This window comes from Herpailurus yagouaroundi, unplaced genomic scaffold (assembly GCF_014898765.1).
Source record: "Herpailurus yagouaroundi ecotype Mexico unplaced genomic scaffold, PumYag 216, whole genome shotgun sequence".
NCBI classification, from domain to species: Eukaryota; Metazoa; Chordata; class Mammalia; order Carnivora; family Felidae; genus Herpailurus; species Herpailurus yagouaroundi.
Genome location: NW_024412447.1, coordinates 6,393,671 through 6,454,618, shown reverse-complemented (window position 1 = coordinate 6,454,618; position 60,948 = coordinate 6,393,671). Strand labels below are relative to the sequence as shown.

The 60,948-nt window shown below is 46.9% G+C and overlaps 4 protein-coding genes, 1 long non-coding RNA gene and 2 other non-coding genes across 14 annotated transcripts in view; 2 read left to right on the top strand and 5 right to left on the bottom strand.

Annotated features, from left to right (window-relative positions):
* Positions 1-4,958: 4,958 nt before the first annotated feature.
* LOC121017810 (zinc finger protein 501-like) lies at positions 4,959-16,074 on the bottom strand. 2 transcript variants are annotated; one of them, XM_040456282.1, is made up of 5 exons: positions 15,843-16,074; positions 14,310-14,479; positions 13,705-13,802; positions 10,251-10,377; positions 4,959-6,309 (listed from the first exon to the last, which is right to left on the bottom strand). In XM_040456282.1, the coding sequence occupies exons 2-5, from the start codon at positions 14,341-14,343 to the stop codon at positions 5,096-5,098; spliced, it is 1,473 nt and encodes a 490-aa protein (XP_040312216.1). In that variant the 5' UTR covers positions 14,344-14,479; positions 15,843-16,074; the 3' UTR covers positions 4,959-5,095. The 2 variants fall into 2 exon arrangements, with proteins under 2 accessions (XP_040312216.1, XP_040312217.1); XM_040456283.1 differs by lacking the exon at positions 14,310-14,479.
* Positions 16,075-23,135: 7,061 nt separating this feature from the next.
* TRNAW-CCA (transfer RNA tryptophan (anticodon CCA)) lies at positions 23,136-23,207 on the bottom strand. Its single transcript has one exon. It is a non-coding gene; the product is annotated as a tRNA-Trp (tRNA).
* Positions 23,208-23,689: 482 nt separating this feature from the next.
* Positions 23,690-29,816, bottom strand: LOC121017597 (uncharacterized). Of its 2 annotated transcripts, XR_005784825.1 has the most exons (3): positions 29,445-29,816; positions 27,954-28,036; positions 23,690-24,067 (listed from the first exon to the last, which is right to left on the bottom strand). It is a non-coding gene; the product is annotated as an uncharacterized LOC121017597 (long non-coding RNA). The 2 variants fall into 2 exon arrangements; XR_005784824.1 differs by lacking the exon at positions 23,690-24,067 and having other exon boundaries at positions 27,685-28,036; positions 29,445-29,812.
* A 5,168-nt stretch (positions 29,817-34,984) lies between these two features.
* On the top strand, positions 34,985-45,763 carry ATP5MF (ATP synthase membrane subunit f). 2 transcript variants are annotated; one of them, XM_040455917.1, is made up of 4 exons: positions 34,985-35,105; positions 43,435-43,542; positions 44,759-44,875; positions 45,628-45,763. In XM_040455917.1, exons 1-4 carry the CDS (start codon positions 35,093-35,095, stop codon positions 45,654-45,656), a joined length of 267 nt encoding a protein of 88 aa, XP_040311851.1. In that variant the 5' UTR covers positions 34,985-35,092; the 3' UTR covers positions 45,657-45,763. The 2 variants fall into 2 exon arrangements, with proteins under 2 accessions (XP_040311851.1, XP_040311852.1); XM_040455918.1 differs by lacking the exon at positions 34,985-35,105 and adding an exon at positions 39,344-39,371.
* Positions 45,764-46,747: 984 nt separating this feature from the next.
* CPSF4 (cleavage and polyadenylation specific factor 4) lies at positions 46,748-60,344 on the bottom strand. Of its 3 annotated transcripts, none has more exons than XM_040455911.1 (8): positions 60,113-60,344; positions 58,657-58,707; positions 56,449-56,601; positions 53,906-54,001; positions 53,423-53,516; positions 52,202-52,274; positions 50,492-50,662; positions 46,748-47,654 (listed from the first exon to the last, which is right to left on the bottom strand). In XM_040455911.1, exons 1-8 carry the CDS (start codon positions 60,213-60,215, stop codon positions 47,586-47,588), a joined length of 810 nt encoding a protein of 269 aa, XP_040311845.1. In that variant the 5' UTR covers positions 60,216-60,344; the 3' UTR covers positions 46,748-47,585. The 3 variants fall into 3 exon arrangements, with proteins under 3 accessions (XP_040311845.1, XP_040311846.1, XP_040311847.1); XM_040455912.1 differs by having other exon boundaries at positions 50,492-50,587; XM_040455913.1 differs by having other exon boundaries at positions 50,492-50,584.
* LOC121017858 (small nucleolar RNA SNORA70) lies at positions 57,260-57,391 on the bottom strand. Its single transcript, XR_005784927.1, has one exon. It is a non-coding gene; the product is annotated as a small nucleolar RNA SNORA70 (small nucleolar RNA).
* A 122-nt stretch (positions 60,345-60,466) lies between the features above and the next one.
* The window catches only part of PTCD1 (pentatricopeptide repeat domain 1), an 18,677-nt gene continuing 18,195 nt past the window's right edge, over positions 60,467-60,948 (top strand). The window contains exon 1 of one of the 3 annotated variants that reach the window (XM_040455905.1): positions 60,467-60,596. The gene's annotated coding sequence lies outside the window, so the exon portion shown is untranslated. Of the gene's footprint in view, positions 60,609-60,948 lie in introns of all 3 variants that reach the window. The other 2 variants (XM_040455904.1, XM_040455906.1) reach the window with 2 other exon arrangements.

Genomic DNA, 60,948 nt, shown 5'->3' with positions numbered 1-60,948 from the left:
CAGCATCCACATAACAACTCTGTGAAGTAGGTGCTATTGTTTTCCTCATTGTACTGATGAGGAAACAGGGTCACGGGAAAATGTTTGCTGAATGAGGAGGAATGCCTGTGTGCTCCTTTACATTTTGAGAGGGACTGCACTGTGACTTTGGGTTGAAACTGCAAAGAGGTTGTTCAGATTGGTGGGTAAAGGGTGATAAAATGAAAATGAGCTTTTTAATCACTCACCTGAGTTAATCTGTATAGTTCCAGCAATCTTGCCATGGGTATGGACAGCGCCGACTGAGGTCCCCAGTTGGAGCAGGGATAGGAGCGTGAGCTCAGCAACTGTAGTTGGATATTGGGTTTTTGGACCCTGTCAGGAGGCATGTGGTTCCCTGAAGGGCCCCTGAGATGAAGCTTCCAGACCTCCAGATGGAAAATCCTAGAGTGAGATTGGGTAACCGATGGATGTCTCTGTTGATTTCCTCAGTCACAAAGAAGAAAACCCAAATTGCCCAGTAACACCAAGCTGTGATTCTTAGTAAACAACAACAACAACAAAAATACAAATGAAGTTTTAGAATTTCCTAAAACCTACCCATATCTTTACAGTCTTTTAATGAGTTTTTTTTTTTTTATGTTTTTGTTTATTTTTGAGACAGAAAGCATGAGTTGGGGAGGGGCAGAGAGAGAGGGGGAGACAGGAATCAAAGAGGGCTCTGCACTGACAGCAGAGAGCCCAACTCGGGGCTCGAACACACCAGCTGTGAGATCATGACCTGAGACGAAGTCAGACACCCATTCTACTGAGCCACCCAAGTGCCCCATGAGTCTTTAAAGAAATATGTCCACAAAGAGTCTTTGCTTTCTTTGGGCGTGATGAAAATCACTGAATCTCCATTCCAGCTCTCCAGCTCCAGATGATCCCGTCTAATGTGTTCAGGGCAGGGATCAGGGTGAGGCAAATGAAGCAATCACCTTGGATGCAAAATTTAAGAGGGCACCAAAAAACTCAGTAATCAAGAGAAATAATGTTTTAATGCAATATTTTCTAAATCAAAATTAATGCAAAAAAGTCCATGAAAACAAAATATCAGACTTTTAGATAAGACAAATTGTTGTTTGCTTGTTTTATAATCCAGGATTATTGTGAATTTGGAAGTTATTTCTAATCAGCTCATGGTTCCTGGACCATGAAGCCATCACATCCCACTCTGTACAGGTTGTCATTTTTTTGTCATTTTTATCTATCTATCTATCTATCTATCTATCTATCTATCTATCTATATTTTTATTTTTTAAGTAAACTTGATGCCCAGCAAGGGGCACAAACTCACAACCCCAAGATCAAGAATCACATGCTCTACTGACTGAGCCAGCCATGTGCCTCTATAGTCATTTTTTCTTAATTATGGAGCTTTTATTAACTTTTCCAATCTGATTCAAATCACGGGAAGATATTTTGATAAGTGTATATAGGGGCATATATGTTTCTTTTTGCTTCAGGATCCAATATGGCTTAGAATAGTACTAGATGGATACTAAAATTTTTTGAGTGACTCAAAAATCAAAACAAAATACAGTAGAGGGTGGCACTCTACCCCTGCTCCATTCACTTCACTCCCTCCAATGCCTACATATAATTTTCTTGTGTACTCTCCCAGTTTTCTGTTGTTTGTAAAAGTAGCCATACGAAAGTACCAACCTTTGCCTTTGTTGATTTTCTTTATTGTGTATCTGCTTTGTATTTTAAAATTTCTCTTTATCATATATTTTCTTTTACTTTGTGTTTAAATTTGCTTCCACTTTTAGTCTTTCAATGGAAACTGAGATGATGGACTTTCAACCTTTTTTTTTTTTTTTTAAAGTTTATTATTTGAGAGAGGGAGAGCACAAGAGGGCAAGGGTTAGAGAGAAGGGGAGACAGAATCCCAAGCAGGCTCTGTGCAATCAATGCAGAATGCGATGCGGGGCTGGAACTCACAAACAGTGAGATTATGACCTGAGCTGAGATCAAGAGTCAGAGGCTCAACTGACTGAGCCACCCAGATGCCCCTCAACCTTTTTTTTTTGGGGGGGGGTAACATTTATTTTTGAAAGACAGAGAGAGACAGAGCACAGGGTGGGGAGGGGAAGAGAGAGAAGGAGACACAGAATCCAAAGCAGGCTCCAGGCTCCGAGCTGTCAGCACAGAGCCCGATGTAGGGCTCGAACCCACAAACCGTGAGATCATGACCTGAGCCCAAGTTGGATGCTTAACCCACTGAGCCACCCAGGCACCCCTCCTATTTTTTTTGTTGTTGTTGCTGATTTTTTTAAATTTATTTTTGAGACAGAGACAGAGCATGAGCAGGGGAGGGGCAGAGAGAGAGGGAGACACAGAATCCGAAGCAGGCTCCAGGCTCCGAGCTGTCAGCACAGAACCCGACACGGGGCTCGAACTCACAGACCGTGAGATCATGACCTGAGGTGAAGTCGAATACTTAACTGACTGAGCCACCCAGGCGCCCCACCCCTCCTCTTATTTTTATTGATCTCTACTTTCATCAAATGTAGTAGAGAATATCCTAAGTCCTTTAAAATTACTGAGCCTTGCTCTAAGCCCCAGTGTACAATCTAACTTGAACATTTCATGTGCACTTGAAGGGAATGTGCACTCTGAAGTTGCTGCGTGTTCCTTGTGTGTTCTATAAAGTATATATGCCACTCAATTCAAGATGGTAGACAATATAGACATATTGTTCAGCTCTTCTAAATATTTAATATTTGTTGTCTAGATATTCTATCAACTGCTGAGAATGGAGTGTTATAATTTCCAATTATAAAATTGTGGATTGTTCTTTTTTAAAATTTAGTTCTGTCAGTTTTTACCTTGTGATTTTGGAAGCCCTGATATTAGGCACATAATATATTAGTAAACTTAAAATGATCTTATTTATAATATTAACACATCACATCTGTAACATAGTTACACATTATAAGATTTACCAACCTTGATGAATTGACCATTTTATCATTATAAAATGTCCTCTGTTTATGATGATACCTTCTTGAATTCTATTATATCTGATATTAACATATCCAGCTTTCTTATGATTAGTGTTTTCATTGTGTATCTTTATCTCTTGAATGTTCACCTGTGTTTCTGTATTTAAAGTGTTCCTCTTTTAGATATAGTTGGGTCATTCTTTATTCAGTCTGACAACCTGTCAGTTTTATTTGGAGTGTTTCTTTTAGGTTTAATGCAATTGCTGATATGGTTGAACTTAGGTCTCCCAGTTTGCTGCCTGTTTACAATTTGTTCTATCTGTGTCTCTCTTCCTCCTTTCCTGCCTTCTTCTGGGTTAAACATTTTAAGTTTTATTTATTTAGGTAATCTCTACACCCAATGTAGGACTCAAACTCACAACCCCAAGAGTCGCATGCTCCTTGACTAAGCCAGCAGGCACCCCTAGGGTTAAACATTTTTTAATATGTGATTTAATTCCTCTACTTGCATTATTATTTAATGGGTATTCTTTAGGGATTACAGTATCATCTGTAATTTCTCGTAATCTCTTTAGCATTACTACTGTTTGTCATACTAAATGTAGAAACACTTTTTATTTACCTTTCCTTCCACCTACATCCCTTGAAGTTCAGTATTAATTCGTGCACACAACTAAATTTTATTATAATTTCAGGAAATTCTAAGATACAAACTATACAGTTGGAGTCAAAAGTTTAACCCTTTGAAGTTCCCTTCCAGTCACCCTGTCTCCACTCCTGATTTTGGTCTTTAGGGTCTCCTTTTGTTTCTTATGGTTAATATTTGCCACGACCAGGCCATGGGTAGCAAGCACAATATATGATCCTTGTGGGCAGAAGAGGTTGAGAAAGCTGTAAGCGGGCTTAAAAGAGCACATTTAGCAAGGGTAAGGGGCCAGAGCAGAAGTTAGGATCAGGCAGCTCAATTTACACAAAGTCAGAGAAAACAAAAAAGGACCAAACAAAAGGATCCAACGTCAGGTAAAAGAAAGGATGACATTATATAATTGGCAAGAGAAAAAAAAGGCAGAAACAAGGACACAGAGAGCTCCCGAGAATGAACGTGGGTTGTTATTATCCTTCCTTATTGACTTGATCCTTGTGCACTAAGAGCCTAAATCAGTGGTTCTTAATCTTGGTGGAACTACCTGAGGAGTTTTTAAATTCCTGATGCCCAGGCTACACCCCAGGCCAAATTTAATCAGAATCTCTAGGACTGGGACCCAGGTATTTTTCAGATGATTTCAGTGTACACCCAGGATTAATAAGCAATGGTTTAAATGTTTGCAAATGTTCAAGTGAACAAGTGGAGTGCAGGGACAGAGAAAAGGAAGATTTCCTAGGCTTAGATATTTTTCTTCCTCTTTATTTTCCTAGAGAAACATCCTGGTGATTTTCCTCTTTGGGATCCTGATCTTCCACACTTGGCTTCAGGTTGAAACTACTATTTAGAGAGCCATCAGCCTCAAGTACTGTTAAGTCTGCTGCTTGGGGTAGTTTTTCTACTGACATTAGATGCTTAGCTCCTGACTCTCTTTTCTCTGACTTAACCAGACTTTCTCCTTCTGTGCTCCCCTAGGAATTCTCCACTCTTCAGCTTCTTGGGTTCTGTTACTATACCTCTTGTCCTCTTCCCATACCTAATACCATTTCAAGGAAGAGAGCTATTTTTTGCATGATGCAGCCTCATACATTTTTGTAGTACCCTGTAATACTTAGAACACAGGTCTACATGATCAGTAGAGAATACATAATTCTTTTTCTTTTTTCAATGTTTACTTTTAAGAGAGAAAGACTTCCAGCAGGAAAGGGGCAGAGAGAGAGGGAGACACAGAATCTGAAGCAAGCTCTAGGCTCTGAGCTGATGTAGGGCTTAATCTCATGGAGTGCAAGATCATGACCTGAGCTGAAGTCGGATGCTTAACCGACTGAGCCACCCAGGTGCCCCTCTTTTTTTTTTTAAGTAAACTCTGCCCAACATGGGACTCAAACTCATGATCCCAATATCAAAAATTGCATTGAGCCAGCCTTATTGAGCCAGCTGGGTGCCCCAAGAATACATAACTATTTCATGAATTTACTGCATTCTATTCATCATGAATTTCTTTATGTTGATAAAAGGCTGAACGCACACTGAAGGTTTTCTCACATTTCTTACATCTGTAGTGTTTTTCTCCTGTATGGGTTTTCTGATGTTGAATAAGAGATGAACTCTGACTGAAGGCTTTGTCACAACCACTGCATTTATATGGTTTCTCTCCAGTATGAGTTCTCAGATGCTTTGTAAGAGATGAGCTCTGGCTGAAGGCTTTCTCACATTCTTTACATTTGTAAGGTTTCTCCCCAGTATGAATTCTTTGGTGTCTTATGAGAGCTGAGCGATCACTGAAGGCTTTCCCACATTCGTTACATTTGTAAGGTTTCTCCCCAGTATGGGTTCCTTGATGTTGAATAAGAGCTGAACAGTAGCTGAAAGCTTTCCCACATTCACTGCATTCATATGGCTTTTCCCCTGTATGAGTTCTCTGATGTTGAGTGAGGCCCGACCTGTCACTAAAGGCTTTCCCACATTCTTTACATCCATAAGGTTTTTCTCCAGTATGAACTCTTTGATGTTTAATTAGGGATGAGGTATCATTGAAAGCTTTCCCACATTCCTTGCATTTATAGGGTTTCTCTCCAGTATGGATTCTGTGGTGTTGAATAAGGTATGTGCTTTGGTTGAAGGCTTTCCCACATTCATTGCACTCATAGGGCTTTTCTCCAGTGTGAATGATATGATGCTGAATGAGGGCTGACCGATGACTGAAGGCTTTCCCACATTTGTTACACTCGTAAGGTTTTTCTCCCGTGTGAATTCTCTGATGCTGAATAAGTGATGAGCTCCGAGTGAAGGCCTTTCCACACTCAGCACATGCATAAGGCTTCTCTCCAGTATGAATTCTCTGATGTAGGATAAAGGCTGAGTAGTAACTGAAGAACTTCCCACATTCATTGCACTTCCAAGGCTTTTTCACTGAGTAAATATTTTGATGTTTGATTGGGTTTGAACTTTCCCCAATTTCATTACAATCCTCCACAGTGGTTTTGTTGTGTTTAATTATGGCTTGCCTTAAATCTTTCTTCCGGTTTCCTTGCTGCCTTTCTAATGTGCCTTCACATTGCCAGGCTTCTATCAATCTGGAGTCCCAGGCCTCAACCTTTTTAAGTCTTTCTATTATCAGCTCTCTTTCGGAGGACACTTCTTCATAAAGTTCTTGCTTTGAAAAAGATTCTTTAGTTTCAGGTATAGATTCGGAATCTGAAATAAATAAAAAGTACACGTATTTTTGTTTTCTCTGTGATGAGAGAAAGAAAACTGCTGAGTTAGCAAGAGGAAAATAAAACAAAAATGATGCTTTTTAAAAAGTGTTTATGGGGCGCCTGGGTGGCGCAGTCGGTTAAGCGTCCGACTTCAGCCAGGTCACGATCTCGCGGTCCGTGAGTTCGAGCCCCGCGTCGGGCTCTGGGCTGATGGCTCAGAGCCTGGAGCCTGTTTCCGATTCTGTGTCTCCCTCTCTCTCTGCCCCTCCCCCGTTCATGCTCTGTCTCTCTCTGTCCCAAAAATAAATAAAAAACGTTGAAAAAAAATTAAAAAAAAATAAATAAAAAGTGTTTATTTATTTTTAGAGAAAGAGAGATCCAGAGAGAGGGGCAGAGAGGGAGAAACAGCTCCTTGCTGTCAGCGCAGAGCCCAGCGTGAGGCTTGATCCCACAACCATGAGATCATGACCCGAGCTGAAACCAAGTCAGATGCTCAACCACCTGAGCCACCTAGGCAACCCCAAAAATGATGCTTATTAAACATGTTTATTAGAATGTTTTCAGAAAGCACTTCCTGGCAGTGGCAGAAGAAGTGTCAGAAAAAAACAGAGATGGGAGAATGAGTAATGTAAGGCACAATAAAAGGACAATGAGGATGCTGTACTTAAGAGAGTGGAAAACTGAGCAGACTAACCAGAAAGGAGGATATAAGCAGGTGGGATGAGAATAAATGTTAATATAAAACATCTAGAGAAGGGTGGAAAGATGAAAACACAGGTTGAGATTAGACAGTTTTGAAAAAGTACAAGACAAAAAAAATCATTTATAATAATCACCCAGAAACAACACTTTTGACTTTTTCAATAGTTCCCTCCAGTCCCCCAGAAATAAGTCAGAGAAAGACAAATATCATATGATTTCACTCATATGTGGAATTTAAGAAACACAACAGATGAACATAGGGGAAAAGAAGCAAAAATAAATAAAAACAGGGAAGCAAACCGTAAGAGACGCTTAAATACAGAGAATAAACTGAGGGTTGCTGGAGGGGAGGTGAGTGAGGAGATGGGCTAAATGGGTGATAGGCATTAAGGAGGGCACTTTTTGGGATGAGCACTGGGTATCATATGTAAGTGATGAGTCACTAAATTCTATTCCTGAAATCATTATTACACTATATGTTAACTAACTCGGATTAAAAAAGAAAGAAAGAAATGCTCTTATAGGCAGAAGGTGATTGATACAAGTCAAAAACTTGTATCAATGGGCCAAACTGACCCACCACAGACCAAATCTGGCCACTATCACTTGTTTACATATTGTTTATGGCTGCCTTCATGCTACAATGGCAAAGTTAACTAATTGCCAAAGAGTATATGGCCCACAAAGCAGAGAATGTTTACCATCTGGTCCTTTATAGAGAAAGTTTGCCAACCCCTGATCAATATAAAAAATGAATAGTGCTGGCAATGGCATAAATGAAAATAGATATAAAATTAATTTTTTTCTTACTAAAAAAATTTTTTATGTTTATTTGAGAGAGACAGAGCATGAGCAGGGGAGGGGCAGAGAGAGAGAGAAACATAGAATCTGAAGCAGGCTATAGGCTCTTAGCTTTTAGCCCAGAGCCCGACACTGGGCTCAAACCCATGAACTTTGAGATCATGACCTCAGCTGAAGTCAGAAGCTTAACCAACTGAGCCACCCAGGGTCCACCCCCCCTTTTTTTCTTATTTTTAATTACTCTAAGAGATAATTGATGGTCAAACAAAAATAGTAGCAATATATTGTGACTTTATAGCGTATGTAAAGGTAAAATGCATGAGAACAATTATACAAAAGATGGGAGAGAGGAATTAGAAGTCTCCAGAAGTAAGGTTCTTATACCAGACATGATGTGGTATAATATTCTTTTTCTTTCTAATAAATGTTTACTTATTTTTGGCAGGGGAGGTGCAGAAAGAGAGGGAGACAGAGGGTCTGAAGCAGGCTCTGTGCTGACAGTAGAGAGTCCAATGTGGGGCTCAAACTCAGGAACTGTGAGATCATGACCTGAATTGAAGTGGGACGCTTAACCGACTGAGCCCCCCAGGTGCCCCTGGTATATTACTCTTTAAAAATATACTGTGATTGGGTGCCTCGGTGGCTCAGTCAGTTGGGCTGCCGACTACAGCTCAGGTCATGATCTTGTGGTCTATGAGTTCGAGCCCTGTATCAGGCTCTATGCTGACAGCTCAGAGCCTGGAGCCTGCTTCCGATTCTGTCTGCCCCTTCCCTGCTTGCTCTCTGTCTCTCTGTCTCTCTCTCTCAAAAATAATAAACATTTTAAAAATTAAAAAAAATAAGAAAAATTAAAAAATAATAAAAATATACTGTGACTGGGGTACCTGCATGTCTCAGTTGGGAAAGCGTCCAACTCTTGGTTTTGGCTCAGGTCACGATCTCATGGTTTGTGAATTCGAGCCCTGCATTGGGCTCTGCGCTGACAGCACAGAGCCTGCCTGGGATTCTCTCTCTTTCTCTCTCTCTGCCCCTCCTCTGCTCTCTCTCTCTCTCTCAAAATAAATAAATTTTATTTATTTTTTTTTTTCAACGTTTATTTATTTTTAGGACAGAGAGAGACAGAGCATGAACGGGGGAGGGGCAGAGAGAGAGGGAGACACAGAATCGGAAACAGCCTCCAGGCTCCGAGCCATCAGCCCAGAGCCTGACGCGGGGCTCGAACTCACAGACCGCGAGATCGTGACCTGGCTGAAGTCGGACGCTTAACCGACTGCGCCACCCAGGCGCCCCTCAAAATAAATAAATTTTAAAAATAGATAACTGTGATTAATTAAAGAAGCATTTGGGAACTCTAGGACAACCATTAAAAGAACTTTAAATAAGGTTTAATGGTAAGCTAATTGTGGATATAAAATAGAGTAAAAAAAATATACAACCAAAAAAGTGAAAAAGAAAGAAAAATGAATAAGGAATAGATGGAACAAATAGAAGACAAGTAGCTATATGTAAGATTTAAATCCAACTATTTGGGGTGCCTGGGTGGTTCAGTTGGTTAAGCGTCTGACTTCGGCTCAGGTCATAATCTTGCAGTTCGTGGTGCAGCCACTCTGGAAAAGTTTGGAGGTTCCTCAAAAAATTAAAAATAGAACACCCTATAATCCAGCAATTACACTATTAGGTATTTATCCAAAGGATACAAAAATGCTGACTTGAAGGAGCACATGCGCCCCAATGTTTATAGCGACACTATTGACAATAGCAAAATTATGGGAAGAGCCCAAATGTCCATCAAATGACGAATGGATAAAGAAGATGTGGTATATATATATACAATGGAATATTACTTGGCAATCAAAAAGAATGAAATCTTGCCATTTGCAACAACACGGATGGAAATAGAGTGTATTATGCTAGGTAGAATAAGTCAGAGAAAGACAAATATATGATTTCACTCATATGTGGAATTCAAGAAACAAAACAGATGAACACAGGGAAAAGGAAGTGAAAATTAAGATAAAAAACAGAAAGGGAGACAAAACATAAGAGACACTAAATTCTATTCCTTAAAAAAAAAAAAAAGATAAAATGAATGATTGCAAAAAAAAATTGACCACATATGTGCAGGTCTATTTCTGGACTATCTATTCTGTTCTATCGATTTACATCTATACCAGTACCACACTGTTTTGGTCACTATAATTTTATAAATCTTAAAACCAATGTAATAAAGCTATCCTTTTTCAATACCAGAAATAGTAAACTTTTACTTGCCAAAAGAGAAAAAAAGCCCAATTGTGAGCCCAGAGTGATCAGGGATCTCCTAGGAGATCAGGGCTTTCTGGATTTTAAGCAAAACTATGGCATTTTAGATGCCATGAGTTATAGAGGAAGTTTATGTCCCAGTAAGCAGTTTGCATTACAAAATAATTTCCTTACCCCAAAATACCAGGCTCCCACAATTCTCCACTTTCATATCAATGCCCATGTACCTTTGGGCAGAATTCAGCTCTTCTTCCTCCACATGACTGAAGTCCATTTCCTCATCCTTGACTGTCACCAATTCCTGGAAGAACAAGCATATTCTTTAATTTTTTTTATGTTTATTTATTTTTGATAGAGACAGAGCACAAGTGGGGAGGGCAGAGAGAGAAGGAGACACAGAATCGGAAGCAGGCTCCAGGCTCTGAGCTGTCAGCACAGAGCCCGATGCAGGGCTTGAACCCATGGACCGTGAGATCATGACCTGAGCCGAAGTCAGACACTCAACTGACTGAGTCACCCAGGCGCCCCAAGAACAAGCATATTCTTATAGAACTTGGGGAGGAGAACAATCTATAAGAGACAGTATTTTTTAATATGACGGTTAAACCTTTATTTTAATGGAACAGTCTAAGATTTCTATGTATTAGTCTGTATTAGGGAAAATAGTAACAGCTAATACTTATATTTTCTATGTGCTGAGCCCTTTGAACTACCTCTTGTAATGATAACTTCATGAGATAAGTACTATTATTAACAGCATTTACAGATGTGAGGATCAGATATGACATCTGGACCCAGACATCTGTCTGGCTCCAAAGCTATACTCTTTTGGTTCTTCTTTTTTTTTTTTTAATGGAACAATGTATTTTATTTCATTTCATTTCATTTCATTTTATTTTATTTTACTTTACTTTAGAGAGAAGAGCATGAGTAGGAGAGAGGGGCAGAGGGAAAGAATCTTAGGCAGGATCCATGCTCAGAGCAGAGCCTGATGTGGGGCTCAATCCCCCGACCCTGGGATCATGACCTGAGCTGAAATCAAGAGTCAGACGCTCAATCAACTGAGCCACCCAGGCACCCCATATACTCTTTCTTTAAATTCAAGTATAGTTGACATAAAGTATATGAGTTTCAGGTGTACAACATAGTGATTTGATAGCAAAGCTATCCTCTTTCCTATATTTTTCTGTCTCTCACATATTTTACTAAATAAATCTAATATAAATTAACCACTGGGGGGGCGTCTGGGTGGCCCAGTCAGTTGAGCGTCGGACTTTAGCTCAGGTCATGATCTCGCGGTCCATGGGTTTGAGTCCCTGCGTTGGGCTTTTTGCTGACAGCTCAGAGCCTGGAGCCTGCTTCGGATTCTGTGTCTCCCTCTCTCTCTGCCCCTCCCCTGCTCATGTTCTGTCTCTCTCTCTGTCAAAAAACAAAAAACACACACAAAAAAATTTAACCACTGAATGACAACCAAATGTCAATTACTAATTGCACTTAGTTGTTGTAGATGGGGTAAGTCTCAGATATGTAATTTATACTGATTCCTGAAATATTCTGAGATTTTATAGAGCTTCTGCTTGATATCCTGAATGTATACAGATAGTCATGCTGTTCTTCCTTCTCCGTACTGAGGGTCATGACTTTTAGATTTATCTAGTTATCTTTTAGTAATTGCAGTTGTTCTGAATGAGTGGATTTACTGATTTTATGTTTTTTAAGCTTATTTACTGATTTTGAGAGAAAGACCATATGCACATGAATGGGGAAGGGGCAGAGAGAGGGGGAGAGAGAGAATCCTAAGTAAGCTTCACTCTGTCAGCACAGAGCCCAGCAAAGGGCTCAGTCTCAGGAACTGTGAGATCATGACCTGAGCCAAAATCAAGAGTCGGATACTTAACCAACTGGGCCACCCAGGCACCTGAAATTTACTTTTTATGTATGTATGTATGTATGTATGTATGTATGTATGTATGTATTTTGGATTTACTGATTTAAAAATAATTTTTTTATGTTTTTTATTTATTTTTGAGAGACAGACCATGAGTGGGGGAGGGGCAGAGAGACAGGGATACACAAAATCCCAATCAGGCTCCAGGCTCTGAGCTGTCAGCACGGAGCCCAACATAGGGCTCGAATTCACAAACCATGAGATCATGATCTGAGCTGAAGTTGGACGCTTAACCTACTGAGCCACCCAGAGGCCCCTAAAAAAAATTTTTTTTAACATTTATTTATTTTTGAGACAGAGTGTGAGCAGGGGAGGGGCAGAGAGAGGGAGACACAGAATCCAAAGGAAGCTCCAAGCTCTGAGCGGTCAGCACAGAACCTGACGTGGGGTTCGAACCCACAAAGCATGAGATCGTGACCTGAGCCAAAATCGGCCACCCAACCAACTGAGCCACCCAGGCACCCCCACAAGATTTTATGTTTAAGTAATTTCTACACTCAACGTGGGTCTCAAACTTACATCCCTGAGATTAAGAATCGCATGCTCCACTGACTGAGCCAGCCAGGAGCTGCTGTGAGCCTCAGTTTTACTGTGAAATAAGCATCACTCCTAACTCACATGATTTCTTGTTTATAACAGATTTTTTTTTTCAACGTTTTTATTTATTTTTGGGACAGAGAGAGACAGAGCATGAACGGGGGAGGGGCAGAGAGAGAGGGAGACACAGAATCGGAAACAGGCTCCAGGCTCTGAGCCATCAGCCCAGAGCCTGACGCGGGGCTCGAACTCACGGACCGCGAGATCGTGACCTGGCTGAAGCCGGACGCTTAACCGACTGCGCCACCCAGGCGCCCCATGATTTCTTGTTTAAAATAAATGAAGCTATGTTTGAAAAGTGGCTCTAAATGTTAGAGTTCCCCAGAGCTCAGTTGTTAGACATCTTCTCTTCTCCATCCATTCTTACATGCCTATAAGCAACCTGTTATTTCTCCCATCTTAAAAAAATAAAAAATAAAAACCCTCTTTGGTCTTGCTACTGCTTCCCACTATCACCCTATTTCTGTCCTCTGCTTTAGCGTAAAACTCTCCAAAATGGCTGTCAGTCATCCCTGCTTCCAACTTCTCTCCTATTCTCTTCTGAACCCTTTCTGATCAGGCTTTCATTCCTACAACTCCATGACATTGTTCTTGGCAGTGACCAGTGATCTTCATATTTTTAAATCCAATGGTCAATTTTCAGGCCTCATCTTACTTGACTTAGCAGCAGTATTTAACAGCTGATCACTCCCTGCTCCTTTTAAACACTTTCTCCAATTGTTTACCAGGATGCCAAACTTTTGACTTCCTACCTCACTGGCCACACTGGCCACATCTTCTGAGTATCCTTTGCTGGTTCCTCTTCATCTCCCTGATCTCACAGTGTTGGAGAGCTCAGTCATAAAATCTCATCTCTTTTCTATTCCCTTAGTTTTGTGATTTAAAATACTGTTCACACAGACTACTACCAAAATCAGTGCTCAAGCCTGAGCTCTCCCCAGACTTTCAAGTCTTCAAGGAAAAATTACTTTGGCTCAGTTCTCTAGTTGGGATTGCCGTGGACCTCCAAAGCAAGATGAAAAAAGCAAATGACACACTGTGAACTCCAAGCTAAGACTTCATATGAGGAAATCAAAGACTTGCCTGGAACTCAACAGGAAGGAGCTCAACAGTGGGTTCCATTTCTTCCGTGTTCTGTTTTTGGGGCAGAGAAGCATCCTCGGTAGTAATAGCTGGAAGGACTAGAGGGAGAAGAAAAAGCTATGAAGGAGGTAAGCTCTATTTCCCCACTTCCAAATTCATTAGGACAAAAGTTATCACAAGCCAGGTAAATTGTATACACAGGGCCCACTTGACTTCACTCCAAAAGGTGGGATGAGGGTACAATAAGACGATAAAGTGAAAGTCTGTTGCCCAAAAAGCTAAGCTTATAGACCCACAATACATCAACCTTTTATAATAGCCTAACAGGGGGTTGAAAATGGAATATTCTCTCTTCCATGGCTGCAGAGGGAATGTGGATGGGCACAGGAGTGCTGAAAGAGGACTGGAGAATGGGACTGGAGAATGTGTCACAAGGAGCCTGCTTAGTGATTTCCAAAATTGGTCGCTTACTGAGTTTCTCTACTTGGGGACATGTCTGCTTCCATTTCCTTTCATGCAGGGGCATCTAACCTTTTAATTCTCATCAAAGGTGTTTTTCCACTTGTCCCCACGTTCAACTTCATGTTTATTTCTGTAATTCTTACCTTCTTCCTCAGCTTCAATGGTCAGATAATCCATGATTAGATTCTCTTTTTTTGTCCTGTTATTGCTATGATTTCTCCTTTATTCGCTGTTTCAGATGAGATAAACATGGACTTTCCAACAATACATAATCTGCTTCTTTGTGAAAATCATTCAACTCTACTCTGAAGTTCTGGAGAGAGATTTTGAAGTTAGGCTTGCCATCCTGTGGAGTTGGTTCCTGCTCCCTGGGGCATCTTCCTCTCTATCTCTATTCCTAGGAGGCTTATTCCTATGTGTTTAAGTCTTAGGGCCTCAGAAGTAATTCTTCTTTGCTTGTAACCTTTATTATTTAGGCTAAATTAGTCTCCACAGCTAGAAGAGCATTCTCTAGAGTACTGATATCAGTCACTATATGCCAAACCAGGGCAAATCCAGGAGAGAATCAGTGAGTGAACTGTGAGCCTCACACCTGGCTCCAGACTGGGCAGAAACACCCAGGAGACCCTAAAGCACACAACTGGCTATAAAACAGCCTGTGATTATAGCATCAGGTAACTATAAAAGCAGGACTCCCACAGTTCATTCATCCTTACTATTCATAGAGACAGGCAGTTGATAGATGGGGCCTGTATACAGCTGATTCCTAACCTTTTTAAAAGACCCTGAAAATGTACAGGCCAGGATTCCCTTGCATGGTCAGAGCGAGAACAAAAGACTTCAGTAATAACTGACAGTAATAACTGACAGACAGTAACTGGCAGACAACATGGGTTCCCTCATGTCAAGGAAGAAAAACTAAACTTTAAACCAGGCTGAATGACCAGGAAGAACAAAACGAGTCGGTACAGCCTAAGGGGACAAGCTGACACAAAATTCAACAGAATTTGCAAAAAAGACACCTGCAGCACATCCTGTTGAATGGCTGCCACATCTTGATACTCCCACCAGAAATAATTTATTAACTGTATCCTGCTTGCACTTGAAATGCGTGGTTTGGGACTTGAGCCTGACCAATCTTTGTAAAGGGCACGGAACTTGCGGTTTGTGCCTGTTTAACCGCAGGCTGAATCCTTCCCCTTGGAAGCGTACTCTTGGCTTGTAGCCAAAGGCTGCGTCCTTCGGGGAATGAGTAAGACACAGACCCCACTTTTTTTCTTTCTGTCCCAGGAGTTCAGGTTAAGGCTCTTAGTGCAGTGGCAAGATTTAATGCCCAAAACGGCGGGAGCAGTCGCGCTCCCACAGTACCCCGCTCGGTCACGCCCCCTCCACGCTCCCGGACTCCACTTCCCAGAGGGCTTAGGGGCAACCGCGCTTCCCGGACGCCTCCTGGCTCAGAACTAAAGCCTCAGACCCGGCTTGCCTCCCAGCCGGAGAGAAGCGGGAGGGTTACGCACAGCACCGGGGAGCGGGCATAGGAGGAGGGCAGGGCCGGCCCTTTATGTGCCGGCCGGAACCTGAGGGCCTGGCCCGGGCTGCTGCGGGAGGCACTGCAGCCGCGCGCACGGACCGGCGGGTCGCCGACGCACGCGCCTCATGGTCCAGCTTTCTCTTACCCCTGGACGCGCTGCCCACTCGGCTCCGGCCACAGGGCGGGTCCCCGCCGGTCTGCGCTCTGGGAAAGACGGAGGGGAGGACGGAGTCGCTTTCCGGACACACGGAGCTGTGGGGGAACAAAAGGCTCGAGCCTGAGGCTCCGTCTGGAGTCGCATCTGCGCACTTGGAGGCGACCGCGCCAGGTCGGGGGTCCCGGCGGAAGGACTCCACTTCCCAGAGGGCTCGGGGACATCGGTGCCTCCCCTCGCGGGGGGGGGGGGGGGGGGGCCTCTGGAGAGCGAGGGGAGAGAACTGCAGGCCTTCAGTGTCAACCTTAAAATGCAGATATTTCCCCATCTGATAGATCTCCTTTCTGAATACAGTGAGAATCTGTCGTTTAAAAGCTCCAAGTATTTTCAGCGTTGGATTATTATTTGGTGGTGGTGTGGGGATACACCTGTTACACAGTCTTTTTCCCTAGTATTTCTCGTTCTTACAATAAAGCCCCGAGTCTGCAAACTCACTGCTAGTGATTTCGTTGAAAGCATTCTGATAAGTAAAAACCACAGGCAGGGGTGAGAAGCCATTGTCCTGGTTGATATAAAATAAACATGAATAGGAAGGAATTCACAAGGAAAAGTTAGATGTGAGAAAAAGGCAAGTAGGGAGGTTGGGCTTTGAAGTGGGGATTGTGCCGACCTGGAGTTTATGAACATTAGTACTGGATGGAAGTCAAAGAGCAACCAGAGGAAAGATACTTCTTTTTCTCTGTTTATAAAGGCTCGAGGCTGTAGTTCCAGTTCTTCACCAGGAGAAACCAGTTGTATCACGTGTCCTTGCGGTCCAAATTACCAGCCACCTGAATAGTTCCTCCACATCTAATCGTGCCTTTCCCAATCCATGCTATTCATGACAGCCAAAATGAACGTTTAAAAATTAAATCTGGGGAGGGGCGCCTGGGTGGCTCAGTCGGTTAAGCATCTGACTTCGGCGCAGGTCATGATCTGGCGGTTTGTGAGTTCAAGCCCGGTGTCAGGCTGTGTGCTGACAGCTCGGAGCCTGGAGCCTGCTTGGGATTCTGTGTCTCCCTCTCTCTTTCTGCCCCTCCCCTGCTCGTGCTCTGTCTCTCTGTGTCTCAAAAATAAATAAAAAAAAAAAAAATTAAATCTGGGGGGCGCCTGGGTGGCTCAGTTGGTTAAAGGTCTGACTCGGTTTCAGCTCAGGTCATGATCTTGCAGTTCGTGGGTTCCAGTCCGCATCAGGCTCCGCGCTGATCATGTAGGGCCTGTTTGGGATTCTCAGTCTCTCCTCTCTGCCTCTCCCCTGCTCTCTCTCTAAATTTAAGAAAAGAAGAGAAGAGAATTAAATCTGTTTATGTCGCTTTCCTCAGAACCCTTCAGTGACTTCCCTCTGCTCTGGCATAAGACAAACTCCTTAGCACAATTTATAAAACCCTACATAATCTGGCTGTGCCAATCCTGAATTACCTACTATCTTCCTTTCATTCTCGAAACTCCTCTATTACATAGGCTTTTTAGTAACTCACACATCCCAAATTCTTTGCTGTCCTTTACACATTCCCTTTATTTAGAATCTCTCTCTACCATCCTTCAGATTTCAGTTCAAAAGTCACTTCAGGCAAGCTTTCCCTGAACTCCTTCCCCTTAATTCAAATTGATTTTCTCACAGAACCTTGTTCATTCTCTTTGTAGACTTGCCACAATTTGTAATTATACATTTATTTTTTTCTGCTGCATTTTTTAATGTATACCTTCCTTACTTGACGGTAAGCTCCATGAAGACAGAGACCATGCATATTTTGTGCATCAGTGTCCCAGTGTCAAGCACAGATCCTTGTCAACAAAGTTGAGTGCTGAGAAGATGTCATTCCACGATTATGAATCCCAGCTTCAGCTAGGTCCTAGCATAATTTAGCAGTCCTTTGTTTATCCATAGCTATCTCCTTTTATAAGTGGTTGTCTCCCCTTCTGACTCCATTCTGAGCAGCCATTCCAAATACTGCTTTACTAAACTCTACTTCATGACCAACCCCTCTCTCTTAGTCAATGAGTTCACCACCATTTATTTCACAGAACAATGACAGGTTTTGAGGTAGGCATAAATCCAACTTTGGGTTAATTTTATGTTTCTACTTTAGGGGGTGACAAGATAGTTGGTGAAACATTTCTTGGTGCCTCGGTGAGGATGTGTCTGGAAGAGATTATAATGCATTTGAATTGGTAGGCAGAGTAAAGAAGATGTTCTCATAAATGCTAGTGGGCATCATCCAATCCATCAAGGGTCTGAATAGAATAAAAGGACAGAGGAAGGACATATTTGCTCTCTCTGCTGGACCTGAGACATCCATCTTCTGCCCTTGGACATTAGCACCCCTGGTTGTTGGGTCTTCTGACTTGGACTGGAATTTACACCATTAACTCCCCTGGTTCTAGGCGTGGACTAGAACCTATTACCAGCTTTCCTGGATCCCTAGCTTGCAGATGGGACTTCAGCCCCACAATTGCAGGAGCCAATCCCTAATCATAAATCACATTTTATCTATCGATATATTTCCTATGGGTCCTGTTTCACAGAAGAATTCTGACTAATAAAACTTCCCTGTACTCAATCCCAAAGTCATGGGGTATCTAAAATATTTGGGAATGGGGCGCCTGGGTGGCTCAGTCCATTGAGTGTCCAACTTCGGCTCAGGTCATGATCTCTCGGTCAGTGAGTTCGAGCCCTACGTCGGGCTCTGTGCTGACAGCTCAGAGCCTGGAGCCTTTTTTGGATTCTGTCTCCCTCTCTCTTTGTCCCTCCGCTGCTCACGCTCTGCTCTCTCTGTGTCTTAAAAATGAATAAACGGGGGCGCCTGGGTGGCGCAGTCGGTTAAGCGTCCGACTTCAGCCAGGTCACGATCTCGCGGTCCGTGAGTTCGAGCCCCGCGTCGGGCTCTGGGCTGATGGCTCAGAGCCTGGAGCCTGTTTCCGATTCTGTGTCTCCCTCGCTCTCTGCCTCTCCCCCGTTCATGCTCTGTCTCTCTCTGTCCCAAAAATAAATAAACGTTTGAAAAAAAAATTTAAAAAAAATAAACGTTTAAAATTTAAAAAAATATACATTTGGGAAGTGGAAGGAGGCACCGATTACATCAAGGGTGTCTTTCCTTAGGTGTATCTTAACCACGCCTAGAGTTATAACATTATTGTTCAAAATCTTTGCTGCCCCTCCTTGCAAGAGGATCATACTTTCCTGCCCAGTTGAATTCAGGCTTGGATCTGTGACTTGCAATAACCTTCCCTTGAGAGAGCGAGCCATCCTTTTCTGTTTAAGAGTCAGATTCTAGTCTGCCATTTCTTTTCCCTCTGCCATGAGACTTAGAATATCTCATATAAGACTGTTCCATCAGTCTGGGTTCTGGAGTGCAGACATGGACACCTAGCATGAGTAGGAAAGACACCCTGCTTGTTGTCCACTGAGAATTTTCAGGTTGTTTGATTCTATAGCATAACCTAGCTCATACCTTCAGAGATGCCTTCTGAGCACTTTTTGGGCAATACTTTTCAAATGAATGTATGCTTGTTTATCTTGTTTTATTTTTTAAGTTTATTTATTCTGAGAGAGAGAGCAGGGTAGGGGCAGAGACAGAGGGAGAGAGAGAATCCCAAGAAGGCTCTATGCTGTCAGCATGGAGCCCAAACTGGGGTTCAATACCACAAACTGTAAGCTCCTGACTTGAGACAAAGTCAAAAGACCAACCCATTCAACCGACTGAGCCACCCAGGCACACCTATCTTGTTTTGTTTTAAATAATGAAGGAAAATAATTTTCCCATCAACATGTTCCCCAACATAATCATAACAGGCAGCTTTAGGTCCTTTAAGCTTAAAATACAAAATACAAATAAAAGCTTAACTGCAAAATTTTAATAAAGATGATTAAATTAACAGGACATCTTTCTGCAGTGTGATGTGCAGATACTCATGATACTACCACTGTTCATAAAGCCTTACAAAGACAGTGAATACACTCTGACTGAAGGCACTTCTCAGCTTGAATCTAAAAACCACAGACAAGGAACACACAATATACACAGAAATGATCCAGGAGTGGTTGTCACAGTTTTTTCCTAAAAAGTAGATTTTACTGTTTCCCCTGAGTCTAATACATGCAGGTTTCTTTTACATTTTCATATCTCTGATATCCAGAAGTGCCTTACAATTGTTGGTCAGGTGTCACTGGTGAGTAGTCACCACATCATGGATATCAACAGCATGGAAGAAAATCCCAGAGACAACAGTGGAGCATACTTAAGAGTACTTAAGAGTTGCCATATTACCAATACGCTTGGTAAGAGTAGCCAAAAAAATACCATGGGAAAACATGGGCACAGACAACATTGAGTGGGAAAATGATTCAGAAAAACAGAATTCTGAAGGTGAAGAGTCTAGCAATGCCTTCATCATTTTACTCTCCTTTTTTATGTGAGTATAAGAAAAGAATGTATCATTAAAGGGGTGCCTGGGTGACTCAGTCGGTTAAGTGTCCCACTCTTGATTTTGGCTCACGATTGACAAGACGGAGCCCCTTGTTGGGCTCTGCACTGACAGCACAGAGCCTGCTTGTACCTACTGTACCCTGGGGACTGAGTTTGAGCTTAGTGTCTTCTCCCACATGACGTTTGAGTTGGTGATTTTTGTCAACAGTTCTCCCATTTACTCTTTTTGTTTGTTGTGTTCAAATTTTCCCCAGCTGACTGTTTTCTTCCCCCAACTGGGTCCCAACCAAGGCCATGATTTCTGTGACATTATTTACCATATCTCTTCTGCCTTCTTAGTAGGGTGCTATTAGTCTTTCAGAGACAAGGGTGTGATAATAGTTAAGTACTCAGTTGTTGGGGCACCTGAGTGACTCAGTTAAGCATCCAACTCTTGATTTTGGCTCAGTTCATGATCTCACGGTTCATGGGTTCAAGCCCAAGTCAGGCTCTCTGCTTAGGGATTCTCCCTCTCTCTGCTCCCTCCCCCACTCATGCTCTCTCTCTCTCTCTCTCTCTCTCTCTCTCAAAATAAATTTAAAAAACAAGTAAACATATTTTACTCTTTAAAAGAAAAAGGTAGCAATTGCCTTCTTTTTAAAACAGAACAAACCAACCACATAGTCTTTGTCAAAGGTGCAGTTCAAGAACGCTCTGTGTTAACGGCTGGAAGAGAGTCCCCATCCCCACCACGTGGTCGCCTCAGTGTTTGCCTCCCTCTTGGGTCGTTTCTGTCACGGGTACAAATCTTATCAGACATACAAAGAGAATGGTACTTCCCTGAAAGTCCAGTCTGTTTTGTTCTCTGGCCTGTCCCCAGCTCCTACAACAGTGCTTGAATATCCTGGAACATTTTGTGTGTGCATTATGCTATTATGATTATGCAAATGTTTGGGAAATGAATTAGGAAAACTGCTCTGAGTCACTGTAAAGAGGGGGAAACCTTCAGAAGCAAAGAAACTCACCCACAGCAGTGCCTAAGTTTCTCTTTACAGAAGGCAAGGGATGATGGGGGCGGGGTAAGGGGGAAGGTGTAGGTCAGGTCCAGGCATTTGAACTTAGGGAAAGGACGGATGGTCAAGGTTGACTGTTTCTAGGCATATGACTTGGGGAGTCAGTTCTGCAGGTCCCTTCCAGGAATGTGAACGTAGGGAGGAACAGGGATGACAGGTCGGGTCCCCGAGCCACTTCTGTGTCCTCTGAGTAGGACTTGGCTCCAGCTAAGAACCCAGAATGCTCCCAATCTGAGATCCCAGGAAGATGATTGACCTTCATGTGAATTTCCTTCCATTTGCTCCCGCCCGCTTTCCCTGGGTGGGTAGAATTTCACCTAGCGCCTGCCGCTTCTGAGGACGCTCCTGTGTCAAAAGAACTCTCCCCAGTTCACCTCACATTCCTTCTGAATAAAATTTGTTCTAGGGGATGCTAGAACCTGAAGTTCTTCAGAAGAGGCGGGCCCAGCAGCACTGTGGGAGATGGATAGCGGTACCTTCAAACCTCCAGGGAGGGGAGGCTGTTTCTGAACGGTGAAGGCAAGAATTCTCTGAGGCACCCTCCCCTCCTGTTTACCTCTACTTTACGGACCTTTTCATCTTGCTTTGTATATCTCCATAACGAAAGGACCAGAAGCCCAGAGAAGCCCAAGCTGTCTGGTGCATGGATAGCAAATATTAACCGCTGCAACTGAGAACTGAGGAAATTACCAGATGTTAAATGCACAAAGAGGATCTGGTGCCAGCACCACGGTAATGCATCTCACTGGCTCAGAAGGTTGTGTGTTCACATCACTTTAGCTTCAAAGGAAGTGCTATGCTGTCGATTCCAAGATTTCATCAGGCATTCACAATTTTAGAACCAGTACCTAGAGCGCTGCCTGGCTCATTCAGTAGAGTGAGACACTCTTGATCTCAGGGTCTTGAGTTCAAGACCCACGTTGGGTTTGGAGATTACCAAAGAAAGAAAGAGGGAAAAAAAAATCCCTAGAACATTTTTTTTTTTTTAAGCTCAGCAAAGGACAGACTTTTAAACTGAAAGGGGAAGTGAGGCTGGTGTAATGAAAGCTTAATCATGATACGTCCACCTCGATCTCTGTTTCTGCTGGGTTTCTCCTTGCTCTCAGGTCATGGCAACTGGTTTGTATCTGAAACCTGATAGTTTCAAATCTCAACTGGAAGGACGATTTTTAATGAATCCTGAATTAAAAGGTGGTAAATGCCAGGGCAATTTCCACTCTCAGAAAGTTCAAGAACAGCATCCTCAACATAATACATTTTGAACCAACCTCACAATATTTTCTCTTTAACCACAATGTTCAGAGACTTTCGACAGGAAGCTCAAACCATGAAAACTGTGTGTGTGTGTGTGTGTGTGTGTGTGTGAGCTTGTGGGGGGGGGGGGAGGGGGGGAAGAACTGGAAAACCGACGTCTTCTTCAAAATGACACAAAAGCAACCAGAGAGATTGTGCCATGCCCGGCTAGCGACCCAGCAAAACTACTTTTACACCAGAGTGAATTCATTAGGAAAGTCTGCCCTGTTTTAATGTCTTCTCTGAAGCATAGTCCCGATAAGGATAGGGACACAACGACCTATATGTCTGCTCCTGTGGGGGGTTTTCCCTTCCAGGTCATCCTCACCCTTCAGTTTAAGTGCCTGTCCATCGCTGAGTTGTTCCCAAGAAGTCCCTTTGGACTAAAGAAAAAGAGAAAGCCCAAGGTTGGGAGGGTAGCAGACAGACGCTTACGTATTGATTCAGGTGGCCAAACAGAAAAGCCACAGCTGTGACCCCGACGTGATTTGAACACGCAACCTTCTGATCTGGAGTCAGACGCGCTACCGTTGCGCCACGAGGTCGTGAAAGCTGCCCGGGTTTTTGTCCTTTAGGACAACATGCATTTCAGCAGTTGTCAGGTGCAGCGTCCGGTATTTTTTTTTTTTTTTTTTTACACTGCTTTTATTTTGACTTGGGACTGGCTATGAGCTCTCTGTCCCTTTTATAACGGGGCTATTCAAAGCAAAATGTAAATGTAAATGTAGCAAAGGAGGAGCTGAGGGCTGGGAGGATACTCGTAATTCGGGAAAGCCACCTCCCCAGGGCTTTTAGGGAGCGTTGCCTGTGGAAATGCCAATCGCAGCTCCCAGGGAAGGGAAGAGCGGAGCCAGGGGCGCGGGTCTCTTCTCTCCAAGTCCTTCAGCAGGCGGAGCAACAGGAGGATTTGCGCTCCGGTCACACCTAAGCAGCGAGACTACTTCCGTTTCTCAAAGAGGGCACTTAGAAGTTTCTTTTTCTCTTTTGCTAAAAAGAAAAAAAAAAATATAGAACAAAGGCCCACATATTCATTGTAGAAGGCTTATTAGATACGGGGGCGGGGGGAACACTACAATAAGTAGGTTGAGCACTGCTGACACAAAAGACCCAGGGGTCGAGGAGGGGAGAGTGATGCTTTGCGGTTGGGATGTGGGGCGTGACCACGGGTAATACGTTTCCGTAGCAGCGCAGCGTTCATTGATTGCGCTGAGTGAATGGAGAGGAGCCGGCATCAGGGAGATTGTGGACGCAGGAGGCATGTGACAGCCGGGTGTCTCCGACGTGGGCATCATAAAGGCTCTCTGAGTGAAATACCAAGACTGATCTCGTCATATCCTTGCCGGTGTAACTGGAAACCTTCCACTTCTGCGTTTTAGGACGCCCAGACCAGAATGATGATTTTGAGCTGGGAACAAACAGTAGTTTAGGTACTTCCTCATTCGTGGGTCACAGACAACCTGTCAGACTAGCTTTGTTGGGGACATTTTATTTTTTTAATTTATTTTTATTTTTTTACATCCCAGTTAGTTAGCATATAGTGCAACGATGATTTTAGGAGTAGATTCCTTAATGCCCCTTACCCATTTAGCCCATCCTCTCTCCCACAACCCCTCCAGTAACCCTCTATTTGTTCTCCATATTTAAGAATCTTTTATGCTTTGTCCCCCTCCTGTTTTTATATTATTTTTTCTTCCTTTCCCTTAGGTTCATCTGTTCTGTGTCTCAAAGTCCTCATATGAATGAAGTCATATGATTTTGTCTTTCTCTGGCTAATTTTGCTTAGCATAATACCCTCTAGTTCCATCCATGTAGTTGCAAATGGCAAGATTTCATTCTTTTTGATTGCCGAGTAATACTATATATATATATATAATCACACCTTCTTTATCCAGTCATCCATCAATGGACATTTGGGCTCTTTCCATACTTTGGCTATTGTTGATAGTGCTGCTATAAACACTGGGGTGCATGTGCCCCTTGGAAACAGCATACCTGTATCCCTTGGATAAATACCTAGTAGTGCAATTGCTGGGTAGTTCTAGATTTTTAATTTTTTGAGGAACCTCCATACTGTTCTCCAGAGTGACTGCACCAGTTTGCATTCCCACCAGCAGTGCAAAAGAGATCCTCTCTCCCCGCATCCTCACCAACATCTGTTGTTGCCTGAGTTGTTCATGTTAGCCATTCTGACAGGTGTGAGGTGGTATCTCATTGTGGTCTTGATTTGTATTTCCCCTGATGATGAGTGACATGGAACATTTTTTCATGTGTCGGTTGGCCATCTGGATGTCTTCTTTGGAGAAGTGTCTATTCATGTCTTTTGCCCATTTCTTCACTGGATTATTTGTTCTTTGGGTGTTGAGTTTGATAAGTTCTTTATAGATTTTGGATACTAACCCTTTATCTGATATGTCATTTGCAAATATCTTCTCCCATTCTGTCTGTTGCTTTTAGTTTTGCTGATGGTTTCCTTCACTGTGCAGAAGCTTTTTATATTGATGAGGTCCCAGTAGTTCATCTTTGCTTTTGTTTCCCTTGCCTCTGGTGACTTATTGAGTAAGAAGTTGCTGCGGCCAAGATCAAAGAAATTTTTGCCTGCTTTCTTCTCGAGGATTTTGATGGCTTCCTGTCTTACATTGAGGTCTTTCATCCATTTTGAGTTTATTTTTGTGTCTGGTGTAAGAAAGTGGTCCAGGTTCATTCTTCTGCATGTCGCTGTCCAGTTTTCCCAGCACCACTTGCTGAAGAGACTGTCTTTATTCCACTGGATATTCTTTCCTGCTTTGTCAAAGATTAGTTGGCCATATGTTTGTGGGTCCATTTCTGGTTCTCTATTCTGTTCCATTGATCTGAGTGTCTGTTTTTGTGCCAAGTTGGGGACATTTTAAACTGAAGACTTGAGGTCTCTGGTTCTAGGCTGCCTTTCTACATGGGCCTTACTTTTTACCACATACCCAGACCCCCTGGAGTAAATTTAGAAGGTCCTATGCCATTTATAAGAGAGTACACACAGTAAAGCTTCCATTGTACATGCTGCAGTGAATTTGCTGCAGCGACAGAAGAACCAGACTTCACTCTGCCAGCATTTCTCAGAGCTTGGACCGAGTCACTAAAATTTGCAACAAGAAGAAAAGTATCTTTTTGTTGTTTCAAAAATGGTTTAATTTTTCAAATACAGCAAATGATTTTAGTTTTAAATTGAAGATAGGGACTTATGAGATGTAAAGCATCTATAGATATATGTCCTTTCAATGAGAGTCCATTTTATTACTTTTTTAATGTTTATTTTTGAGAGAGAGAGTGTGAGTCGGGGAGGCACAGAGAGAGAGGGAGACACCAAATCTGAAGCAGGCTCCAGGCTCTGAGCTGCCAGCACAGAGCCCTACGTGGGGCTGGGGCAAACGAACCGTGAGATTGTGACCTGAGCAGAAGTCAAATGCTTAACTGAGCCACTCAGTTAAGGCACCCCTAATGAGAGTCCACTTTAAAGTAAAAGAACAGTCAGGGTGCCTGGGTGGCTCTGTCAGAGCGTGTGACTCTACTGGGCTTGTAAGTTCAAGCCCCACCTGGGATGTACAGATTACTTTAAAATAAAATCTTTAAAAATAATTTGAAGTAACAACAGTAAACTGAGTATGGCCAGGACAAGGACTTGATCATTTCTATGTCTGAAATGAGGAATTCTCCCACAGCTCCAAACTGGGTGTGTGGATTTCTATTCCCCCAAGGAGACCTCTAACACCAAATGCCCTCGCAGGATATCAAATAGATCTCAGTGAAAAGATAAATGAAAGAATTAAGATAATTGTAACATATAACATTTAAGGGGAATGCTTGCTATAAGCCTCCTGCCCCTTCTAAGTATATTGTTGATCTTCTTACATACTCTCTGTGGTAGACAGTGTTATTATGAGTCCTACTTCTCTGGAGAGGAAATGGAGAAACAGAAGATAAGCAAATTGCCCAAAATGATTCATCTAAGGAAGCGGCAAAAACAGTTCCAGCTTTTCCGTCATTGCCCAGTTAGAAGAGTCTAGGGTGAACAAGTTTCCCTCACAACTTGGATGGGTCATTTATCCTGGGTCACTCTTGGGAGTGAAAACTCCAAACCCCTCCATTACATCCATGGGGATTGTCTCTAAGAGGAGGCCTTGTTTTATTTTTATTTTTTTTTAAGTTTATTCATTTATTTTGCGAGAGTGTGTGTGAGTAGGAGAGGGGCAGAGAGGGAGAGAGAGAGAATCCCAAGAGGCTCCATGAGCTCTATCTCACCAATCTTGAGACCATGACCTCAGCTGAAAGCAAAAGTCAGAGGCTATACCGACTGAGCTACCCAGGTGCCCCAAGGAGTCCTTGTTTTAGAATGGAGTTATTTGGGACGCCTGGGTGGCTCAGTCTGTTGAGCAGCTGACTTCAGCTCTAGTCGTGATCTCATGGGTTCGAGCCCGGAGTCCAGCCTGGTGTTGAGCCCTGGGTTGGGCTTTGTGCTGACAGCTCAGAGCCTGTAGCCTGGTTCAGATTCTGTGTCTCCCTCTCTCTCTGCCCTCCCCTACTCACACTCTGTCTCTCTCTCTCTCAAAAATAAACAAACATTAAAAAAATAGAGTGGAGGTATTTGTTCAAGTAGTATGGAAGAACAGGTGGTTCACTCTTTTTTTTTTTTTCCTGCATATGTATTGATTTTTTTAAAGCTTTATTTTATTTTAAGTAGGCTCCACACCCAGCGTGGAGGCCAAGGCAGGGCTTGAACTCGGGAACCTGAGATCAAGATCTGAGCTGAGATCAAGAGTCAGAGGCTAGGGGCGCCTGGGTGGCTCAGTCGGTTAAGCATCTGACTTCAGCTCAGGTCGTGATCTCACGGTTCTCATGGGTTTGAGCCCCATATCAGGCTCTGTGCTGACAGATCAGAGCTGGAGCCTGCTCCAGATTCTGTGTCTCCCTCTCTCTCTGCCCCTCCCCTGCTCGTGCTCTGTCTCTGTCTCTCAGAAATAAATGTGAAAAAAAAAAAAAAGAGTCAGAGGCTAGGCGCCCGCTGCACATGTACTATTTTTTATTGACATATAACACTGTATTCGCTTCAGATAAACAATAGAATGATTTGATATATGTATATATTGTGAAATGGTCCACTCTTTTATAGATGTAAATTTTCATCAATTTCCCACATAGCGGCTCAGTGCCAATTCGGCCCAATGATCTGTAATGAGCTCTTAAGTGTAACTGTCAGGAACAATCCTGAGACTTCCCACGACGAAAAGCACAGAGCTTTGAGGTCAAGACGTGGTTCTCACCTCATGGTTCGTCTTCCTTCATGGTCGCTCAGTTCTGAAAATGTATCAGTAGTGTCTGCACGGGAACGCACTTGCAGCTGATCCTGTCATGGGGAATACAAGTATCTCTGGAATAAACTGCACCCCACCCCCGCCCCGTTCATAACCTGAAAAATCATTGCTTGTGCCCCTAGGCCCTCCATCCGAGGGAGGGGTCATCACGGCGATCCCCTCCGGCCTTTCTCTGTGGCCTTCCAGGCTCCGGATGTCTGCAGTGCCTGATCCCCCACGCGTGCCAGGTGGCGGGCATGGGGAGAAGGGAAAAGGAGGGGATGCAGGTGCCACCGATCGCTCCCTCCATCATGCGGGTGAGCTCCTCCTCCCCCGCGTTCCCCCCCCCCCCCCCCGACAGCGGTCTCCGCGGCTCGCCAGGCCCTGCTCTCCAATTCACGCGCTCCAGCCGCTCCAGAGCCTCTCCAGAAGCCAAGCGCTCTGCCCCGGGCTCTCCCCTCGCAGATGCGACCTCGGATCAGACCCTGGGACCCTACGTGGCACCCATTGAGTTCAAGCCAATCACCTCAGTGAAAGGGAAGGGGATTTCCCCCGGGGAATTTAGCGGCAGAGTATCAAGGACCACCCGCCCAGCATTGGGTCCCTGCGCCACTGGTGGGGGTTCAGATCCCAACAAGGAAAGCCCACCCCGGGAAGGTGGGAGTTACAGAACCAGACGCAAGGTCAGGGTCATCCCCGACTCCGGTTGCTTGGGACCAACAGTCCAACTTGGAGGTACACACCGTTTGAGGCTCAGTTATACTCCGCAGACACCATCCATGGTCCGCAAGTACCCTAAAGAAAACCTGAAATGAACCTTGGAGAGAAGGTTCAAGGACGCACGAAACCGTTTAGATGCAAAAGAAAAAAAAAAAGAAAGGGTCCACACGATCCGCCTGCAGGACTCTACCCAGCCTTCCTCCCCACGCCCCCACGCTTTCCGGCTGGAGGCGCCAAGAGTGGAGCGAGGCTGGGACGAGCAGGGGGTTGGGCTGGACGCCGCTAGGGGTGAGGCCAGAGCCTGGCCCCTGGCGCGCTTCCACCTGCGGAGCGCAGGCTTCTGCTCCGGGGAGGCGGGGAGGCCTGGGCTCAGGGAAGGGGAGGGTCAAAGAGAAGTTAGCTGCCCACCTCTGCCTGGGCGAGAGTGATACGGCCCTGAACACGGGTGTTCGCCACATCGAAGTGACTGTCTGGGAGCCCCCTTCCCACTTTGCGCATCGACTTCCCTTCTCAACCCAGACGCTGGCGCCCAGAAGTTTAGGAGGTAGAGGCCGCTTCCAAGGCGTAGCGGCCTACCGATCTCCCTTTCCCCAGAGGCGGGGCGGAGAAGGGAGCAGACGGTCATCTGTGGGCCCCAATCGCCCATTGTTGAGGATGGAGGCCCCCACGTCGCCTCCGCACCTGGCTCGTCTTGAAAAAATAATTTTTTAAAGCTTATTTGTTTGTAATATCTACACCCACCGTAGGGTTCTAATTCACGACCCGCGAGATCAAGAGTAGCACAGTCCTCCGACTGAGCCAGCCAAGCTTCCTCGGGCTTGAAATCTTGAAGGGTCCACTAGAGACACTGCACGAAAACCGCCAGGACCAAGGAAGGTGAAGGCCAGTGCACTGGCTGGCGGAGGCAGGATGGAGAGGCCCCTCCAGTCTCCCCAGGGCGCAAAGGTGCCCGCATTGCCTTCCGGGCGGGGAAGGTGGGGAGGAAGAGCGCCGGTATTAGGCCTGGAAAGATGGAGAATTCCGGGGGAGCGCGGGAGAGTCCGAAAGGGCAAATCGGCCCTCTAGTCTTGTTATTCTTCGGGCAGAGGATGACTTCTCTGCGGGAGTCAGGTGGGGATGGTGACTAGCACCAAGTCCCATTGTGACGTGCCCGGAGCCTCAGCTGAAGATTGGCGGGGTGTGTGGGGGCGGGGGGAGGGGGTGGTGGTGGTAGTAGAGGGGTGGGAATAAAAGCCCCGGTCGCCAGGACCTGTACTGGACACAGTCTTGGCGCCCAGTGGAGGCCCTCCAGCTTTTGTCCTTCTGCTGGTCCCTTCCTTCCTGGAGCCCTTTAAAGCTGACTCTACAGAGGTGACCGTTCTGACCTGCTGCTCCTCTCCTGAGTCTCAGGCATAGACTCAGGATCCCACTTCTCACCGTATCTACTTCTACCCTTGAGGAAGCCAAAGAAAAAGTAGGGAGGGGCGCCTGGGTGGCTCAGTCGGTTGCACTTACGTTGTCCGACTTCGGCTCAGGTCATGATCTCAGTGTTGGTGGGTTCGAAACCAGCCTCCGGCTCTGTGCTGACAGCTCAGAGCCTGGAGCCTGCTTTGGATTCTGTGTCTCCCTCTCTCTCTGTATCCCTCCCCATGCCCCACCCAACTCTGTCTCTCAAAAAGTAAAATAAAATAAAAAAAAAACATTAAAAAGAAAGAAAATAAAAAGTAAGGAAACACCAGGCTGAACCCCATTGGCTTCAGAAGGAAATACCCAACTTCCAATCCTGTTGGAGAGCACATCACCGGAACAAAGGACATTGTGAGACAATGACCCCAGTGTTATGGGAAATCTCAGACAGCTTGGAAAACTCTGGCCGACAAGGGAAATTGAAGTGACTGTACGAAAGCGTTGTCAGCAGTAAGATCTGTTTGCAGAACACATGAGTGAAAATGAGCGTCAGAAGGAACAGATGCCAGGTATTCCTCACAGCAAGGCTTTTGCAGCTTTTGAGAAAAGATGCAGACCTCTTCCCAATCCAGAGAACAGAGGGGTCAGGTGGGCAGGAGCTGGGCAGACCTTGAGGAGACTGAATCCTGACAAGTCCTTACCGCATGTGGCACAAACCAGAGATGAAAATGTAGGTAGAACCTTTGAACAACAATAAAAATCAGAGCCCTAATGAGCACTGTGGTCAGAGGTTCTGGGTCTGCAAAAGGAGAAGAAAGAAAAAGAAAGGGAATGCTAAACACTTGGGCTCGTGCCCATCCTAGGAAGTGTCAGGGCCCTTGTGGGTGATGTGACAATCACATTTCAGGATAAAATGAGATTAGTTCACCAGGTCCCTGTAATCTTAAATACAGTCATCCCCCACCCACCACCACCACCACACACACCCCTGCCCCAGACAGTCTGTCAATTCCAATCACCAGCATGCTGTGGTCAGCAAACCTAGCTTAGGTAAGTCCACTCTGCCCACATGCTGAAAGTGGCAGGGACAGATTCTTCAGGAAAATTGCCATTTAATTCTGTTTACATCACTTCTTTAGATTCCTGTTATGGACTACATGTTTGTGTCTTCTAAAAATTCATTTGTTGAAACCCTAATCCCCAATGCGATGGTATTTAGGAGGAGGGGTCTTTGGGAGGTAATTAAATCATGAGGGTGTAGCCCTCTGGACAGGATTAGCGCCCTTATAAGACACACAAGAAGGAGGCTCTCTGCTACATGAGGATATAATGAGAAGGCAGCCATCTGCAAACCAGGAAGAGAGCCCTTACCAAGAGGTGAATCTGCAGGCACCTGATCTTGAACTTCCAGTCTCCAGAACTATGAGAAACGAATTTCTGTTGTTTAAATTTCCCAGTCTGTGGTTATCTGTTAGAACCACTCAAACTAAGACAGTCCCTTCTGTTTTTTATTATATTGCAATCTTCCTAAGACTGTGTATTTCTCCATTTTAACACACATTCACACCTTCCTCCCCATTTTCCTTTCATTGATCCCTTCATCATTTAATTTGGCATTTTGTACCATTTTTTCTTGCTTTTCAGTTCTTTGTGTTTTCTACAGCAGTGAATTATGAATTCTCTTCATAATGTGCTATATTTTTGTTGATGCCCATTTTTAATTTTTCAACTGCCTTTTATTTTATTTTTAATTTTTTTAACATTTATTTTTGAGAGACAGAGACAGAGCATGAGCATGGGAGGGGCAGAGAGAGGAGGAAACACAGAATCGAAGCAGGCTCCAGGCTCTGAGCCATCAGCACAGAGCCCGACATGGGGCTTGAACTCACAAACCGCGATATCATGACCTGAGCCAAAGTCGGACATTTAACCACTGAGCCACCCAGGTGCCCCTCAACCGCCTTTTATAGTTTCATTTATTTTTATTTTCCCTCATCTCTCATTTTGTCTTCATGATTTATGGTATAAACTTTATTTCTAATCTTTGTGCCATTATTATTATTATTATTATTATTATTTAGAGAAAGGGTGCCAGTGAGCAAGGGGCAGAAAAAAATCCCACAAGGAGCAGAGAAGGAGAGAAAGAAGTGGGGCTCACCTGAAGCGGGGCTTGTGTTTTTCACCTGAAGCAGGGCTCGAACTCACCCAAGATGGGCTCAAACTCACCAAGAGATCATGAGATCATGACCTGAGCCAAAGTTAGATGCTTAATGACAGCCACCCAGGCTCCCTAAGCTTTGTGCCTTTTGAAATTAACTTCTCATTTATTGTTTTCTGTTCTATTGTTTCTTTTAAACTGCTCTCTCCCCTGTTGCAATCCTCCTGTTCTATTTCTCTTTACTTGCATATATATCAGATCCTCCAGGATTTCTTTGTTCACTCTTCAACTCCTCTCACTTCACTACTGGTGGCTAACTTTGCACCAGTGTAACCTCTCTGTGCTACCCCCTCGTGCCTCCTTGCCATTAGAACTTTGCTTCTCTCCCATTCTGTGATTTAAAAAAAATTTTTTTAATGTTTATTTATTTTTGACAGAGAGAGAGACAGAGCATGAGTGGAGGGAGGGGCAGAAAGAGAGAGACACAGAATCCGGAGCAGGCTCCAGGCTCTGAGCTGTCAGCACAGAGACCAACGCGGGGCTCAAACTTACAGACCGCGAGATCATGACCTGAGCTGAGGTCCGACACTCCCTGACTGAGCCACCCAGGAGCCCCTCCCACTCTGTGATTTTTAAAGCCCCTTTTCTTATACTAGAAATGCACTTGGGGCCTTATTCACCTTTGGTGCACTGAGATGCCATGCTGACATGCTCCTTGTACTTCTAATTTATTGAGCATAGTGACTTCTTCAATTGCTGTCTCTGTGGTTTTTTCATTTATTGTTTTGCTCATTTTCCTCTCTGATCTCACAATAATTTAACACCTATTGAACATCTTGAATGAGACAGCCACGCTTTGAGTTCAGAAACAGAGCTTTAATTTAAGGAGCTCAATTTTTACAGTGGAAGAAGCAGGAAAATAAGCTGACAACTGATTGATGCTACCATGATGTACTTGCCAATAAGAAAAGAATCAGAAGGAATCTTGTTTGATAAGTGAAGGTAATGAACCCTATCCCCCAGCACCATGTTGAATGAGACAATTATCACAATAGCCTTTGTTAACTTGTAAGGAGCTCCCTGTTACAGGGTGGTTCTCCCTGGTATATCTGTGGTGAAAGGAAGCGTCTCTCAAGGTCACCAAAACTGCAATGGCCTCAACTTTTTGTCTAACAGTTGGCCTATCCTCTCTGGAAACCAAATCCCAATGTCACCCCCAGAAATGCAAATCCTTTTAGAACAAATCTTAATGGGTATGATGACTCCTACTCCCACATCCCCACACACTGCTGGTGACAACTTACTGAACTTGTCAGGACTTAAGGAGAAATTTTCTGGCAACACAAGAACATGACATTCAAAGGCTCCTCAGAGAGCACTGGGTTTTTTGTTTGTTTGGTTGGTTTTTGTTTTTGTTCTCAGAGGAGGAAGGAAAGAAAAGGTATTCCAAATGAATTAAACTATAAGGAGACAAATGTCAAGAAAATGGATCTCTGCCCCAGGGAGGAGTCCATTTTCTTTTCTCTTTTTTTTTTTTTATTTTTGAGAGAGCACACGGGACAGCACAGAGCCCGATGCAGAACTCAAACTCACCAACCATGAGATCGTGACCTGAGCCGAAATCGAGAGTCAAATGCTTAACTAACTGAGCCCAGGTACCCTGAGGAGTCCATTTTCTTGATGGACCTAGGAAAATAGTAAATTACAGCCCTCTTGCCCAAGGTGCAGATCCTGGCATTGAGCCTCTAGTCCAGGAGGTTTACATGATGCTCCAGGGACAGCAGGATCCTGGGGTTCACCCCTTCCTTGTCCCTGTTTTCTTCTGAAGATCAATGGCTAAGGGTTAGAAATCATGGGTCTTGGGGAAATCTGTGCGTGGTGACCCCAGGTTTTATTTCTCATTGTTTTCACATAACCACAAATCCTATGTATGTATGTATGTATGTATGTATGTATGTATGTATGTATTTCCACAAATCCTTCTGTTTTTCATACTTGGGCTCTTTCTTGAATAGGGAGGAAAATTGTGCAATCCCATGTGTACAAAGGCAGGAAGCTCCCCTGCCAGTGCTACTCCAAGTACACCCCTACTTTAGAGAAGGAAGAGAGATTAAGGGAATTGAAGCATCTTGCCCAAGTCAGAATTTCTTAACCAGTAATGGTTATCGTGGCCTTTCCAGAAAACAAAACAAAACAAAACAAAACAAAAACAACCAAGATAGTGGTAAGACATCATTGTGCATGGAAAAGAAGTGGCAGAAAGAAGGGCTGGAGTTGTGTAACCCTAGGTCTTGCTTTTTTCCGTCTTCAGAGCCCAGCCCAGAGCTGGGACACATAAAGCTATGCTTGCATCAAACCTACACGGAGCCCGAGCCTGGACACCAGCTTTTCTGGTAACTAGGAATTCTGTGAGAGTCCCAGCTTATCTCCCATCCAACACAGTTGGGAGGAAAGGTCTTCATATGCCCCTGTAAATTCCCACAACAATTTTAAGGCGACAAAGTAAGAAAGCCAGGACGCTCTTTTCTCCTTACTTCCCATTTCTGGCTCCCTTTCAGCCTCCTCCCTCCTATGATGGGAAGCCCAGGCTGAGCCCTACCACCACCACCACCCCGTCCCCCACCCACCTACCTCCCTACCCCATTCCCCGCTTTCTACGACGGAATACCCAGCCTTTGCCCTCCAGGGACTTTGCCCTTCCCCCTATGGCACACTTGCAGCTCCAGCCCCGCACCAGCCGCGACCTGCTTCCCATGAACCTTTGCTCCACGCTCCCGCGAGGGCGCGTGCTCCCTACCCAGCAGTCCTCGCGCGGCCCGGTACAGCGGACACTCAGGACTCCAAGATGGCGTCGCCCGGTGAGTACCTGTACCCGGTTAAGGTTACAAGATTGAGGGCAGGATCCGGGGTCCGGGGTCCGGGGCTCAGAGCCGCACTGGGAGGGGAGGGGGCTGCGGAGCCGCCTGCCCTTCATTCAGGGCCTTCTCTGCGGCCTCACCGGAGGCGCACCGGACCCTTTGCTCAGGGTCCTGCACCATTCGACCCTTCTCCCCTCGCTCAGCCGCGCCGCCCGCCTGCCCAAGGGCCCATGTCTCTCGGCTGCAGCGGGGAGGGTGAGGGCAGCCGGGCGACGCGTTTGCAAATTTGGGAATGCACCACCTCCGGCTCCCACCCCACCCCCTCGCAGAAGTATCGTTATAGTTGTCCCCGCCGTCACCCAGGCGCTTTGCATTTGAATCCTACGCACAGCTTCTGCCCTTCTTCCCAAAGCTGAAGCTCAAATTAAGCTCCCGGAGGAGCTAACACCCAGGATGGTGCGTGAAGCCACGTAAGGTTGGACGCATGCATATATGTTGAATGTGCGTTGAGTAGGCTTAGAGAGGTGAAGTGGCTTGTTCAAGGTCACAACTAGTGAGAGGGCTGAACTAGGATGCAAACCTAGGTGTCTGGGGCCTCGTGGTAAACTGAGCTTTAATTGCAAGTGTGGCCTTATGATCTGCAAGCTTTTCAGTGACGTGTGTATAAATCTACACTCATCGTACTGACTCACTTTTTTTTTTGGTATGGAAACCATTTTTTAACCCTAGATCCTCACAGTAGCCTTGTCAGTAAGTCTCTGTCTGGAAGGTTGATCCCATTGTATTAAAGATGTGTTTATTTAGAGAGCGCACGTGAACGGGAGAGGAGAAGAAAGAGAGGGAGAGAGAGAATCGCAAGCAGGATCTGTGCTGACAGCACAGAGCCAGTCTTGGGGCTCCATCCACAAACAGCGATCATGACCTGAGCTGAAATCAAGAATTCCCCGCTCGCTTTTACGTCTGGATTTGGGAGGCGTTGTGTCGTTTTCGGAACAATGGCTGTCAGTGGCATAACCGAGCTGTTACCTGGAGATGTTGAGATACAAAGGAAAACTAGAAAATACGTGAGGGAATATTTGCTGGGAAATTACTTGGTTGGAACCTGACCATTTTACCCAGCATCCTGGGAGTTGACGAATACTAACAGACCTACAAATGTCACTGGCTAGCAACGTAATTTTTAAATGGGGGGTCGCTGTCTTTCCATTGAAAGAGGCCAGTTTGCTGTGACCTTCCTAAGATGTAACCCATTTCTGGTTAATACCACCAGATTTACTTGTGAAAAATTGGTAAGGAAAAGCTCTTCATTTAACTGACATGGGAAGAAAACCTACAAATCAAGACAGTATTTTTTTATTTCTGTAAACAGGTTATGAAACCGCATCAGATTCAGATTAATGTATTTGTAAGATTTAAGCCATTACTTTTTATGTCATACTGCCCTAGAGAATCCTAACCTGTTAAGCAGATTACTTTGTAGATCTATTTCTATTTTAAATACAGGAATGCAAAGGAAGGTACATATTTTTAATGGAGAAGTCTTTGATTTCAGTTAACCAGACTTGTAATCAGCTTATTGTGAATGTTTCACCTTTGGCCACCTGTTTGAATTTAAAATCTACGATTGTAATTAAAGCTGAGTGAAAATTTACACTGAAAAAAAAAAAAAAAAGAAAAGAAAATATTCCCTGCTCAGCTGACCGAGCCACCCAGGTGCCCCAATTTTAAAGGTGAAAATAATGGTCAGAGATGTGGTGTGGCCTGCCTGAAACAGAGTTGATGAACCCATGTGTGTCTTACCCAGTTTCTATATTCTTAATATCAGCATGGAGAAATGAAGAGGGGATCAGATGAGAATGATGCTGTTTTTCCCATCTGTAGAAACAGGCATGAGAATATCAACAGTGGTTGTGTTGTTTAAAACAGGATGACATGTGAAAAGGAAGCATTGAGACTTGGCATCTTGTTTAAGTAGAGTGGAGTGATGAGCACTGTGGACTAAGGACTAAACAACTTAGTACATGTAAGGTCCTTGAAACACTGCCTGGCCCAGTGCTAGTCATCTCAGCTTTCACTCTGTGACCACTGAACGGGGTCATGTCACTTCTGGTCCATCCAACAACACGACAGGTGAAGGAATTGAAGCCCAAGTCTCCTAAGTACTGATGATCATTTAGATGGTGTCTGTCAGGGGCGCCTGGGTGGCTCAGTCGGTTGGGCGGCCGACTTCGGCTCAGGTCATGATCTCGCGGTCCGTGAGTTCAAGCCCCGCATCAGGCTCTGTGCTGACAGCTCAGAGCCTGCAGCCTGTTTCAAATTCTGTGTCTCCCTCTCTCTCTGACCCTCCCCCGTTCATGCTGTCTCTCCCTGTCTCAAAAATAAATAAATGTTAAAAAAAATTAAAAAAAAATAAATAAAACGTTAAAAAAAATTTAGATGGTGTCTGTCACCATAGCATAAAGCCACTAGTTTATTAACAAATATGAATTAACAGCATAGATGAAATTGGGTCAGCAAACTGTGGCCAGTGGGCTAGATTTCCTGTGGTCTGTTTTTGTATGGCCTATGGACTAAGAATGATGTCGTGTGTGTGTGTGTGTGTGTGTGTGTGTGTGTGTGTGTGTTTAGTTTATTGTTTTTTGAGAGTGAGGGAGAGAGAGAATCCCAAGCAGGCTCTGCACTGTGAGCACAGAGCCCAATGTGGGTTTCGAACTCAAGAACTGTTAGATAATGACCAGAGCCAAAATCAAGAGTTGGACACTTAACCGACTGAGTCACCCAGGTGCCCCAAGAATGGTTTATAAAAACAAAACAAAACAAAACAAAACATCCAGCAACTGTGTTACAGAGGCTCTATCTGGCTTAAAATTTTTACTCTCTGGCCAACCCCTGGAGCTGGATTTAGCATTCAGAAGATACTTAGCATTTTCATGCCTCTTCATGTAGGTGGACAGTATGCTTCTTTGAAGTCATAAAGTCAGGCCAGGTAGCCACCTACCCTCCCCAAAACATGTACCCCTTTGTCAATCTTCACTGTAAGTCTGCCATGACCACGAACTGTGTGTGGTGTTGTTTCCACCTTCACATAGCCCATAGGCAGAAAGATAATTTCTTTCCATTTACTTAGTAACTAGGGGCACCTGGGTGGCTCAGTCTGTTAAAGATCCGACCCTTGATTATGGCTCAGGTCATGATCTCACAGTTGGAGCCTTGCGTTGGGCTCTGCACTGACAGGACAGAGCCTGCTTAGAATTCTTTCTCTCTACCCCTCTCATTCTCTCTCTCAAAAATAAATGAACATTAAAAAAATCTATTTACATAGTACCTAGAGCCAAGTACCAAGGTGAATGCTATTCTTTTTTTTTTTTTTCAATATATGAAGTTTATTGTCAAATTGGTTTCCATACAACACCCAGTGCTCATCCCAAAAGGTGCCCTCCTCAATACCCATCACCCACCCTCCCCTCCCTCCCACCCCCCATCAACCCTCAGTTTGTTCTCAGTTTTTAAGAGTTTCTTATGGGGGCGCCTGGGTGGCGCAGTCGGTTGAGCGTCCGACTTCAGCCAGGTCACGATCTCGCGGTCCGTGAGTTCGAGCCCCGCGTCGGGCTCTGGGATGATGGCTCAGAGCCTGGAGCCTGCTTCCCATTCTGTGTCTCCCTCTCTCTCTGCCCCTTCCCCGTTCATGCTCCGTCTCTCTCTGTCCCCAAAATAAATAAATGTTGAAAAAAAAATTAAAAAAAAAAAAAAAAGAGTTTCTTATGGTGAATGCTCTTCTTAACCTTATCTTACAAAGGACGAAACTGAGGCACAGAGGGCAGTAACTGGTCCAAGGGCACACAGAAGTGAAGAGCCACTAAACCCAGAATACTTGACCCCTGAGTCTACTCTGTTCATCACTGCACCACTGGTAGAGTGCAGAGGGATGTGCGGCACTGCAGAAGTGTTGGGGGAGGGTTCCAGTATGACTGCCTAAAGACTGAGGTCTTTGTCTTACATTAAGAGAAATTCTTGGAAAAAGTATAGATGCATCTCTGATGAATCTGTTCATCTCCTGGAGTTTTGTGATGGTGCTGTGTTTGGCTTTCCTTAAGCCTAATGTGATTCCCACCCCCCACTCCCCACCCCCCATGCTTATAAATGTTTAGTTTTTGTTAAGGAAACACTCTATATGTCTAAATATATAGAAAAATAAATTTTTAATTGTTGGCCTTTTCTCCTGTGATGTGCCAAGGCACCATGCCAGCCCCTGAATGTGGTCACGATGTGAGTATGTTTTCATAGTTAAAATACGGTGTTTCTTGGGGCGCCTGGGTGGCTCAGTCCGTTAAATATCTGACCCTTGGTTTTGGCTTAGGTCATGATCTCATGGTTCCTGAGATTGAGCCCTTTATCGGGCTCTGTACTGACACTTGGAATTCTCTCTCCCTCTGTCTCTGCTGCTCTCCAGCATGCACTCGCTCTCTCTCAAAAAAACAAAAACAAAACCAAACAAAAAAACAAGCTTTTTTTTTTTTTTTTTCAATTTTTTAACGTTTATTTATTTTTAAGAGAGAGAACGTGAGTGGGGAAGGGGCAGAGAGAGAGGGAGACACAGAATCTGAAGCAGGCTCCAGGCTCTGAGCTGTCAGCACAGAGCCCGACACGGGGCTCGAACTCAACCGAGAAATCATGACCTGAGCCAAAGTTGGACATTTAACTGACTGAGGCATCCAGGTGCCCCAACAAAAAACTTTAATGGAAAAAGTGTTTCTTTTGTACATCTCCCCCAACGTGGTCCTATTATTATTAAAATCATGTATATTTTTAATGTATTTTTTATAATTTTATTTTTAAATAATTTTTTTTTTCTTGAGGGAGACCATGGGGAGGGGTAGAGGGGAAGGAAGGGAGAGAATCCCAAGCAGGCTCCATGTTCAGTGCAGCACTCCACACGGGGCTCAGTCCCATGACGGTGAGAACATGATCTAAGCCGAAACCAAGAGTTGGACACTTAACCAACCAGCTGAGCCATCCAGGCACCCCTTAAAAGCATTTTTAAACTTTATTATGGAAGATTTCAAATACAAAGGAAACGATAATGTAATGAATGCTTTATACTCATTACCTAGTGTCAACAGTTAGCAACATTCTGCCATTCTAGTTCCATCTATACCTTTCTCATGCACTCCCCACCATGTATTCATATTTAAAGCCAGTTGGTTTTAAAATTTTTTTTTTCAACGTTTTTATTTATTTTTGGGACAGAGAGAGACAGAGCATGAACGGGGGAGGGGGAGAGAGAGAGGGAGACACAGAATCGGAAACAGGCTCCAGGCTCTGAGCCATCAGCCCAGAGCCTGACGCGGGGCTCGAACTCACGGACCGCGAGATCATGACCTGGCTGAAGTCGGACGCTTAACCGACTGCGCCACCCAGGCGCCCCTAAAGCCAGTTGGTTTTAGAATGACATGTTTGTATTCCTCACTGCATGCAAGAAGGCTTTGAGACTGTCGCAAAGGTATGGAGTATGTTAAGAAGAAATGTGGTATAGTTATCCTTGAACTAAATAAAGCCTCCTGATCCAAGTGAAGACAGAAATGGCATGTAAGATGTGTACTATTAAACTTACCTAGGAATAGCTTGGACAGGGTGACAGAGAAAGGTAATCATTCTCGAATGACATTATTGTTTGCTGTTGGGTTAACATCATAGACACTAAACTCTCCAGCAGAGATTTGGTTCATTTGAGACTGTCTCATATTTCAAAAATACTGCCAAACTAATCAGTTCTCTGCACAGAACTAAAGGGTGTGATTAATCCCTGAAGTTCTTTATGCTTAAAATGTACTAAAGTTTGGGGTGCCTGAGTTGATCATTCGGTTCAGTCTGACTTCAGCTCAGGTCATGATCTGACGGTTTGTGGTTTGAGCCCCACATCAGGCTCTTTGCTGTCAGCGCGGAGCCTGCTTTGGATCCTCTGTCCCCCATCTCTCCTGCCCCTCCTCCCTATTTCTCAAAAATAAGCATTTAAAAAAAAAAAACCCAAAAATGTATTAAAGTTTGGTTTGTATGCCATTTCTTTCTCTACCTTTGTCTTTTGTTTGTTTCACCTTAGTGTAGGTCTTTTTTTTTTAATTTTTTTGGAATGTTTATTTTTGAAGGAAAGAGAGACAGAGTCCGCAGGGGAGGGGCAGAGAGAGGGAGACACAGAATCTGAAACGGGCTCCAGGTTCTGAGCTGTCAGTTCAGAGCCTGACATGGGGCTCAAACTCACTAACTGCGAGATCATGACCTCAGCCCAAGTTGGTCACTTAACCAACTGAGCCACCCAGGCGCCCCTAGTGTAGATCTTAATGACATTTCAACAATAATATTAACAGTTGACAGTTCTGAGTACTGTTCGAAATGCTTTTTTTTTTTTTTTAAAGAGAGAGGGTGCAAGTAAGGGGCAGAGAGAGAGAAAGTAAGACTCACCTGAAGTGGGGCATGAGCTCACCCAATGTGGGACTCGAACTCACGAACTGTGAGATCATGACCTGAGCTGAAGTCAGATGCTTAATTGACTGAGCAACCCAGGCACCCCAAATGCTTTTACATAGATTCTCATTCAGTGCTTGGAATAGCCATTTAATAGACAAGGAAACTGGAGCTCGGAGGTTATATGGGAGGGTAGTGCTAGTGCTTGAGATAAGGAGGGGGGAAGGAGGCCTTTTAGGACATAGCATTTAAGTTGAGATAGCCGTGTGGTGGCTTGGGAGCACTGCACATACCAAAGCCCTCAGGTGAATAAGCAGAAAGGGGTCTGACTGAAGTATGGTGAATGGATGAAATGGTTGTCTGGCGATAGAATGTTGGCTTCTGAGAGCAACGCTCTTGTCTGCAGTCAGTGCTGTACCCACAGTGCATAGCATGCTGCCTGACATACAGTAGGTGCTCCATATTTGTTGGATGAGTCTAGATGGAAGGTTGGGGCCAGTTTGTTTGGGACAGGCAGTCTAAACCATGACCCTAAAGCTATGTATGCAAGTCATAGGCTTGTGCCTCCACTTGTCACCTGTGGCTTATTGACAAACACTCAATCTGGTCCATCTGGGCCAAATGTCTGCTTTTCCAGATGACCTATAGCAAGTTAGAAGCTGCCATTAAGCCTGTATTTCTGTTTATGACCCAACAATCCTTGCCCTTGTTAAATGTTGGGAGATATTGAGATCTGTGGGATTCCCCTTAGTGGACTCCTGAAGGAACTTTAGTCTTTCCTTGGATTCCCAAAATGGAGAAGAAACCTTTGAGTGATTTAATCTGGCTCCTTCGCTGGTCGGTCATCTTTAAGAAAGGACAGTAGTCTTTGACTCCTTACCCTGAAGAGGATACCTGCTCAGCAGCTTTTTAAAGTTGATCTCTATGGCGAGGATGGAAAGGGAGACCATTCCCTTACTTAAAAAAAAATTTTTTTTAATGTTTATTTATTCTTTGAGAAAGAGAGAGAGCATGAGTAGGGGAGGGACAGAGAGAGGGAGACACAGAATCAGAGGCAGGCTCCAGGCTCTGAGCTGTCAGCACAGAGCCTGACGTGGAGCTCAAACTCATGAATCGAGATCATGACCTGAACCGAAGTCGGACTCTTAACCGACTGAGCCACCCAGGCGCCCCGGACCATTGCCTTCTTATGAGCATCTGAACATTCCCGGTTCTCCTCCACTGTGGTCTTCCCCCGTCCCCCTCCTATTTTACTCTTAAGCTGAGATGAGTACAGTATGGCCTCAACCAGGAGCCCTTGTCATCTCTGTCCCCAGACTCTCATTGGAATATTTTCTGGGGCCCAGTGGATGATTTGGAGTGGTTTGTATTAAGTCATTTGACATCTGTGGTCCCAGGCTGGTTTCTTGAAATAGAAATCGGATTGTCTTGATGACCTGAGGTTGAGCACTGCCTCAGCTCCCTGCATGCCGTGTGACCTTGGCCAATTGACCCAATTTCTCTGAGCCAGTCTCCCCTACCCCTTATAAAATAAAGGCATCAGCCACCTGCTGTGAAGATTCAGTGAGCTGATACATGTAAATATTAGTTTTGCAACAGTTTTTTGGTCCTCCACTTTACTTTCTTCCTCATGGCCCATAGGTTGTTTTTACATAGTTACTGTTCTTCAGAACCTTGTTCATTAATACAGCTGTCGCTTTATACAGACTCTGACTTAAAATGAATATGGTATAATATATTTACTCATAATATTACCTGTGTGCAGCCTCTCTGTAGTGATCTTATTGAATGGTTGAAATAAGTGACATAGAAGGATGCTGTTTGTCTCACTGGAGATTTTTCAGTGTGTCTTTCTACTCTTCCTTTTTAGTACCAGTGAAAGAGAAGAAGCTCATGGATGTGAAGCTAGGAGAGCTGCCAGGCTGGATACTGATGCGAGATTTCACCCCTAGAGGCATTGCTGGTGCATTTCAAAGAGGTCAGAGCCTATGGACATGTGTAAACAAAAGCAAATGCCCAGGTCTCTTTTTGCCCTGAGCTCAGCCTGATAAGTTATGGAGAGGAGGACAGAGATGAGTGGTTAGCCCCTGGATCTCCGTGACTGGTCCTATCAGAGTCTGGCTCTAAGAGAATTCAGCCAAGAAAATGTTTTCTGCTGCTTGGAATCAGTACCACTGCCTTTGTCTTAAATATGTCTGTGAGCATTTTTACATCGTAAGATTTTCCTTAAAGAGGAAATTGAGTTTGAAGCATGGTAGCCATCAGTCTGTAATGTAATGCTCGTATCTCTGCCAGGCAACAAACTTCCAGGACGAATGTTTGAAATCATCTATGCTTCCGGGCTGTGCATGATCAGAATTAGTCCTGTGGAACCAGTGTCCTCATTCCAAGAATTAGACACCCACATCACCCCACGGGGACCTGTGTGGTCTCCAGCTTCCTGGGTGTGTGTGTGGTGGGGGTGGGGTGGGGAAACCTTCCTTCCATTTTTCTTTCCAGTTCTGGCCACCCTGTAAGCTGGCTCTTGTGTGCCATGTTTCCTTCTGCCCTGAGGCCCTTCCTGAACCCAGATTAGAATACTCTGCCTTTTCCCCATACTTAGTTTACGACAGTCCCTGACTCCTCAGCCTGAGTGAATGTGGCCTGTTCATGCCCACAGCTCCCTGTACTGCTCCTTCACAGCTTCCCTCACAGTTGTAAACTAGGGCCTTCTAGGATGACTTCATTCTTTTTTGTCAACTAACCCATGAGCCCAGAGGGCAGAAACTTTCCTCACTGGTGGGGGTACCCAGGAAAGAGATGATCACACAAAGCCTTCCTCTTCCCTGATAGGCTGACCCAGCTGGCCACAGCTAAGTGGCCCTTACTGGGGTTGGATTTTGGGTCAGAATTAGGGTAAGAAGATCGCACAGGGCTGGAGGTGAGGGTGAGGTAGGATCAAAGGCTAACAGGCTGAGCCAGAGAGCACAGGGGCAGAATCAAGGTGGGCCTGCCTAGTGGGGTCTTGTCCTGGGCTCCTGGGGCAAAACCCATGGGGCACTTGTGCTCTTCCCTTTATCAGCCGGTGAACTTAGGGGGTGAGTGGCTTCAAGAGCCACAGCAGGACTGGATCCCTGAATTTAAGCCAGCCTCCACTTTGCAGCATGTGCCTCATTCACAGCAAAGCAAAAAGTGCCCTCCTCTCCTGTTTGCAGGTTACTACCGGTATTACAACAAGTATGTCAATGTGAAGAAAGGGAGCGTTGCTGGAATTTCTATGGTGCTGGCAGCTTATGTGCTTTTCAACTATTGTCGGTGTTACAAGGAACTCAGTGAGTGTCTCTCAGATTGCCTTCCCTTCAGTGGGGTTTCTCTCATCAGGGTGGTATTGGTTTGCGGTCAGGTTTACAAGTACATCATTCTACTGACAATTGAAAGATTGGGAGGGACTTGTTAGAATACAGAATGTAGGATGTTATTTTAAGTGAGAAAGTTGTGGCAAAGAGAAAATACAGGAAAAAGTGACATGAAGCTGGGATAAAAGTAACACTTGGGAAGCGTTCTCTAAGGTTCCGCAGGGCTCCGCGGAGCTTCATCTTCCCAGCAGCCAGCGCGAAGAGAGAAACAGGTTGAGTGGTACAATCCAGGGTCTGTTCAGTGCTCTGGAAGAGGGTGGCTTTTCCTGGTTCTAAGACCAGAGAGGATCTCCTGTGGTGGGAGATGCCCAAACAGCTCCAATGGCAGCCACGGACTGGGTTTCATGGGCGGTTTCTTACAGTGTCTGGCCCCTTGCCAGTCTGTGAAATCCAGCTGATGCTAGCTCTGAAGGCCAGAATCTTGGGGGCTTTTGAGTGTGTGTTCCTTTTGGGAAGGAAGAGGCTGGCCAGGCAGCGGATTAGCTCGAGATGCCTTGGTACCTCCAGGTCTGTGGATTCTGCCCAGATGCTGGCAGGCAGGTTCCGGGTTGTCTCCCGAAAGGAGTTCTCAGGACGCTTTTATGTGAATTTAGCCGCAAGCCCTCCTGTTGTCTTGTGCTTTCGCTATACCTTACCTGAAACTTACCACCTTGCCTTTCTAACTTCAGAACATGAGCGGCTACGCAAGTACCACTGAAGAGGGCCCAGTATGGAGGCACATTCGGCATTCCTGACCGTGACCTTTGAATCCTTTCATATCCTAATTCAGAATTAATGTCCAATAAAAGATGACTGATACTCAGACTGCTTCCCTGGTCGAGCCATTTCCCTGCCCTCTAAGAGCTCTAAGAGCTGGGGTTCTTGTGGAATGCCCAGCGCTTTGAATCCACGGGGGGCTTCCTACCACTGCTTTGGGGTCTCATCCCAGCTTACTGTAGGTGGGGGTGTCATCTAGTTAAACCTGTCAAGTGCCCAGAGGGGTTTCCCTGCTCTTTGCCTTGAATGTTGCATACTTCTGGCCTCTTGTCGGCTGATGGTTTTACATCTAGGAACTGGGGAACTGGTGCCCGGAGTTCTTAAGAATGCCTTCCCCTCCCCAACCTTTCTGCATTTCTCAGGCCACAGAACCTGTAGGAAGTCCAGTGGGATGACTCAGGGGAGCGAGGGAAAACACAGGCCCTGACAGAAGCTCACAGCTGCCCATTTCCAGCACCTTCATCCTTACCCTTCATCAAAGGTCTTCAGTAGGGGTGCCTGGGTGGGTCAGTTGGTTTAGCATCTGACTTCAGCTCAGGTTATAACCTCACAGTTTGTGAGTTCAAGGCCTGCATCAGGCGCTGTGCTGTCAGCACAGAGCTTGTTTCAGATCCTCTGTCTCCCCCCTCTACTCCCCTCAAAAATAATAAACACTTAAGAAAAAAAGGTCTTCGGTAAAGTGATATGAGGGCCAGAATTGGCCTCTCAAGAGGTGTGTGGTAAGCACGCATACGGCATGGAGTCTAAGGGGTGAGATGCTGCAGCTAATTATCTCCTAGAAGATCCAAATTTGAATAAGCAAGTATCATCCAGCATCTGAAATGAAGGAGACCTACTATGTGGCTGTTCCAGAGGCTGAGCTTCCAGACTTCAGCTGCCAGTACAGAGGCCCTTCCTTCCTTCCAGCAGGTTCACGTTTGTTGAAAGGGGACAAGCAAACTCTGGTATGGAAGCTTTGTGCCAGGCATTGAGCGCAGCCAGGAGCAAGAGTCCTCTCCTTGGTGTGGGTCCCTGAAGTAACCAGACGCAGCGTAAAAAACAAGCTTTAATCGATCTCATAAAAATTGTTCTTGTAACTGAACTTGAACAGGCCCACTTGCCCAGCAGGCTGCAGGTGACAGTCTCACATTTCCAGGTTCAGGGGCAGGAGGTAGGTGCACAGATAGACTGTGTCATCGATTTACTGGGTGGTCTGCAGCTCCAGCTTAAGGCATACCTTCAGCCATGCCACTGATAAGGAGGCACTCCAAGGAAATGAGCCCAGAACAAAAAGTCCCTCACACTTGAGAGCCCTGTGCCCTTCCTCTCAACCACTGCCACCTCGGAGCAGGGCCCAGTCATAGAGACAAGGAGTGCACTTAAGTTTGCCCCAAGGGGCCGCCTCATTCAAGTCACACGGACAGGCACAGGTTCTGAATTCAGCAGGATGTGGAGGAAGCAGGCATGACCAGCTTTAAATGATCCAACAGCCCCTGGGGTCACCAAGAACTGGTGTTTAATGAGGCCTCGAGGGGAAGGGCTGCCTTCCCTACAGACTGCTTGGCAGGAGCCCTTCCCCACCGCTTCCTCCCCTCCCCAGAGGGCGGTGTGCAGGGAATTGCGGACAGGTGTCCATGCCTAGACAGACATGATGCCGACCTGACCAAACTGGAGCACTTGTCCCCTTTTAAAAAAGTTTACAGCAAATAATAGGGAAACTGTCAGACGTAGCCCCTCAGAATGATGAACCCTGGCATGCTTGCCTGCCTGCTCCAGCCAGAGTTGCACCAACACTGGCGTTAAACAGTTAAGTGCACGCTCCCAAGGATGGCCCAGGGTGGTCCCCGTGAGTGGGGACCCTTGGGCTGCTCTGAGCTGGCTCCAGCTGCTGTCACTGTCCACTGAGAAAGGCCAAGTGGCCTTTGGTGCATCTGTTGGCGTAGTGTCCTTTCTCGCCACACTGGGAACAGCAGGGAGGGAGGGAGGAGACAAAAAAACAACACCGTTTTCAAATGCAATTTTCAGGTAAGGTAGCACCTGCTAAATACCAGGTTCGGTATGGGGACTCCAAAATTCTCAGTCATCCAGACTTTCATTCAGACACAACGAAGAAACTCCAAAGGTATCACAGAAACTGCAGAAACTCCAGGAACTCGGCAGATGGAAGGGGGCTGCACAGCCAGAGGGTGACCTGAGAGCACACAGCGGGGGTTTCTGCAGGCTGGGCCCACGTCAAACATGGGACCTATCCATGGAAGGTCTGTCGTGGGTGGCAGGATGAGGAGAATCCCATGGGAATCGAGCTCCCCCACCTGCCTGGGGACCAAGCCCCTCTGGAAGGCTGGCCAGTCACTTACCTTTCTGAGGCACTGTCTGAAGACGGGAGGCAACAAGGTGAGAGAAGCCACAAGGCTCCTTCCCCAACTCGGGGAGTCATTGGCATGGACACGGAGGGTGGGCTGCACCCACAGTTTTCCTGCCTGCCTCTTGCACCTTTGCCTAAGCTACCCCCCCGGGGCAAGTTTTGGTTACAGGATCAGAGAGATGGGACAATGGTTAGAATTGGATGAACAGACCCAGAAAATCACTTGAAAAATCTAGCAGACTCTGACCTGTCCCAGTTCTGATTTTCCAGGCCCTGCCTTAGCTTCTCTTCATTCATTCTTTTCACTCCCCAAAAAGAAAGGAACTAAAAGGTAGTGGATGGCAGCCTCAAGCACGGGACAAGGGTCAGGAGACAGGTAGGAGCACTCACCCTGCACTAATGTACCTAGTGCCTTCCCAACCCCAGCTTCCTCACCCTGGAATGCCCAGATCTCTCGTCTGCTCTATCCCCCTGACCCCACAGTGCCTGCGTTTTCCAAGGCTGTCTGATATGTATGTGTGACTTTGGATGAGTGGTCTGTGGGAGATCACCAGAGGGAAGGGCTCACTGGGACCCTGCTCACAGCACCTGGCATGTCTGTCAGCTTCCACAGCTGGCCCTGGAGAACCCAGGATTCCTACAAGGTGTCTTGAATATCAACTATGAAGGGCCTGACCTGAGAAGAGGTTGTTGAGTTCTGGCTACACCTTTGTAAGTTCCAGGACTTGGGAGAGCTGGCTTCAAAGGCCTCGCTGCAGAGTCCTGGGGGAGGGTGGGGGCGAGGGGTGTCCAGAGAACAGCTACAATGCCTCTGTTTCCTCGTACTTGACGAATGACTGGCCAGAAGCTGTCTGTTCTCTCCTCACCTGGGAGGGCTCAGGCTCAGAAATCTCTGAGGCATTCTGTGAACCCAAGTGCACATTTAACTTTAGTTAAAGCACCTGGGGGTGCTTGGGGGGCACCTGCCTTCCCCTCCTTGCAAAACACAAACCCCTCCTGGGTAACAGCAATAACAGTCTTGGTTCTCTCAGTAGAGCTGGCCCAGGGCAGGTGCTCAGTGAGTGAGTGATGGCTGTGGGAAGTGGCTCAGCCTTTCTTGAGAGAAAGTTCTAGGAACAATTTAAGCTAAGCGTATGCCCCTTGACTCGGACCTTCTACTTGTAGGTATGGATGCTGCTATCAGACTAGAGCTCACAGAGGTCTAAGTGTCAGATTCAGCATGGTTTTTAGTAACAACAACTATAAACTGCTATCCACAGAGAACTGGGAAAGTAAATTGCAGTTATATTACACAGCCAGTGAAACAGATTACATTCACATATGTTGACGTAGTTCAATCCACAACATAGTATTAAGAAAAAGAGACTATAGAAAGTTATACATACTAGGGCCCTATGTACATTAAAATGTACTTTCATTGTGCTTATGTGAGTAAGTTTGGCACAGCCGTTCTCTAAGTGGGGTCCCCCATGGGGCCTGAAGGAACACCAAAACCAAAAATCATGACAACACAGCACACTAAGTCAAGTGGCTGTTTTAGGAAAGGTGGGAATAGAGATAACACTGTGTACCTGTAACATATCTGTCCTCTAAATGTTTTTACAGAAAGCGTGTACTAATTCTGTATTTTGTAAAATACTGAAATCTGAAGTTTTTGTAAGCCTAGTTCTACTATCAGTTGTTTCTGCTGACTTCCCTCAGTGGGGTTTGCTTCCTTCTAGGTTTTGTGATTTTTGATTATGAACTCATTCTTCGGAACTTTAGCTGTGGGAATTCTGTGTGGTTGGGCTGAGAATAAATTCCTCATAGAGCCAGATTCCAGGGGCCCACATTTGGGGCTGTTTCCGATTAGAAAATTCAAGTCTGTATAGCCTTCACCAAGGGTGTGCATACAGCTCCAAAACTCACGAAGGGACCATTGGTGACTATGAAGTCTCAAGGCACTTTTCTCCCCCCTTTCCATCCAGAGCCAAGAACAACACAAGTTTTCTAACAGGACTTTTAAAAGTTTACCCTTCCCCTGAGCATCCCACTCTGTTCAGGGGGATTCTAGTCTGTTTTTTTCCTGGGTGGTAAAGCTGTCCCTCTCATTCGGGTATGCGCCCTTGTGGATGTAAGGACATCCAGAAGCTTCAGGGCTTACTCCCTTCCCTTAACCCATGCTTCCACTTTGTTACTGGCCTCTGGAAGATTCCCCTCCCTTTCCTTCAAACTCTGTCCTTGCATTCAACAGCATGTGTGATCGTTCTGTTGGCCCTGGTGTGTTGTGGAAGGAAGCAGCATGGTCTCTAGCCCACCAGAGCAGCCCATTGTCACTTTTATGGTCAGCAAAAACATAGATGTTTTCATTTTTCAAAATTAACTGTCTGGGGAATGAGGGAACAGCCCCTGACTGTGAAGACCCTGCCCCATCCCCCAGCCCCAGGACTCACCTTGTAACAGGTGACCTGCTCCAGTGGCCGGGGTCCCCGGTTGCCTGCGCTGCTGTTTTGACTCTGCATGACCCCGATGACCTGCGGGGCTCTCTGCTGATTGGGAGAAGAGTTCTGACTCGTTAACTGGATCAAGGAGGACGACCTTTGTAATGGCGGATTGTTACTTTGCTGGAAAGAGTTACACAACACGGTTTTACTGCGGAAAACACGTGCACGCAGACTACCAACGGGGACAGGAAAAAAGAGGGCGGGACTGCTCCCGCATGACCAGCAGGAAGAAGGGCTTCCGCGGTGGCCCTGCTCAGGAGAGCAGCCAGAAAAGAAACATCTGGTGATGATGGCAGGAGCCGCTGCCCGAAAAACACCATGCAGACACACAAAAACGAAAAATAAAAGTAGAAAACAAAACACCAAAGAGACGAGGAGGTCTCTGGGGCAGCAGGGCGAGGGCATGAGCAGGCCTTACTTTTGTTTCTGAGGTTCTAGCTTCAGGTCAGGATGAACGCTTGGTTCAGCCAGATGTTTAGCAGCCTACACGGCGAGCAACAGTCACAGAAAAACAGTTGGAGGCTGACGTGCTGACCTGCGGTCTAGGGGCTGAGAGGGCCCTCCACTAGGGAGTCATGTGAGCAAGGGGGACGGGGGGCTCGGGGCTCGGGCCGGATAGCTAGGCCACCTCCTAACCAAGAGGGGTCCCGGCCTGGCCTCCGCAAATATAGGAGCACTGAGCTAGAAAGCCCCAGGTTGTCATGGCTGTACCCACACCCAGTTCCTGGCTTTGCGAGGAGTTCTGAGTCGTCCCACAGCCTCCTGAGGGTGGGGGTCAGTGCAGTGGGGCCAGGGGCGGGGGGGCATGCCCCCTACCAGCTGCTCAGCCTGTAGCAATGAAGGATGAGCAGGGCTTTGGCAATGGGGTCAGAGTCCAGCCAGGTAACAGGTAAGGATTCAAGATCAGTAGGCGGGTTTACTCAGCCTGTTGAGACCCTGCTTAGTGCACCTGGCCAGCCCTTCTTCTGGGCCCCCAACCCTTGACTCCCGGGTGCCCTTGGTTTCGGGGGTTGCTGCTGCAGATTCCCACTTGTCTATGGCATCTCTCCCTCTCCTCATGCTTGAGGGGATCAGCCCATTGCTGGGTTGTGGGACCCCCTTGTCTAGAAAAGTGAAGCCAGCTGGTCCTTCAGCTCTGTTCCCAGCCTGTCCTGCTAGGAACCTCCACTCAGAGCGCTAAGGGTACTGGCAGGAGAACCAGTCAGCCTCAGTTCTGCTCCCCAGCTGCTCCTGCCCAGCTGCGGGACCTCAGACGAGGCCCTCCCTCTAGTTTGTTTCCCTGTTTGAAACACGAAGGGCTGGAACCAGAAGCAAGCGCAGCAGACCCACGGCGCTCGCGCTGCCCTCCGCTCTGGCCCCTGGGAGTGGGGGTGGGGGGTGAGGCGCCACTGAGGCACTCGCCAGGCAAGAAGGGGCGAGAAGCCAAGTGGGCATTCGGCTCTAGCAGACAGAGCAGAGAGCCCTCCACCTCCACAGGGAGATGCAAACCATTCTGCTCCCTGAATTTTCTGCTGGAACTCAGGGTGACTCCCCTCCTGTCCCACCTCCTCACTGCCTTCTCACACATCACCAGCCGGGGCTGTGGCGGACCGTGCACCAGGGCAGGCAGTGTGGGGGCCGGAGGCACTACGGGGCCAGGGAGGGGCAGGGGCACAGTACCTTTGTCGGAGGCTGCGTCTGCTGTGGCAGTGGGGGCTGCTCGGTGGTTCCCATCGGCAGTTCAAATCGAGGGCTGGTCACCCCGCAGCCAGAGGGGATGAGAAGAAGAGGAGAAGGGGGATGAGAGAGGGGCCATGCCAGGAGGTATTCCCGGGAGATCACAGGCAGCCTCTGCCCAAGCACAGAGCAACTCACCCAGACGTGGGGAGGGTGCCGGCTCTCAGCTCCGCCCCTGAAGCCTCCGGGGGACAGGGGTGAAAAGAACTGACTTGCCTGGGCAGCTCTGCCCACATCTAGCTTGGGGACCTTCACAAAGTGCTGCCTCCGGAGGGCTTTTTGTTCATGGGACCTGCCCCCCCCCCCCCCCCCGCCACATCCACTTCTAACTCAGGTGCCAGACCACCTCCGACAAGACACAATCCTGAGGGACACCTCGGCCGCCCCGCAAGCAGGAATCCCTGGGCCCCCTGCAGGCTCCTGGCTCTCATCCAGAAAGCAGCGCCAAGTCTGCAGCACCTGCCACCTGCCCACTGGGTGGCAGTGACCAGGATACCATGCTTCTGTGCAGGTGTCTGTGGGATGGACAGAAGCAGCCCAGGGTGGGGGGTGGAGGGGAACGACACTACTTTGCGGTCCCAGCGCCACCCCAGGGAGAAGTCCGACTCCACAACCACCCAAAGTGACAGATGTGCACTAAGGCCCAGGAGAGGAGCTCTGAGCCCTGCTGGGCAAGGTGAACCCCGCTTTAGAGGCTACGGACCTGCCTCAGACCAGGTGCCAACCCTACCACCATGTGACCGAGGCCAGTGGCTAAGCTCTGAGCCTCAGTGTTCCCACGCGCGAAATGGGGTCATCCTCTCTCACACACACTTGAGAGTTATACAAACTAGTATATGTGGAATCCCAAGCTCTGACTCCACAGAGGCCCCCAAACTGCAGTCTCCTTCCTTTAGGGCTCAGGTTCTTAACCAGAGGTCCCTTACAAGGCATGAGCTTTTCTCATGCACGCAGCCCAGCTTTCATCAGATCTATGACCCAGGAAAGGTTAAGTGTTGGGCTAGGCAGAGCCACCTCTGAGCTCAGGGAGCAGCAGTGACCCCTGCCCCAGGTCCTGTGGGGACACCACCTAATGATCAAAGCCCAGCTGGACCCAGGAAAGATCTAGAGGGCAGCAGGGCCTGGGGCAGGAGTGGGGTAGGGGAACAGGGTCTGGCTACTCACTGCATGAATTTACACGAGGGCCCCTCTGGGCAGAATCCCACGAGGTAATTCACACAGATGACTCTCCGTGTGTGCCGGTGCCTGCACAGGGGACCTGTGGAGCCAAGCGTCTGGGTCACTCAGACTCCCCTCTTCGGGGGATGGCCTCGTGCCCCTGTGCCAGTCAGAACCCTGCCTACACCACTGCCTGGGGTGCAGAGAGCAAGAGCAGGGCTTTAGATGCTGGCTCTGTCTCATATCCATTCACAAGGGACAGCAGGCAGGGCACACAACCTCTAAACCGATAGTTTCCTTACCGAAAATCTAGGTGAGAGTGCAGTCCACACAGGAGCTTTGGGAGGCTCGGGCGAGCTGAGGGTGTAAAAAAGCCTCACTAGCCCCAGATGCCTAACACCAGATTTTGCTGGGACAGGTAGAGGGTCATGTGGGGACAGGAAGTGAGGACCAGCGTCTTGCTGGGGGCCCAGCCACCCTGACACCTACCATGCTTGCAGAAGCCACGGTCGTACCAAGGGCAGTCCTTGATCTTGGACTCAGGGTCGATGTGCAGGAAGGGGCACTCCTTGTTGCTGCACTCCCCTGCAGGGAAAGCCAGACGTGCGTCCACCTGGGGCAGCTCCGGGACAGCCAGACCCAGACCCACCTCATGGCTCTCTTACCCAAAGGGGGTATTCTGGACACTGGGCAGGGGCCCAAGTATGCAAAGGCACCAACTGAGAGCAGGAAATAATTGGCCTACCCTGGTGAGCCCTTCACATCTACTAGCCAGGACAGGCGAAAGGTCTGAGGATTCCACCTTTCAGAACAAACAGGGAAGATTTGGGAACTCAAGGCTGAAGTCCTGTGGCAGAATGTGATAAAGCCTTTATGATGACAGCTCCTCTTAGGAGCAACTGGACCAGCTGGCCAGTGGCATTGTTCACCCAACTACGGGATCCACCCCCTCTGCGCTTGCCCTCCCCGATCCATGTGACACACGGAAGGACAATCTGATCACTGGTGGCCAGAGAACACGCAAATCCCTTTCCAGACCCGCAAGCCTCTATGTGGTCTAGCCTACTCCTCCCCAGGCTCCTCCACCCCCAGCCACATTGCCCCCCGCCCCACGTGACCGGCCCCTTCTTAGCCTTCAGATCCCAGCTCAGGTCTCCCCTCCTGAGAAAGACCTTCCTTGACCACTTAGCCTAAAGGAAAATATGGTCCTCATGTGGTCCCATTGCTGTTTATTTACTTTAGAGTGCTTATTGCATGTCATTTTCTTTTCTTTTCTTTTTTTAACGTTTATTCATTCTTAAGAGTGAGAGAGACAGAGTGTGAGTGGAGGAGGGGCAGAGAGGGAGACACAGAATCAGAAGTAGGCTCCAGGCTCAGAGCTATCAACACACAGCCTGACGCAAGGCTTGAACTCATGGACCGTGACATCACGACCTGAGCTGAATTCGGACACTCAACTGACTGAGCCACCAGGCGCCCCTTGCATATCATTTTCTTTTATTTTTTAATTTTTTTTTTTAACATTTATTTATTGCTGAGAGACAGAGAGAAACAGAGTGCAAGCAGGGGAGGGGCAGAGAGAGGGGGAGACACAGAATGTGAAGCAGGTTCCAGGCTCTGAGCTGGCAGCACAGAGCCCGATGTGGAGCTCAAACTCACTAACGATGAGATCATGACCTGAGCTGAAGCCTGATGCTTAACCGACTGAGCCACCCAGGTGCCCCATGCATATCATCTTCAACTTTGTCTCACTGCTGTCAGCTGCCTCTTTCCCTGGGCCACCAGAACAAAAGAACCGCGGGACGAGAAATGGGTCTCTCCTGTTTACTACCGACACTCCAGTGCTGAAAGAGGACCCTCACTTGTGTCACAGGTAACAGAAGCTGCATGGTACATGTGCACCGGGGCGAGCTCTGTGGGGAAAGGGCAGGCAGGGAAGCATCAGAGGCAGTGGGGAGGTTGCCAGGCCCGGCAGGAATGAAGGAACCCAGGCCAGCCTTCAGGGGTGCTCTTAAGAGTCTTCCAGGAGGGCTGTCTCCTGCCTTTGGGTCCAGATGGGTGATGGCTTCCATGAAAAGGGGACACCCCCCTTCCAGTGCTGGTTCCAGTGCTGGTTTGGTGGTGGCGGGGGGGGGGGGGGGGGGTGCCGGGGGGGCGGTACATGCAGAACTGACTATCTGTGCATTGACTTCACAGCTTATGCTACCTCTACAAAAAAAGCCACAACTATCATAATAAACCAGCAGGGCATGCCTGTCGGGCTGCTGGAATAATTAATGTCTCCTGATGACAGTGCTTTGAAAGTGTGCTGCATGTCCAGTGCTCCCCAGCACCCCCAGCCCACCGCAAAGTATAGCAGGCTTCCAGTCCCCCGCTGAGCCCCTGCACAAGGCCAGCGGTCCCAGGACCAGAGCCCATCCTCATCCTGACCAACAGGGCTCCTTCCTGGGCAACCTCCACCCACAACAGAGAGCGGTGGATTCTAGTTCCATCAGGGAGCATAAGAGCTCTGCTGAGCAGCCCCCTCTGCCCCCGCTTCTCCATGCAGTCCTCAGGACAGCCAAGGGCACATGTTCTCTACACAGCGAGCAAGGCAACCTCAAGGTGAGGAGTGGAGGTCTTGGCCACCACAAGACAGCCCCCTGTTTAGGACAGTCAAAGTAATACCTGGGATCGTACTCCCAGACAGAAGGAACCAGCTCAGACCTGGGGGGCAAGGAGTCGCCAGTCTGGAAGCAGCAGCCGATATGAGGGAAAAGGTCAAAGTGAGCAGAAACAAGGCCTCCCGCCAGCTGCACCCACCATGGGACCCTCAGTTGCCTCAGCTTCCAAAGAACTTGAAACTAGAGGGCCAGCTGAGGTTGGCAGACACTGCGTGAGGTTCTCATGTGAAGCTGTAAAGATGGGAGTTAGCAGACACCATGGGCACCTGAGCAGCTGTTTATCCCCTCTGGGTCTCCGTTCTGGGTGCCTCTTCAGAGCTCCTGAGCCTGGATGTCCGAGTACAGAGAGGGGCCGGGCCATCTGCTTACCGAACTTGGAGTAGAAGTAGCACTCAGGCATCTTGGTCATGTCGTACTCGTGCAGGAACTCGCACTGGTCCCCCTTCTTGCACAGCCCCCGCAGCCAGTGTTTACACACAACCGTCTTCTCGCCACTGATATGGCGGAATGGGCACATGCCCCCTGCCAAGAAAGAAAGCGCACTGTGAGGAGGGCGGCGCCTTCACCCCACATTTCCCTGCAGTATCTGGGAGCAACATGTCCTGGGCGGCGGTGGTTGCCCCTGGCAGAAGGCAGTACATGGGCACACGTCTAAGTTTTAGTACTTCTATATTTTCTATGTGTTTTGGAAAAACCTAACTAAAACATCAAACCATGCTTTCACAGATATTACTGTAAGATGGAAACTTTTTTTTTTTTAAGATAGAAAGCAGGATTTATTGGTGGGCATAAATAGGGAGGAGTAGTGCTGAGATTCTCATGAGTGCAGAGCCCACCATTTGTCCAAGGGGCCACGATTAGGGATGTATTTGACCCCATAGCCATCTGGGATGAGCTGCTTTTCTGCCACCATGTCTTCAAATTCGTCTGCATTAAACTTAGTAAAGCCCCACTTCTTGGAAATGTGTATCTTCTGGTGGCCAGGGAACTTGAACTTGGCCTTGCGTAGGGCCTCAATCACATGCTCTTTGTTCTGCAACTTGGTACGGATGGACATGATGACTTGGCCAATGCAGACCCTGGCCACTGTGCCCTGGGGCTTTCCAAAGGTACCCTGCATGCCTGTCTGGAGCCTAGACTGGAGAAAGCGTGAGGCCAAACTTCAATGTCCACCAGAAAAAGCTGTCTCCGAGGTCCCTTAGGGCAACCCATACAATCAACAGGCTGTATAGACCACCAAGGAGGCTGCTGTTTGCAGGCACATCACACCGGGCCCCATGGAAAAGAGCACAGTCGGCTTAATTGGCTGCAGTAAGATGGAAACTTAATAAGCCTTCGGGTGGTGGGGAAATAAGCTTATTTGTTAATTAAAGAATAGCTTTAGTGATACACAGACATAGCAAAAATTGTAGGGGTAGTTAAAAAAAAAAAAAAGATTGGGGTTTGGGAAACATGGCTCTAAGAAACAGAAGGTAAAGAGGATACCAGCAGAAGCCTGGACCCCAAGTGGGCTCCACCTCTAGTTATAAATGCCCACTTAGCCTCCAAGAATTAGGAAAGAAAATCAACTTCAGAATTGAAGAAATGCTCTGTATACAAACTGGCCTTCTGTGGCAGGAACTGAGCGACCAGCCACCCAGATGGGACAGAGCTGCACCCTTGGAAACTCGTATTTATTTTTATTTCATTTCATTTTATTATTATTATTATTTTTGGAAACTTATTTCATTTATTTTTTGGAAACTCTTCTTTTTTTTTTCTTTAAAAAAAATTTTTTTAATGTTTATTTATTTTTGAGACAGAGAGAGACAGAGCATGAATGGGGGAGGATCAGAGAGAGAGGGAGACACAGAATCCGAAGCAGGCTCAAGGCTCTGAGCTGTCAGCACAGAGCCCAACGTGGGGCTTGAACCCATGGACTGCGAGATCATGCCCTGAGCCAAAGTCGGATGCTCTATCTCTCTCTGTCTTAAAAATAAATAAACGTTAAAAAAAAAAAAAAAAATTTAGTTTCCAAATAAATTTGCCTACAGGAAGAAAAATGCCCAGACCTATACATGGCATGTAAGGTCTCACCTGCAATCTGTCTCCTTATGAATCAATGGATGGTCTGGTTCCAGCAGCCTCTGTTGGAGCCTGGTTAGTATGAACAAAGCTCCACAGGACAGACTATTGTAGGGGTTTTTCATGAGAGGATACAGAGGACAGTGAGCTTGTGCAGACTGTAGAATCAGAAAGGCTTGGGTTCAGACACTGGCTCAGCCACTCACTAACTCTGTAATCTTGAAAAAGTGCCTGAACACCTCAATACTCACACCTTCTGCCCATGTCACAGGTCAGCTCGTGGCCACAGGGAAAGTGAGGTGAGAAGGCAGACTCAGAGTGAGGGTCCATCCTGTGTTTTAAATTTCAGACAAAATACCCCATAGTGTTCCTAGCCTATCCAAAGCACAGTGATTTCATCTAGGGACACTGTTAGTCTGCAGCAAACCAGACCTGACAGCCTATAAGTCTGCTTGAAGGCTGGGTGGTGGAAAGCACCTCAGGAGGAATGTCGGGGAGCCAGTGATTTCTTACCTTTGCCACAGGCAGCTTTCAAAAAGAATTCGCAGACAGCAGCCCCTGACTCTGCAGAAAGGAAAACAGAGACATCAAACAAAGTGAGGTGTGACTAGGGACAGCTGAAAACACAGGGAGGGGACCCTTCTTGCCTTTAACCACAAAGGGTACAGGAAACGTTCTGGCAAAAAAATGCAAAGCCAGACCAAGCCAGAAAAAAGCTGCTCATTTTAGCCATTCCCTGCAACATGAGACACATATGCTGGGACCAGTTATTCTGAGAACCTCCTATAAGCAAGATGCTTTCAAGTGGCTGTGGAAAGGTTAGGGCATAAGATCACAGAAGTTAATTACCCCCAGTTCGGACATGGGATGGTCCAGAGGGCTAAGACTGTGCATGAGAAGTGTGGCCACTTGAGGGGAATGAGGCTACAGGGGGCTCTTCCAGGCCACGGACTGGTAGGAGAACATGGATCTCTGGCAGTCATAAAACACAACATAGGGAACCGCAGACCGAACCAGTCAAGAACACTGGAGAGCTCACCTGGTTTTACTAGGTACTGAATGGCCATAGACCAAGTGGTCTTCCACAAGTCCCTTACCCCTCCCAGCCCTCAGTTGCCCCATCTGTGGATTGAACGTAATGACCTCTAGGCTTTAATGTTACAACATCAGATTCCAAGTGTGTCCAGAAAGGAAACAAGAAAACTGCTGGGTTTTTTTAAAAAAGTGCTAGACATGGGAGCACCACTTGGGTGGCTCGGTCAGTTAAGTGTCCAAGTCTTGATCTCAAGATTGTGAGTTCAAGCCGGCATCAGGCTCCGTGCTGGACGTGGAGCCTACTTTAGAAAATAAATAAATAAAAATAAAGTGCGAGACATCCACCTAAGTTGGGGGGTGGGGGAGCCAGGAGCTACCATCTGAAGGTGGAGAAGGAAGGGAGCTCAGGCAGCTGCCCAGCTGTGATGAATGACATAGAGTTGGGGTCCAGAGAAAAAGTGAGGGATAGGCTCCCAGGGGGGCAAGTCTCAGAAGAATGGAGCTTGAGTGTCTAATTGGGAATCTCCTACAAAGAGGGACAGGTGGTCCTTCCTCCAGCAAGACTCCTCCAACCGCCCAGTACTGATGAAAGCAAGAAGAGGGTGCTGAAAGTGGGGAGCAAGTGGAAAAGGTGGATATCTAATTATTTTCCTTTATTTGGGGGAGCGAAGTAATTTCCAATCCAGGACACTCGCTTTCATTCAAGAATTATTTGAACAGCCAGACATGGTTCTGCCCTCCTGAAGGTTGTATTGGGACAGCCCCAGGGGATCAAAGATCCAAGAAAGGGGGGCTCCCGAGCCTGAAGGGGGTCCCAGAATGGGGAGGAAAAGAGTCCCAGGCCCGATGGGGAGCAGGCCCCGGAACCGAGGGAGAGGGGTCCCGGGGCAGAGTCGGTCGCGCCCCTAGCCCGCAGCCCCGGCCCCGCGCTCACTGTCCATGCCGGGGAAGGGCAGCGGCTGTGCCCCGAGCTGCTGCTCCACTGCGATCTCCAAGTCGAACTTGATGTGGTCCACGCTGGCGATGATTTCCTGCATGGCGGCGGCGGCGGCCACACCGGCCCGACTACCCCTGAGGTCCCTCGCCGCCCTCACACCTCTACCCGCCACCGGCCCCACCGCTCACGGTCCTCCGCCTGGTCTCGCCTCGCCTCGCCGCCGCCGCCGCCGCCCGAGGGATGCCGGGAGCTCCCGGAGCCCGCGCCGGCCTTTCGCCTGTCCAGGCCCGGCCAATAGAGCGCGGAGTACGGGCCGCTCCGCCAGGCCCGACTAGCTGCCCGCCGATCTCCTGCCTCGCCTCGCTGCACGGGATAAACTGCGTCCGCGCGCACCGGGTGGGGAGTTCGCGTAGCGGACTGAGCCTGCGCGAAGTCGGCGGAGACGCGTGCCTACGGGAAGGTGGCCGGGAAGGAGGGCCTGGTGCGCGGCGCTGTGAGGCGGGCACGCGAGTGGGGGCGACGCGGCGGGGTGACGCGGGGCCGCACTGGGGGTGACGCGGGGCTGGAAGTCCGGGCTGCGTTCTCTGGGCCAGACTTTTCGAGTGGGAGCCCATTTGACCTTTCCTGGAGCCCAGTACTTGGGCCGGGACAGGACAGGGGCCGCGAGTGTCACCGCCGGTGTCGGAGTGGGGGACGTCTAGTGAGACGACCGAGGCTCTAAAGGCCGGTGTGGAGTGGTCGGGCTGGCCAAAGGGCCCCTGGGAGCGTCTGCCGAGGGGCGGATCCCCCAGAGTGGCCAGCGGCGGCGCGTCCCTAAATCAGGGGTTATTAGC

Excerpts from the sequence above, each read along its gene's own strand:
- LOC121017810 (XM_040456282.1), bottom strand. The coding sequence starts at position 14,343 with ATGGATTATCTGACCATTGAAGCTGAGGAAGAAG. Across the intron at positions 13,803-14,309 it reads CATTGAAGCTGAGGAAGAAG|TCCTTCCAGCTATTACTACC; the intron begins GTAAGAATTACA and ends TTCTCCCTCTAG. Across the intron at positions 10,378-13,704 it reads TCCTTCCTGTTGAGTTCCAG|GAATTGGTGACAGTCAAGGA; the intron begins GCAAGTCTTTGA and ends TTGTTCTTCCAG.
- ATP5MF (XM_040455917.1), top strand. Across the intron at positions 43,543-44,758 it reads TGCTGGTGCATTTCAAAGAG|GTTACTACCGGTATTACAAC; the intron begins GTCAGAGCCTAT and ends TCCTGTTTGCAG. Across the intron at positions 44,876-45,627 it reads TCGGTGTTACAAGGAACTCA|AACATGAGCGGCTACGCAAG; the intron begins GTGAGTGTCTCT and ends TTCTAACTTCAG.
- CPSF4 (XM_040455911.1), bottom strand. The coding sequence starts at position 60,215 with ATGCAGGAAATCATCGCCAGCGTGGACCACATCAAGTTCGACTTGGAG. Across the intron at positions 58,708-60,112 it reads GCCCTTCCCCGGCATGGACA|AGTCAGGGGCTGCTGTCTGC; the intron begins GTGAGCGCGGGG and ends TCCTTTCTGCAG. Across the intron at positions 52,275-53,422 it reads CCCTCGTGTAAATTCATGCA|CCCTCGATTTGAACTGCCGA; the intron begins GTGAGTAGCCAG and ends CGGGGTGACCAG.